Here is a 72,089-nt window from a genome sequence, read left to right as displayed (position 1 = left end):
TACCCGGTAAAACAGGCTCCCTGTGCACATCTGTGTGTCGTGTCTTTTGTTTTGTTTGTCTCGATTCTTGCTTTGAGTCGTTCCGAGCGTGTCTCAATGTGTTTAGGTTGTTTTACTTTGTTTTTCCTTTGTTGAGTGGTGCTTAGGTTGTGTGCCTTTTATTTCCGTGTTGAGTTGTCTTGCTGTGTTCAGTCGTAGGCTCGATACCCGGTCAAGAGCTCATTTATCAATTCCAAAATAAAATCGTTTTGTGCTCAGAGTGCTGTGCCATTCCACATTTGTACAAAACAGAATTTGTTCTTCCATAAAATCTCAGGATTCAACCCAGGTCACGTCAGAACAGTAAAACCAGGACCTATCTGAAGCTATATGGGTTCCAGACTACAAAGCAAAAGCAAAAGAGGAAATGTCGGGTATCTGAGTTTGTTTCAACTTTAGTAAGTTCCGAGACTACATTCCATGTGTACCCCTTCAGGTCTTGCCAATGCTCTGAAGTATGAGTGCGCCTCTACCTCAAGCTCAAACTCAAGCCTACTTCAGTGCCAGAATGGTAATCAAAGTGCTCCCTCAGAAAACCAGCCCCTGCCGGATGCGTCTTGGCTGCGTTTGCCATGAGTTCCTAGGAGACCAACTGCGACGGTGGAAACTAGAGTTCGGACGGCTATTGCCTAGAACGCAAAGGTTCGGAATTTCCAAGACTAAAGTCTGGTTTAAATACCCAGGGGTCTATCCTCGGCTTGAAATCTGTATGGCAACCCCATAGATTGAGATAGCATGTGAATGCGCCTCGATTCTGGATACTGAGTCAACCTAGTCTGTCATCCCGTTGGAGAATAGGGAAAGTTGTGAACATGGCCAGGAAGGAAAGGTAGTAACCGCAGTTTAGGAGTACAATCAAGAAAGTGCAAGAAGAACCCACTCTTTTCAGCTCAAAAATGTTTCTGCGGAATTTTCAACTCATGTCTTCGATGTGTAGCTCATCGTCAGTCGGCATGCACGAGGTGTATTGTTTTTGGAAGGTATCGTGACCCCTCCGAGAGGTAAATCGGAAGTTGCGTTTAGAAATTGGTCTACTTAAGGCTTGTATTCCCTTATTCGGCATTTTGTTTCAAATATGCGTTGTCACGCACATTCCCCAGGCATTGTTATGAATCCTTCCGCCCACATTGTTATGCACTTCTCATGCTTGCATTGTGATGCACGTTCCAATTGCATTGTTATGCACCCACTTCACTAGCATTGTTATACCCATTAATTGCATTGATTATGCACATCTATCTCGCATTGTTATGCTCAATTACTTGCATTTTTATGCACCAATTCACTTGCAATTATCATTCTTTCTCCTCGCACATGCGACGGGTTAGACCCTCTTCGGTTAAAAGCGTTCGGAATACGTTCCAATGCTCACACCATTCTGAAACACCGGGATACGTCCCTATGTTTCTCCCGCTTCGGTTAAAAGCGTTCAGAATACGTTCGCTCACACCATTCTGAAAACACCGACATACGTCCCTATGTTTCTCCCTCTTCGGTTAAAAGTGTTCGGAATACGTTCCAAAGCTCACACCATTCTGAAACACCGGGATACGTCCCTATGTTTCTCCCGCTTCGGTTAAAAGTGTTCGGAATACGTTCCAATGCTCACACCATTCTGAAACGCCGGGATACGTCCCTATGTTTCTCATTCCTTGCGGAACACCGGGATACGTCCCTATGTTTCTCATTCCTCGCTGAACACCGGGATACGTCCCTATGTTTCTCCTTCTTTTCTAATCCTTGGGATACGTCCCTAAACCTTGGGATACATCCCTAAAATCCTTGGGATACGTCCTTAAACCTTGGGATACGTCCCTAAATCCTGGGATACGTCCCTAAAATCCTTGGGATACGTCCCTAAAGCTTAGGATACGTCCCTAAACCGGGATACGTCCCTAGACACCGGGATACGTCCCCTTGTTTCTTTGCATGATCATAAGTTATGTTCGGTTTCTTGCATTCTCATTTGCATTTTGCCCCTGCCTACGGGCATGCCTGAGGGCACATCTCTGTTTATCTTGTACGTTTGTCTAAGTCTTCGGCCTTGTCAAAAATGGGTCGTCTCTAGGTTTTGACATTCACTCCCGTCACTTATGACTTTCGAGTTCTGTCAAAGAGGGGCAACTGTAGACACCCCATTTTTTACTGACCTTAAGACTCAGACGTCACCAGTTGAGCACTCGGTGATACTGCATATTATGCTCGTTTAGAAGTCTCAGAGTCACGGCCGTGAGCCCTGCCTCCGGATTTTTGAACCCTCTTCTGTGCCTTGCCTCGGTTTGCGAACCAAACTCGATTTTCTATGTTTCTTTTCCTGAGGGGAGGGAGAGGTCCCGTAGACCATCTCTCAGTGGCCGTGGGCTACATTTTGTGGCTGTAGGCCATTCTGCCCATTTCGAAGCCCGGTTCCCGATTTTTCAGAGTCGTTGGCCGTGTGCCTCGGTTCGGGACCGCTTAACCATCTCCGTTTGCTCCGATTTTTGGCATGCTTCTTATTTGCTCCCTTTTGAGGGACACTGAGGTCTGAGAGACCCACTTCGTGGCCGAATGCCACTTTTGGTGCTTAACAGGTAATTTTCAAGGCCCCAAACTGCGCGTTCTGGCCCCCGAACATTCGTTTTGCATCAGTTTTCGTTCATTTTTGGCAGGTACCTCTGTTTCATCACCAAGAAGGCCGTAGAGGGGTGGAAGGCCAGCAATTGTTTCAGCAACCAGTTATATATCCTCCGGCGCCCCCCGACGCCCGTTTTTCTCACTTCCGAGCCAATGTTGACCACCCTAGGGTCATTTTCTTCAAACCTAACCCCCATATTTGTGTTGTACACACATGGGAGGACCCTAAAAGTTAGTGGCCGGCCAGTACTTCCACCTGACCCTTTTGAACCCTTCCTAAAAGTGGCCTATTCTCTCTCCTGTTTTACAGTTGACAATTTGGAACCACAGGGTTGTGTTGAGAGCACCTGGGAGGACACCAATTTGTGGTGGCCGGCCATTAAATCTTCTTGACCCTTGGCCGGCCGGCCATAGGGAGTGGCCAGCCGGCCACCTGCAGCTCCAAAAAGTGGCCGGCCATGATCCTCAGGGTGTGTATATTCCAGTTGTATATCTGTTTTCCCCCCAAAAAACCTGTATCCGGGGGACAACTTTTGGGGGGAAACTTGATCCATTTTCCCCCCACTTTTTCCCTCCATTTCTCCCCCTCTTTGGTCTAGATAACTGGCTGGCAGCATTGGTCTGGAGGGTTGGAAAAAATTGGCTTTGAGCCTTGTATGCATATCTCCCTCCATCTCTCTCATTTCCTTCAAAAAACACCAAAATCCTACCCTATTTTCATACCATCACCTAGCATCACCACCACTACTCCATTTCCAGCATCTTGGGGAGCATTCCAGCAGCTAGGAGGCATCACTTCTCAAGCCAAGAAGCAACCAAGGGTTGGTCTTCAAGGGTAAGTGTCAATTCCCTCTTTCTGAGCTTAATTTTGCAACATTTTTCTAGCTAGTTTTCTTGCTGTTTTGAGCTCCGCCCAAAACTGAAAGTACCCTTTATTTGAGCTCTATTTCATGTTTCATTAAGGGAATTTTGTCATTTGAGGTCCCCATCTTGCACTTGCTTCATTATCCCTCTTGTATACCATAATCTTGCATAGTATTTTTGGCCTACGTGTGATCTGTTTTGGAGCATGATGTAAACTGTAAGTGAGCTTATTTTGAGCCCTTATTCAACATTGAAGAAGGGCTCATCATTGTTTGGGACCTCCATGTGCCACTTGTCATTATACCCCTCTTTGGTCCCCATTTTTGCATGATTTATTAGCCTATTGTGTCTCTGTTTTTGGACCTTGGTCCGAACTGAAAGTGGCCATATTTTTACCCCCTTGTCATGTTTCATTAAGGGTCTTTGGCTGTTTGATGAATTTTTTGTATACTTTGTGTTTTGACCTCTTTTGGGCCCTATCTTGCATGGCATGTTGAGCATACTTGTATATTGTTTTGGGGGTTTCCATAAACTGTAAGTAGTCATATTTTTGGTCCCTCTTAAGTGTTGTAGAAGAGTATTTTTCTGTTTGGGCTTTCCATCTACCACTTGCTTCATTGCCTCCCTTGCGGAGCCATCTTTGTATGATAATTTAGTCCCATTTGTGCTTATTGTTTGGCCATGCTTCGAACTGTAAAAATTCTTATTTTGGGGCTGCCTTTCTTCTGTCTTTTCATTCCATGTACCAATTATGCATGCTTTGTATAGCTGTAAGCCATTTCATGAACCTAGTTTTGCTTTTCGGGAGAAATTCCATGCATCGGGTGTCATTTCGCCTCGTTTCGGGGCTGTTTTGCCCCTCATTTTGCTACTGAAAATTGCATGTTTGCATATCATTTTCCATGTCTTTGCCATGTCTCATTAGAGTGGCATTTCAGTGCCTGAGGGTCGGTTCTCAGTTTGCGTGCACGCGTGCACGCATTTCGAGTTATCTTGTTTTCATCTGATGGCCTCCTATGTGAGTGTGGCAGAGGCTCTCTCATGTTGGTGTAAGCCCATTATTGCATTGCGTATGCCATTTCATCCATAGCATTGTGTATGCTCGGTTGTGTATTACCTCGTGTAGCGTGTATGCCATTCCATAACATTGTGTATGTTAGGATTGTATCTTAGTTGCATTTCATGCACATCATGCATATTGCATCGTGTTCGGGATAGGAGTTAGCCCGGGCACGAGAAACGAGGTGCATTTCGTACTCCGAGTAACGGAACGTGTCTCAATTCCCCAGTCACCGACACTCCGGATTATCCATGATGGAGTTAGGTTTTAGTTGTGTTTTCATATGCATTCATCCTATATTGAATTGTGCAATTCGACTCCTCGGCCATCATCCATCGATATACGTGATTGGTGGCACGAGGATCGAGGTATGCATACATTTGTGAAAATACATTGCTACGCCCTTTTCCTGCTCTCTGTTGCAACAAATCAAGAATCAGCAGTCTTTCGGGGCTTGGCACGCATTTCAAGAAAAATGGCAAACAGAGGCTAATTGGGGCATCCCAGTGGATTTCCGCGCAAGGCAGCCCAAATATACATCATCCATCAAAGTCAAGGCAGTCCCTGGCTTGCATGCCAGTTTATTATTTTTCTTAGTTAATTTGTAAATTAATTAGGAATTTGTTTATATTTGGACTGTATCATTTGGACTGTGTTATTTGGACTGTACTATTTATTCGGACCCACTGCGCGAGGGCACAACTGTAATAAGTGTGCGTGTGTGTGTTGTATGTCTTCCAACCCCACGTCTTTCTCCCTTTTATTTATCCGCTTATGATAGTTAGATTAGGGCATATTTCAATTAGCATACAGTATGATAGCATGTTTGCATTCATTCATCTGTTTTGCATGCACCAGGCTCGGCGCATCATACTAACTGCATTGTATTTTCAATTCCAAATTGAATACGTGTTAGTTGTAGCATTTCATATGCCATGTTTAGAATAGCCGAGCCTGCTATAGTTGCATTTTTGCATGTGTTGCATTAGGCATTTCTGTATAGTTAGGATCATGCATGGATTTCTAACATAGTTTCTGTTTTGGCTTGGAGTACTCGGTAAGTTTTTATGCTTTAGCATCCTTGGATGCGTGTGAGTGACTGCCATGAATAGCAAGCTTACCATGAGGCTATGTGCTTATGTGATATAAACTGCCTGAATGCCTGTGGGTGAAGGTTGGGTTATTTGAATTGGAACAATTCATCAAATGTGTGTTTTAAGCCCACTAGATAGTGGCAAAATCATGTTTTCTAAGCCCACCCGAGGGTGGCAAATCCACGTCTTAGCCTACTTGCGGGTAGCACCATCAAACCATTTTCAAATAAACAGACATGAAATGTTTTTGTTCCAATTCAGGCGATCCAGTCTATACTTGTATGCTGTGCGCATTACATAGTAATCTAGGCTAATAACCGGAATAAGAACACATAATGTTTTCAAAAATAGATATCATGGTTAGTAGAGGCCGATCTTTGATCGGGCGAGCGGGGGTGCTCACGAAGTGACCTTCCCCAATCGTACCCAAGTTCCAGAGCCGAGGCAACTTTGGTGATGACGGACACGTGGCCTTAGGCAACGAGTCAGGGTTTCCTAAATTTCTCAAAATAAAATATTTAGGTGGCGACTCTGTATCTGGCAAAGCAATCCATGTTTGGTACTTCTTTCAAAATCTGTTTTCTCAAAATAATTTGCCGGATTTGGACTCTTTGGTTCAGATTAAGAACCGTGACAATTTGAGAGTCCTGAGCTGTAGTGACCCCAAATGAACGGAACGGGAGCTCGTCCCTCTCGGGGGCGTTCGGGAACGTCTACACATTTCGTCTGATGTCACAGGTCCTATTTGATGTGAAAAAACTGGTTGTAACATTCGTACTGTGATTTGAGGGCTGTTTTGCATTTTCACCCCCTTAACGCCTTTTTCGGTTAAGTTTAAGCCGTTTTCGGCCCTAACTCCCAACCTACACGTGCTAATGACATTCTGTCTCTTGTCACAGGTCCTATTTGACATGAGGAAGCTGGTTGTGATGTTCGTACGATGGTTCAGGGGTGTTTTACATTTTCGCCCCCTTAACGCCCTTTTTCAGTTAAGTTTAAGCTGTTTCCAACTCTAACTCCCAACCTACACGTGCTAATGACATTTCGTCTATTGTCATGGGCCCTATTTGAAGTAAGAAAACTGGTTGTGACGTCCGTTCAGTGATTCGAGGGTTGTTTTTCATTTTCTCCCATTTAACGCCCTTTTTCGGTTAAGTTTAAGCCGTTTTCAGCTCTAACTCTCAACCTACAAGTGCTAATGGCATTCCGTCTATAATCACAAGTCCTATTTGACGTAAGGAAACTGATTGTGACATCCATGTGGTGGTTCAGTGGCCATTTTGCATTTTCCCCTCCACTAAAACCTTAATTTATTGTAGTGTTGGTTGAGAGGTTAATCAAGAATTGGCATTTACATGACAAAAATATGAGAGCAATACTACATTCACTAAAATTTTTACTAAAACACATTTGATGTTTCAAGAATGTCTAAGAAAAATGATATACAAATCTACTTTTTAGATCTGCTTTTCATGTCCAATGATGTGTAAGTAAGATAATTGACTGATGATTTGAGAATAAATAAGAGAAAATTAATTTAGATATTTTAGTAAAGTGTCATATCATTATGCTTAAAAAATGAGTCTAACATTAAGTGCTGAAAAGCCATGATAACAGTTAGTAGTTCTATAGATGCAAAAGAATAAAATTGCCACTAGGATAGATAGCAAGGATCTCACATACCAAACTTTGTAAATATTTTTTTGTGATTAGCTCTGTGTTGTAAATATGAAGACACTTCAAGAATGCCTGGTTATCATCTAAACTATGCAACCTCTCCTTCACTTGCACACAGAAAATGAACTCTTGCTTGTACATGCCTGGAATGATATTGAGGAAACCACAAATAAAAGAAGTTAAGAAATGAGAGTATAGCAAGCTTATTCAACATGTGGCAGCAATCCAACTAAAAACTATAAGAGAGAAGCTGACATTTTTGAACTTCAAAGCAGTGAGATAAAATGAAGCATATGCATGTTCTGTAAAGAAATCAAACAATAAGCAACATGGGGAGATTAGAGTTCAGGAAAAGGAGAAATGAGATAAAATGAAGCATATGCATTCTCCATCAATGCGAGCCACACAGTCGTTCGGCGGCTGTTTTGAATTTTCGCCCCCGAAACGCCTTTTTTCAACTAAGTTTAGGTTGTATTCGGCTCTAACTCCCAACCTACGGGTCTGAATTATGTTTCGTCAGTTCTCACAAGTCCTATTTTTCATGGTGAAGCTATCTGTGTGAGCCACACGGTCGTTCGTGGGTTGTTTTGAATTTTCGCCCCCGAAACGCCCTTTTTCGACTAAGTTTAGGGCGTATTTGGCTCAAACTCTCTACCTATGGGTCAGAATTATGTTCCATCTGTTCTTAGAAGTCCTATTTGTAGTGGAGAAGCTTTTCGTGACAGTCATACGGTCGTTCGGGGGCTGTTTGGAATTTTTAGCCCCGAAACGCCATTTTTCGACTAAGTTTAAGGCATAGTCGGCTCTAACTCTCTACCTATGGGTCTGAATTACATTCTGTTAGTTGTCGCAAGTCCTATTAATCATGGGGAAGTTGTCCCTGAGAGTCACACGATGGTTCGGGGGCTGTTTAGAATTTTTTCCCCTTTAATGCCCATTTTCGGTTAAGTTTAAAGCATTTTCGGCTCGAACTCTCAACGTACACGTGCTAATTACATTCCGTCTATTGTCACAGGTCCTATTTGTCATGAGGAAGCTGGTTGTGACATCCATACGGTGGTTCGGGGGCTGTTTTGCATTTTTGCCTCCTTAACGCCTTTTTTGGGTTAAGTTAAAGGAGTTTTTGCCACTAACTCCCAAATAAGTACCATATGAACTATTTGCTGTCGCAACAGCAGCTAAAAGTAAGACTGGTTAGAGCCCTTTTTATGCTGGACATGTATTTCATTTCTCTCTAGTCCCCTCTTGTTCTGCTATCCAGCAATGGGTCAAATAACCATCTCAATATCCTTCCATTTTTGGGTAGATAGGTTAGTAATTTCAAATAGTAGTCAGAGCTCCATTAACATGATTACATGAACAGAGAACGTAGCATGAGTTAAGCTGAAATTAGAACTATCATACTGCTCATGCCTCTTGTATATTGGACTCTTTAAGACTATAATTCATTATGACCTTTTATTGTACCCTAAACAAAATACAAAACTAGAATAACAATACCTTTTCGATTTCGTGCTTGTAATTTTTTTCCCCTCTCTTTTCTTCCAATTAAGGCTTGTATGGATAACAAATTCATATTGTCGTTTTGGTACTCTACTGTCTCACTACTAAAATTTAAGTTTTTTCTTCTTGTTAAATCATTATATAATTTTAATTTTATACATTCACTTGTACATTTTTATACAACTCTGCCAATGATTGAAAATTGCAAATGCAATGCACAGCCCCCACCATTTTTTTTTGATTGGCAAAAAAAAATTTCATTAAAAATATGAAATTTAAAGGTACAAGGAAAAAAGAACGCATTGAGAGAGATTCGAAGAGTAAAACACTCTCTTACTACTGCTACTCGCGTCTTTACAACCAACCCCTAAGCCTCACAATTTTATATTTTAAAAGACAAATAAAACAACAAAACAAAATCTTGAGCCCCACACCTATAACACTGATACACAACTAGAACCCACGCCAGCCTCGAGTGCCCTACACCTGACCCAAACAGTTCTTGAGCCCCCAAACTCTTGAAAACCCCACGCCTGACCGGACACACCTGTGACTGCTGAGAACCACATGAGACTGCAAAACCTGCTAGTTTCTCTTTCTTGATTCAACAAATTCCTTACACTCGACTACAACCTCTGCCGGCACTGCTGGTTTCTCCTCTATTGCTGCTGCTGCCTCCTCCTATTCTACTTCTCCCACGGTTTTCCTCTCCCAAACAGCTCCCTCTGATTATCCTCACCAACAAAACGCTGAGCAGTCCCCTCTTTGTAGACCCTGCGCCATACTCCTCTTAACCGAACACAAACACCGACCACCAAGAAATGAACGAAAATCACCCCTCAAACTCCCATTCGCACGGAGCGCTCGAATGACAATCCTAATCAACTTCGGATCCACCACCCCTCAAACTCCCGCACGTAGAGAAAGTGCCCGAATGAAGTTCCTGAACCAACCCACCCAAGCTCAACGCCACCACCCAAAACCGAGACTCATGGCCAAAACTGAACACCACGGCTGAAGAACCCACCAAACCACCTAACAAAGCTTCCAAAACGCACCAAAGCCCACAAAGAGAAGACCCACCAACCTAACAGACCCCCGGATAAGATAGATCAAAACCACCCAAGGAATACTCAGCTACCAACCCCAAAGAATACCACTGAAAACAAGCAGTCTAACAAAAGCGAAAGATCTAAAACGGCAACTTAATCAAATCTAGAGCTTAGATTTGAAAAGGAGAAACGAAAAAACAAACGGGGGCTTAAGATTAAAAGGAGAACAACAACAACACAAGAAGAAAAAGCCAGGCCAGCCAACCGCCATGGCCAAAGGCGGCGGCCGGCTGGCCAGCGGTGAGGCCCGAGATGGAGGTTTTTTAGAGAGAGAGTTTTTTCAAACGAGTTTACTTCTAGGTTGACAAGTTGTTGGTTAAGCCAACTAACGTATAGCAGTGTATGAATCCTTGCCGGATTTAGAATTTCTTACCAGGCTTCTTATGAAGAACATGATATGGTTGCAACAGATCATGATTGACACATTCTACCAATCCCAACCGAGCACGCTTCTCTTCCAAAGCCCTATCATTTTATATATTTTGCCAATACAGTTAGGCCAGCGGAGAAAGGACCAATGGCCAAGCAACTGAAAATGTAATAAACCTTGCTGTAAATGGCATGATAGGAAATTTCTGGCTTATCTCACTAAATATGAACCTTGACGTTTTCATCTTCAAATGCTAGTTCTTGTGAACGGCTCTTTTGTAAATAGTTGTCTGTTTCTCGTCTAATAGCTTAGGCTGCAAATTTGACACAAAAAATATGAGCAGAAATAAAACAACAACAGATAATATCGAGGTAGGTCTACATGGCAAGCATAATTACCTTGCCTTCACGTATGCTTGTGACTATCAATTGCATAAACTTCATTCTCCTCAAACTCTGCATCATCAACTCTAGTCTCAGGACTCAAGACACTCAATACAACCTTGTTTCCATCAATCACAAATTGCTTCAGCTGGCAACAAAGGACACCCTCAACAATTTTGCAGTCATAGGGAGCAACAACCTTCTGAATTGCTTCTATTACATCTTTATTCTGCCATAAAGAAAGAGATTCAGCGATACAAAGATAAACCAATAGCCTTTGGCTATCTTCTTCATGAATATAAATCATAACTCAGGTGAAGTATACAATTCAATTTCAGCATTTGTAAAATTCAAAAGCATATCCAATACAGTTAGTATGTGACCCAATATAACCAAATAAGGCAACTTGGTGAAAAAGAAGAGTAATTGCCAACCAGGCTAAATCCTGAAGGTCTAGAACAACTCTACATAAGTTTTTTTTGTTAATTAAAAAGATTTTGCCTCCAGGAATTGTAAGCATCAGCAATAAATCAACCCACAGCATCCCAAGTATGGCATAGTACAATATAGGCAACAGGGAAAATAGGAAATCAACAACGGATTGATCACCTCGGTAAAGTTTCCTTCTTCATAGATTGTGTATGCAGTTATGTTACTATTCTATAGATAGTTTATCTGATCTCAAAATATTCTATAAAATTTGTGTCTTATGACAACATATGAGGAGAATGCTAAGTACACCCAATACAGATCATGTGGCTCTACAAAGGAAAAAAATAGAGAAGAAGATTCAACATGTTTTTAGAAATTAAAATACAACATTAAAGAGTTTATTTAACTTGCATAAAAGCAATATCGCCTATTAGAGTAACTATGACAAAGGCTTCATCTGGATGTTAATCCATAGCTTATTTAGAATATTCTTCATTTAGGGGAAGATAGAAGGATTTATGAGCTGGCATAACAAGTCACACAAACAATAAAAAGCTTTCATATACTTTTTTCCAAACCAGCCACAAAACAATCAGTCATCTATTTTTATTTTTTTTATTGCAAGGTTGTTGATATTGTTGGCCAAAAAAATTAAGGCAAACATCTATGATACAAAAAGAAAAAAACAGAAGCCATTTCTCACTCTAAGCATTCAACAATTACAACTCAAAATGGTATCATATGATTCATATTAGGTTAAGACAAAATTAAAATGCAAGCCCAATATATTTTTACCTTTCTTCCCGGCCTTAGAAGCCTCAAGGCTACCTCTGCTGTAGTATTTGCTGCGGCAATAACATCAGCTTGGCTACCAATCACTGGTCCTCCCTGAAGGACATGGGTGTGTGCTACAACAGCAATGAAACCATCTATGTGACACCCCATGTCACTGCATCCAAACATAAAAGCACATCATTATTCACAAACAGTAACATTAGCTCCTCTCATGGTATATAGATAGATGGTACTCAAATAAAACTTACATCTTCACCATATCACCTTCTTCCAACATTACCTCATCGCTGGCAAGTGGAAAGAAATGACAAAGAGTGTTGTTCACAGAAACACAAGTGGGGAATCCAACCCCTCTTTCAATCTTCTTCTTGACATTCTTGTACATATTCCCAGATTGACTGTATATTACACATATTTGCAACTATTTAGAATCAAAAGAACCCTAAAATTTAAAATGTAAACTCAAACCCATGTATATACACAATCATATATTTATATATATAGAGAGAGAGAGAGAGATAACTTACTCTCTGATAAATGAATCGCCTTTCTCACAAATATCAACAATCTTAGCCTTTAGTTTGCATTATGACAGTACTAATTGCAAGGCCTCTGCATATTTTCAATTTGTTCCGTAAATTTGTAGAACTGGGTCATCAAAAAACAATGCATACATGCATAATCAAACACAACATTTAATGGACACCTACCAAAAACCAGATTTCAATTCCCAATTTTTTTTTTCTCTTTCATCCTCGAACAAAAGGTGTCACTTTTAAGCTACATATATAGAAACACAAAATCATAGATACATACACACACATACATACACACATATATATATATAGAGAGAGAGAGAGGGAATAACTGTTAACGATCTCAGCAGCGTTCTTGTATTTGGTGGCACCTTCAGGAGAGGAGACATCCAACTCCTTCTCTTCTCTTTCATCGTCCGACATCGATGCGAACTTAACAAACACCTAAGACTCCGATGATTAAAAATAATTATAATTTAAAAGAAACCCAGAAAAACTAGCTCAAATCATACCCAAAATTGAAAATGATAGACAAATTGAATAGAGCAAAACAAAAATTACTCACCACAGAAATTGCAAGGTATGGATTGTATAGAGAGAGAGAGAGAGAGGGAGAGAGAGAGAGATCCAGATCGACAGAGAGGGAGAGGACCGAGAGCAACAGAGAGAGAGGGACAATAATCTGTGATTTGTAGTAGTGGAGGTAGCAATGTGCAGCAGTGGAGGTAGCTACGTGCAGTGGTGGCTACATGTGACGGTGAGGTGGTGACCGTCACTGAGCATACGTCTGGTTTGGTGTACTGACTAGAGAGAGAGAACCGTGTTAATAGATTTGGGCAAAAATTTAGGTGCCAATATCAAATGTTTCCCAGTAAAATTTTGAAGACATTTGCCGACTAATTTTAGTCGTTGAAAGATAAAAAAAAATAAAATAAAATAATCGGTGACTAAAATAATTTTTTGTCACTGAAAGTAAGTTTTTGGCAACTAAAACTTTAGTCGCCAAAGAGAAAAAATAAATTTTTCATTTTTCATTCAGTAAGTAAATATTTTAGTAGCCAAAAATCAATATACGGCGACTAAATAATTTTGTCGTTGAAAGTAAGTTTTGGCGACTAAAACTTTAGTCGGCAAAGAGCAAAAATAAATTTTTTTATTTTTCAATAGGCGACTAAATATTTTAGTAGTCAAAATTCAATAGACGACGACCATTTTTTTTTTGTTGGTGAAAGTAAGTCTTTGGTGACTAAAACTTTAGTCGCCAAAGAGAAAAAATAATATTTTTATTTCCCATTCGGCGACTAAATATTTTGGTAGCCAAAAGTCAATATACAGCGACTAAGTTTTTTTTTGTCGCCAATTGTGATATTTTTAGCAACTAATTTTTTTAGTTGCCAATAGTAAATATACCCCAACTAAAAAAATTTAGTAGTTAAATATTGTACTTTTTTCGACTAAAAAAAAATTTAGTCACTAATTCCACAACTTTTGGCGACTAAATTTTTTTTAGTTGCCAATTTTAGTCGCCAAAGGTGCATTTTGTTGTAGTGGGGGTTAGGTTTCAATTATTCAAATTATAGGTAGACTATTAATATTAATAAAGTTCACAAAAGGATAAGGGCCTAAGAGCATCAGCATCATCAGCATTAGGGATGGCAATCTGAACCCGATCCGATGGGGATCCGACCCCCTGACCCCGAATTAAGTGGTTATTCCCTGAAAAATACCCTCGACGGACCGGGAATGGTATTGAAAAATTAATTCCCGATGACATCCGGGCCAGGGACAGGGATACATGTCATATACACACACATATATATATATATATATATATATATATGTAAACCCTAGATCGAATTCAAAATCCCTAGAGAGAGAGAGAGAGAGAGAGAGATACCTTTTCAAAATCGGCGGTGAGGTGAGGGAGGATCGGCGGTGAGGGAGCATAGAAGGCAACAGCCCCGTTGTGTGTGTGTGTGTGTGAGAGAGAGAGAGAGGCAAAACCCTCAACAGTAGTAGTGGTAAGGGACGATCAGCGTGAGAGAGGATTGGCGGTGAGAGAAAGAGAGAATGGGAGACCAAACCCTAAAGAACACATCGCGCGAGCGAGAGACAGAGACAGAGAGAGAGAGAGAGAGAGGAGCAGCGCCGTGTGTGAGTGAGAGACTGATGAGAGTAGCAGTGCAGTATGTCAAACCCTAAACAAACACACACGTATATTATATATATCAGGGACATAATGGTCATTTTGACGTCGGGGGCAAACGGGCCGAGGCCGGGCCGGGCCGAGTCTGGGTCTTAGACATATATATATATATATCTGAGTGTATAATATACATATACATATATCGATCTAGGGAGGAGGGTTCGACTTCTGTTTTTTTTTTTTTTTTTTTTTTTTTTGTCCTCTAAATTTATTTATTATATATATATATATATATATGTGTGTGTGTGTGTGTGTCAAAACTGTGGATTATTGATCTGTTTTCAAAATAGTGGAATTATTGTTAATTTTGGATTTGATGAATAAGACTCCGTTTGGATCAAGTGATTTCATGAGAAATGATAAGAAATCAAAGAGAAAATGTATTATTTATAAGTTAGGGGAAGAATGCTGAGAAAGTATGTGAAATGGAACTCTATTCTTTTATAGGTTTCATCTAAGATTTGGTGAGAAATAACACGATTAGTTTTATAGTTTATATAATACCAAGATTGCCTATTAAAATACAAAGAAAGAAAAGAAAATTTCACTCACATTCCTGTATCACATAATCTGCTTTCTTACCTATCTAAATATTATAGTGAAAAAATACAATCATTTCTTTTGTTTATGAGAGATCACAATCATCCAACCAAAGTGTAAGATTCTTGTTTAATTGGTAGAATGATGCTTATGGGTATTCCCTAAGAAAGTGCTTCATTAAAGGTCCATGTGCTTCATTTTGAATGGGTATGAGCTGCTTCATTTTCTAATTTCAGCATGTGAGGAATCAACATTATCACAAAAAATACTTTTATTTTTATACTATAAGTTAGGATTGGTTCTTTCTGCGAATAAGATTGTGAAGAGTCTAATTAGATTCAAATTTTGGAATCTGAAACAATTTTCTGAGTTGTGTAGACAAATTTTAGTTTTCATGTTTGGCCTCAAAAAAATTGCAGCTAGACTGTAATTCATGTAGTTTATGATAATTTAATTGAATCTACTTGGGCAGCCATTAATTGTAGTTGTAATTATAGGTATTTCATTAGGATATTTGGATGTGATTAGTGTTTACATTATAATGGATTGCCTCTATTTATTTATTTCATATTATTTTTTAAAGGTTAAAAATGTCAGAAGTTAACTCTCAAGTACCATTTCAGAGTGAGCCATCACAACAATCATCGCTACCTACCAACTCACCTACCAACTTGTATGAGTATTGGACAAACAATCTTTTTTTTTTTCTCACGATGGATTTGGTTTTTTATATTGTAATGGATTTTTTTTTTATTTTATTTTTTTGGGTAGCCTATCCTTTGCGGGTTGTGCTTGGGACTAATTATTTTCTTTGCAATTTGCTGAATTTTCCTTTGTGTGGGCTGTTGGATGGAATATGCTATTTGAATGTGTTGAAAATATGTTAGACATATACGCTGTTTGAATTTGTTAGACAGATATGTTATTGACAGATTGATATGCTCTTTGAATATGTTAGACAGCTATGCTGTCGAAAAAAATGTTGATAGTTTTTTTGAATTTGTTGAAAATGTTGACAGATTATGCTATTGAAAATATGTTGACAGATTTTTTTAATTTGAAAATGTTTACAAATTTTTTCATATGTTATTGACAGATTCCCTATTGACAGATTGATATGCTCTTTGAATATGTTAGACAAATATGCTGTTGAAAAAATGTTGATAGATTATTTGAATTTGTTTAAAATGTTGAAAGATTCTGCTATTGAAAATATGGTGGCAGATTTTTTTAATTTGAAAATGTTTACAGATTTTTTTAATTTGAAAATATACTAGCAGATAAAAAAAAAAAAAAAAAACTGACCAGCTACTATAATTCGGGGAATTTGCGAGGTCGGAGATACCCGATCCCCAATCGGGGGCGGGGGCGGGGAGGGCGATGGGCTCCCCGTCGAGGATCGGGGGCGGGGACGGGGAATTTCTCATTGTTGGGGATCGGGGACAAGGAGTGTAGTCCCCGACCCCGGCCAGCCCCGTTGCCATTCCTAATCGGCATCAGCATGAGCATCAGCAGTCATGAGGTTATATTAGTTAGATAAGGTTTAAAAACACCCTTACATTAGCCCAGTTATAATAAAATAAATTTTACTATTATTACAGTACATCGCTTGATATAATAATATATTGTTCACAAATTATATTATTTTATTATTTATTCTAGAGAAAATATCTCTTCCATGGTTAGTCACCCAGTTATCTACCCGATCGACCACCCAATATCTCTTTTATGTGGGCAATTTTCACCAAGTGGTTTACCACCTAGCCAATCACCCAACATCTTCAATTTTTGCTAACCACCCAATAAAAATAAATATTTTATAAAACTAAATTTGAAGAAAGAGCTTGATAAGGTGAAAATACTAATTAAAATACAAAAACTAGATTTTTTTATTATATTTTAACTTAAAATCTGCTGAGTTTGGCATGAATACTATAAGGAATAAATTGCACTTTGTAGACTTTGGCAAACTATAACCATTGGTAAAGGTCTTTACCAGATGTAAGAAAAATTATTGGAATAATTACTCAATATCAATTGAAATTTTTGTTTTTGGTATATATTTTTTTTTTATAAAATATAATTTGTTTCAATTTTGAAATTTTTTACACTGATACAAATCAAATTGACTGAAGTATTATATTTAAATATATTTATTTGAATTACAAAGATAAGTGACCAATATTTATGATAAACACTTTGGAGGGAGACGTTTATAAATAACTTGCATGCACTTTCTTCATTTATCCTTAATCTGAACTTCTATATGTTATTACAAAGCTTTTTTAAATCTCATTTAAATTTCTCTTTTACATTAAATTGACAAAAACCAATAAAATTGAATATGCGATTTGTGCCCATTCTTCAACCATCAAAACCAAAATGTTAGATTCAATTAAGTGCTAAACTTTCTCTCAGTGCCAATCGAATCAAACCGTCGTTCACAGCCTTACTCTTTACTAGATAAACGAGTATATAATATTAAAAATTCTTAAAATTTAGAGACTAATTTTATTTATTTTTTGATGTGTTTAAATATGGAGCCTTGGGCGATCACGTAATTAGTCTAATGGACAGTCGCCCCTACTCCCTGCACTTCATATTTACCGTCTTCTCAAGATAATCTTTATTTATTTTTTCTTCACCTAGAGAAAATTGAAGGGAAGATTTTTTATATTTATTTATTAAAGTCAGTTGTTAATTATTAGATTAGCATCGATGAGAATTAATCTCCCCATCTTTGTGAGACATTTGATAAAACATATGATAGAATTTTTTTTTATTTTTTATTTTTATCCCTAACATTACTTTTTGTAGAGGGTCAGAAATTAAGGTCCAAATTAAGTATGGCCCTACGTATTGAGGTCGCCCCTTTTAGGCAACCAAGAATGTCTAAAGGAGCATGGGCTAAAGCCCAAGGGAAGTGGGCCAACAGTGGGCCGAGGCAGGTCTGACCCACCAAAGATTCGAATAGACTCCATGAGGAAAAGTGTGTAGTGAAGTTGTAGAGGTATTACTTCTAGCGGTTAAGTTGCTGAGGCACTTTGACTTAGCATCGTCATTCTCATTATTGTCAATTTTGCCGCCATTTTAAGTTGCTGAGGGAAAGAAAAAATCGGAGCAACTAAGTTGTAGAGGCAGCACTTGCAGTGGCCAAGTTGCTGAGGTATTTTGTCAGCGTCGCCATCCCTAATATTGTTGGGACTGCCATTTGAACTTGCCGTAGGAAATGACTGCCGCAACAAATACAGTCGCTGCAACTAACTGGTGGAGAAAAACCTCGCCAAGGTGATAGTAACCTTTGGGAGAAGCTTCCCCTCCACAAGTAAAGGCCAATGCTTTGCACTGATAGTAGGCCCCAAGGCATTACTAGCCTAGGGCTGATAATAGGCCCCCAAAGTCATTTTTAGCTCGGCGTTGATAGTAGGCCCCGAAGCTCACTAGCTTGATGCTGATAGCAAGCCCTAAGGCTTACTAGTTGGAGTTAATTGCAGACCCAAAGATACCAGTATACCGTAGCAACCCTGCGAAGATGAGAACACCGCAGCTTGAGCATAAGGGACTCCCTTTCTATTTACCTAGGTCATGGACGTGCCTTGGTTACATAGGCAGGACCAATGAAGCCCCCTTGCACTTGGTACTAAAGCACAACATGGCTGATAGTAGGCTTGGTTGTAGCCTTCGCCTTGGAAAGCTAGGGAGTTTGTGGTTAGGTGGCTAAGAGTGGAGGTTTCGCTGAGGTGAACACGAAAACATAGTTGATAACAGGCTATGAAGTCTTGAGAATGCATCTACTAGCTAAATAGAACTGAGAAGACAAGTGTAGCAGTAAGGTTTACCACTACAAGTGCACTTGTTGAGGTTTGAGTTGAGAAGGCAAGTGCAGCGCCAAACACTACCGTCGCAAGTGCACTTACTGAGGCTCAAAAGGTAGTTGTAGCACCAGATACTACCGCCGCAAGTGCACTTGCTAAGGTTCAAAAGGTAGTTGTAGCGCCAAACACTCCTGCTGTAAGTGCAGTTGTTTAGGTATCTGTGTCAAACAGATAGTACGCAGTACATGTAAAGAGACGCGTGCACCTTCAGCTTAGTGGCTCAAAGCAGAATATTCCATGTGATCCTTAGGGACACATGTTTTCTCTCTATTTGGCTACTTGGTGTCCTCTTGGTACCAAGGAAAAGCCTATAAATAGGACCTAATTTTCCAAGGTCCAAGGGAGGATAATTGAGGATTTGGGGGAGATGCTATCCATTTGTTCACTACTATTTATTTGTTCTTGAGTCACTTGCTTCACCCTCACCTAACTACTCATCCTCCAATCATTCCACAATTGTTGAACCATTAACATAGCTTTGCCTCTCTAATCACTACTTACATTGAACATTCCCTACACTTTTATACAAATTTTAACCCAAAATCAATACCTACTATCCAAACCCGAACCTAAAAACTAACCAAAACCTCAAATAACCCCCCGCTCTCTTTCTCTCTCTCTCTCTCTCCCTAATGACTCTGCTCTTCGAACTCAAAATCCTCAAACCCATCTCCCTCTTTATGGCCTACCAAACCATCACTGAACACCTTACCCAGTACTCTGATCAGAGATACGCCACTGGGCCATCTTATTTCTCTCTGTCTCCAGTACATACGGTGCTGATTATAGATCTGGTGGTTAATGGCTAATGAATGTGATTTGTCTATTTTTCTATTTTCATTTTTATTTTTATTTGGTTTTTCTATTTTCGTTTGAGGGCAGAAAAATGAGTGATGGATGTGGAAGCATGAGTGGAGAGGTTAGATGCGAAGGAAGTATAGTGAGGAATGCCTTTCTGGAGTTGGGAGTGGTGTGCCAAAAGTTTGCTCAGTTTTCTTTTGGGTTAATTTAAAAAAATAAAATAATAATAATAATAATAATAATAATAATAATAAATAAAATAAAATAAAATAAAAACTTCAAGGTTTTCCACAATTTTCACTTTAAAATCTAGTGTTTTGACAAATTGAACCGTAGAGTTTCATCCGAGTTTCAATTTGTCTCTTCTGTCCATCTCCGTTCGTGTAAGGTAACAGAGGGGGGTTAAAATGAAAAACACTAGGGTTTAAAGTAAAAAACATGTAAAAGTTTGAAATTTATTTTGTAATTAACCATTTTTTATTTTTAGTGATTTTAATTTTAAAAAAAATGATTAATTACACAAAAAATCTTAAGGTTTCACAAAATTTTCATTTAAACCCCTCCAATACCTTACATAGAGGGACTGTGTAAATTGAAATACGGATGAAACTCCAAGGTTTAATTTATCGAAATTGAAACAATGAGCCTTAAATTGAAAAATATGCAAAACCAAAGATTATTTATTTATTTATTTATTTTTTTTGTAATTAACCCAACTGCATTTTGACCAGGTGTGTTGTTCTCACCAAACAAATCCAACCATTAAATCTTGGATAATTTCTGTAAATCTTGGGGTTGTCTTGTTTAGTGTCTCAAAAAAGTATAACTGATTTGGGTTTTGATTTTTGATTTTAGTATTTGGGTTTTTTTTTTTTTGAATTTTTGGGTTTGGGTTTGGTTTTGGATTATGGGTTAAATTTTGTATGATAATAGTTTTATGTCACGTGATGCCACATGGCAGTCAACGTGACAATTTGAATGGCTGCTAGTGTTTGGAGTAAATTAAAAAAAAATTATAAACATTAAGGATTAAATTGGAGGAAAAAAATATTTTAAGAGCCAAAAATGATAAAACTTAAATGGGAGCAAAGTGTAATTTATAATTTACCCAAATTAAATTTGTATAAATTAAAGACAATGATTGATGATGGTCCAATTGTTTAGACATACTAGTTGGAACCTCACGCACTATGTGCGTAAAATTGTGTCACAGTTGTAATGCTTATTAGCATATAAGGGTCGTGTCACAGTTATATATTTAGAAGATGTATATACATAGAAGACAATTTTCATTTCGATCTGTCCAAATCGTGTTTGTGTAATGTGTCGATATCCATGCTACTTAGGCTAACAAACTAGCAATTGAGCCTCAGGTTTTGGAAATTATAAAAATATGTACATAAAACACGTTGTATTTTTTAAGCCTTCCCACAAAACTTCATGCAAGGTCTATGAATAATAAAGAAAAGGAGTTTTCTTAAGTGTGCAAGTGCACACCATGTGCCACTTACACAAAAAGTGTAAGTGTAAGGTATAAGTATAAGTATAAGGTGTAAGTGTAAGGTGTAAGTGTAAGGTGTAAGGTGTAAGTGGGTTGCACATGGTGTGCAACTTCAAAAAAGGTGTAAGTGTAAGGTTTAATTTTTTACAAAATGTGTAAGTGTAAGGTGTAAGTGTAAGGTACACTACTAAAAAGCAGGGCTTTTGAGTCGGCAGCTTGCCGTCGCAAATAGCGGATTTGCCGACGCAAAAACTTTTTGCGACGGCGTTTCGACGGCAACTCAAGGGACGAAAATGGTGGGGTCGCAAAAAGTTTTTGAGTCGGCAATCTGCCTCAGTGAGAAAATTGTGAGTGAATTAAATTTTTTTTTATCTTTGGGAACCAAAAGTGTGATTGCCAAAAGTATATTTTCAGCGACAAAAGAATATTTTAGTCACCAAAAAACTAAAATATTTGGAGGAAAATTTCAAATTTTGGAGGGAATAAAAAAATAATTAGCGATTAAAATATTTAGGTGCAAATTGTTATTAATTATATATGTATTTTGTTTCCAACCCAAATCATAACAAACCAGCAACTCTCTCTCTCTCCCACTATTTTTAGCATTTCACTCTCTCCCTCTCTCTCTCCACAGCTCCTCTCCCCTCTTTCTCTCACCGCAGCTCTTTCTCTGGTTTGCCGACAACCAGAGTTCCTCCTCCTCCTCCTCCTCCTCCTCCTCCTCTACCATCGCCATCGTGAAGAGGGAAGACTGTACACGCACCAACATGACTCTGTTTTCTCCGAATGGAAGCTCTCTCTCTCTCTCTCTCTCTCTCTCACACACACACACACAATTTCGCAAAAACAATTATCATTATGAGGAACCCTTGTTCAAATGTTCCAAAAGCAATGAAAGAAATTTGAGTTTTTGAGATTTTGGATGTTCTTTTTTTTTTTTAGAATTGAAGTCATCTAAGTTAGCATCATATTTATGCAACTTTTAGTCGGTTGCAAAAGAGATTTGTCATTTATTCATGCCTCATGTGCCAGTGTTTGTGAAAATAGGTTGGTCTGTTTTCCTATGTTGGTGACGAAACTAATCTTTTTGATTTATGCTCGCCAAGTGTATGTAAAAATGTCATAGAGAGGTTTTGAGGGCTGGTTTGTTGGTTTGAAATTTTATATTCCTTTTAATCATGAATTAAATGCTGCTTATATATTTATCATTGATTAGGTGTTATGAACTCCTAACAGTAGAAACTACAATGACTTTGGGTTCTGGTGGAGGATAGGAATGTAAAGCTTTTGTCGCCTCTAGTATCACTCGGGATTGTAAGAAAAATAATTTTTGTTTCAACGTAGTTCTTGCATAGCACTGTTGCAGCATTAGGACTCAGTTAATTATGGTAGATTTCAGTGCATAGAATTCAGTTAAAATTGCTCATGTTGGATCATCTACACATGTTCACTGAAGTTTTACATCAGATGCTACTTTGCTATAATTACTGCATAGTTACTTTTGGATCATAGAATGTGGAAAATGATGACCAACTTTTGATTGTTTTTGAAGGATTATTTCATAATTTGGACTAGACTAGTGATATGCAAACAAAACTTTTGCACTGAATTTCTATTCAAAATGATTTTAGATTATATAGTTTGCTCTTCTCTCTTTGTATAGGAAAGGTGGGAAACTTACTTACGACACTTGCACTAATCTGGCCCTTTTCCGATCATTCTCAGCTTCAGACTATGTTGCTGCCCAGTGTCTTAGGAGAGGTAAAATTTGTCAATATGAATGAAATATTAACTGGAAACATATAACTACAAGCTTGTAGATGACTTTAGATGTTACTGTGTTGTATTATTTTTTATTGGGTTGTTAGTAATAATGACTAATGGTTTAGTTGTTTGAACTAGGATATCAACACTTCACGATTTTTTTATATTTAAAATGTAGTAAATATTTATGTAAATTACTTGTTCATCTTTTTTTACCTTGTTCTTTTATTTACAAGTCTTTAGCAAGAATGCTGGACCCAAAAGTTAACAAACTAATGGAAGATGTGACTTTGAATGGGTAGACTAAGCAGAAACTAATGGGAGATTGGCTATTTCTTGTTCTTAGAGTGTTAATTATGGTTTAAGCTGTTTGAAGTAGGATATAGGCGCTTTACCATTTTATACCTTCAAATGTAATATACTTTCCTAATGTTGATGGTCATCTTTTTCCTGTTATTTTTTCATTAGTCCTCTAACAAGAATGTTGGATCACAAAGCTAACAAACAAATGGAAGATTTGGTTTTAAATGGGAAGATTTGCATAATGCAATCTATGCATCTAACCACAAAATAGGTGGGTTAAGTTTGGATGGAAATGATCAAGATAATAACATTAAAATTTCTGAAGCATTTCTCAATGCAAAGTTTCTCTTTACTAAAATGTGCAGCTGAAGTCAAAATAAAATAAAATAAAATAAAATCTATCTTTTTTTAAAAAAAAAAAATAGTTTTTTTTTTTAAAAAAACAAAGTTTGTCAAGAAGGGTGGAATGTCTAATGATTCATTGTGATAGATAGTTCTCGTTGATCCATTGGAGATCAATGGTTGCGTGGTCTATATAACAGTTTCAATCTAGGTAATGGTTGTGGTATCAGTGTAGTGTTATTGGGCGTATTCTCACTGTATAGGGGGAATTGGTTAATAAGCAGTGAATTTACTCTTTTCAATATTTTACCCTTTAAAATTAAGCATATTTGAATTGTAGGCAACTCTTTTTTCCTTTTCTATAGTATCATAATTTGAATCTATAGTATAGATCTATAGTATTCTTTCTTCTTTGTTGTTTTATTGTTTTTACTTGGGAAATTACTAGTGAAATTGACAAAATGTGACCTTGTCAGTTGGCAGTCATGTTGTTTGTTTTGGCAAGGTGTGGCAGCTCCGTAACTATTTGGAAGATGGCCAAATTGGGTGCGCTGTGATTTCATTTGAATTTTCAAAATGTAGATTATTATTTACACTTCTCACTGGCTATTCACACTCCATATTGTTTTTTGGCTAAAAGTAAAATTTAAGGATAGAAAGCAAAAGTAGAGTGTGAATAGTAATTTTCTTAAAAATTTAGGTGCTAAATTTGTTGACTAATCTTTTTTTTTCATCTTACAATCTTAAATTAACAACTTTAATTATTTTAACAGTTTCAATTTATTTTCTAAACTGTCATTCTCGTCATGATGTAGAACATGAACATCTACGTGACAAATTGATGAAGAACAATTGTGGAAGGACCTAAAGCCCAACAACAGTGTCTCTAGTATCAACATCATCATCATCATCACAATTGTTATTAAGATTTTCTTTAATTTTGATTTTAATTGTTGGTTTGGATAGTATATGAGAGGAAAATTTATGAGCAAATTCCGCTGAGCTAAGACCATATGTTGAAGTGGACCGAGCTAGGTTCACTCTCCTGGTCATTGTGTCGCGCTGTGAGTGGAAATAGGAATGAAGGAAGCCTAATCATAGCCTGGTGTAGACACCCCATTTTTGACCGACCTTAAGACTCAGACGTTACTGATTGAGCGCTTGGTGATGTTGCATAATGTGCTTGTTCAGAAGTTTCAGAGTTGCGGCCGTGAGCCCTGCCTCCGGACTTCCGAACCCTCTTTTGTACTTTGCCTCGGTTTGCGAACCAGGCTCGGTTTTCTTTGTTTCTTTTCCTGAGGGAAGAGAGAGGTCCCGTAGACCATCTCCCAATGTCCGTAGGCTACATTTGGTGGCCGTAAGCCATTTTGCCCATTTCGGAGTCCGGTTTCCGGTTTTCGGAGCCGTCAGGCCGTGTGCCTCGGTTCGGGACCGCCTAACCATCTCCGTTTGTTCTGATTTTTGGCATACTTCCTTTATTCTCCCTTTTGAGGGACACTGGGGTCTGAGAAACCCACTTCGTGGCCGAATGCCACTTTCGGTGCTTAACAGCCCATTTTCGGGACCCCGAACTGCGTGTTTTGGTCCCCGAGCATTCGTTTTGCAACGGTTTTCGTTCATTTTTGGCAGGTACCTCTGTTTTATCACCGGGGAGGTCACTGAAGGGTGGGAGGCTAGCAATTGTTGCAGCAACCAGTTATACATCCTCCGACGCCCTCCGGCGCCCGTTTTTCGCACTTCCGGGCTAATGTTGAACTCCTTGGACCCACATTCTTGAACTTTGAACCACATATTTGTGATGTACACACATGGGAGGACCCTAAAAAGTGGTGGCTGGCCAGTAATGTTACTTGACCCTTTTGACCCCCTCATTCCGGGCTAATGTTGAACCCCTTGGACCCACATTCTTGAACTTTGAACCACATATTTGTGATGTACACATGGGAGGACCCTAAAAAGTGGTGGCCGGCCAGTAATTCAATTTGACCCTTTTGACCCCCTCTTTCAGAGCTAATGTTGAACCCCTTGGACAGACTTTCTTGGACTTTTAACCACAGGGATGTGTTGTACACACATAGGAGGACACCATCAGTTGGTGGCCGGCCAGAAAATCTGCTTGACCCTTTTGACCCCTAGCCGGCCGGCTAGGGGGTGTGGCCGGCCGGCCACTTGGAGCAAAAGTAATGGGCCGGCCGAGCTCCTTACACTGTGCACTTTACAGCTGTGGAGCTTTATCCCCCAGAAAAGATCTTTATCCGGGGGATATTTTGTGGGGGAAAGTTTGTCTCCTTTTCCCCCACCTTTACACCCCCTTGTTGGCCTATATAGCAAGCAAGCTAGATCATTTGTTGGGGTTAGAAAACTTCACCTTCAAGCCTCCATACACAACTCCATCTCTATACCTCTCATTTCCTCGAAAATCTCTAAGTCCCTAAGCACCATTTCTTCTACACCACCAAGCTCTACCACCACCACCTCATTTCCAGCAACAAGGAAGGCTTCTCAAAGGCAAAAGAAGCTGCAAATTGGTCCAAGAAGTAACAAAAGTCTTAGTCTTCAAGGGTGAGTAACTTTTCTTCACTTTGACCCTTTTTCTTGATCCATTGGTAAGCCCCCTGTGCTTTTTGTTTCAAGCTCCGGCCCTAACTGAAAAGGGCCCTCTTTTGAGCTCATCTTCACTTTTCATTAAGGGCTCAACCCTGTTTGAGCCCTCCATGATACACTTGCTTCATTGATCCTCTTATATGTCATAATCTTGCATGCTATTTTTGGCCCATGAGCAATCTGTTTTTGAGCATGTTGTAAACTGATATTAGGTTTATTTTGAGCCCCTCTTCAACATTGAAGAAGGGCTCAACATTGTTTGGTGCCTCCATGTGTCACTTGTAGTTATATCCCTTATTTGGCCCCATTTTTGCATAAATTGGCAGCCCCCTTTGCTTCTGTTTTTGGACCTTGGTCCGAACTGAAAGTGGCCTTATTTTGGCCTATACTTCATGTTTCATTAACATTTTTTTTTTCTGTTTGGTGATTATTTTGTATACTTCATGTTATAGCACCTTTTGAGCCTCAATCTTGTGCCTTTTTTTAGCATATTTGTATACTGATTTTGAGGCTGCCATATACTGTAAATATTCATATTTTTGGTCCCTCTTCAGTGTTGTAGAAGGAGATTTTTCAGTTTGGGCTTTGCTTATATCACTTGCTTCATTACCCCTCTCTTGGCCCCTATTCTTGCATGCCATTTTTGCCATACCTATGCTTGCTGTTTGGCCATGTTTATAACTGTGAAAGTGCCTTTTTTGGGACTGTCTAGCTTCTGTCTTTGCATTGCATGTCCATATTGTGCATGTTTGGCATAGCCATAGGCCATTTCGGGTGCCTAAATTCGCATTTCGGGATAATTCCATGCATTTCATGTCATTTCGCCTCATTTCGGGACTGTTTTCCCCCATATTTTAGTGCTGAAATTCCATTAGAATGATTATCATCCTTTCCATATCATTACATCACATTCTGTCATTGCCTCGGTTTGCGTGCCCGTGTGCACGCATTTCGAGGCACCTCATTTTTATCCGCCGGCATCCTATGTGAGTGTGGCTGAGGCTCACTCATGTTGGTATAAGCCCATATCATGTTTTCATATCATTACATCACATTCTGTCATTGCCTCGGTTTGCGTGCCCGTGTGCACGCATTTCGAGGCACCTCATTTTTATCCGCCGGCATCCTATGTGAGTGTGGCTGAGGCTCACTCATGTTGGTATAAGCCCATATCATGTTTTCATATCATTACATCACATTCTGTCATTGCCTCGGTTTGCGTGCCCGTGTGCACGCATTTCGAGGCACCTTATTTTTATCCGCCGGCATCCTATGTGAGTGTGGCTGAGGCTCACTCATGTTGGTATAAGCCCATATCATGTTTTCATATCATTACATCACATTCTGTCATCGCCTCGATTTGCGTGCCCGTGTGCACGCATTTCGAGGCACTTTATTTTTCATCCATCGGCATCCTATGTGAGTGTGGCTGAGGCTCTCTCATGTTGGTATAAGCCCATATCACATTTCCATGTCATTTACATTGCGTATACCATCGCCTCGGTTTGCGTGCCCGTGTGCACGTACTTCGAGACATCTCATTTTCATAGCATAGTGCATACTAGGTTGTATCTTAGATTACATTCTGTCATTTTCTCGGTTTGCGTGCCCGTGTGCACGCACTTCGGGGCATCTCATTTTCATAGCATAGTGCATACTAGGTTGTATCTTAGATTGCATTCTGTCATTTTCTCAGTTTGCGTGCCCGTGTGCACGCACTTCGAGGCATCTCATTTTCATAGCATAGTGCATAGTAGGTTGTATCTTAGATCACATTCTGCCATTTTCTCGGTTTGCGTGCCTGTGTGCACGCATTTCGAGGCATGTCATTCCATAGCATTGTGTATGTTAGGATTGTATCTTAGTTGCATTTCATGCATATCATGCATATTGCATCGTGTCCAGAATAGGAGTTAGCCCGGGCACGGGAAACGAGGTACATTTCGTACACCGAGTGACGGAATGTGTCTCAAATTCCCCAGTCACCGACACTCCGGATTATCCACGATGGAGTTAGGTCTTAGCTGTAGTTTCATGTGCATTCATCCTATATTGAGCTGTGCATTTCGACTCTTCGGCCATCATGCCTCGGTATGCGTGATTGGTGGCACGAGGATCGAGACATGCATATATCTGTGCAAATACATTGCTATGCCCCTTTCCTGCTCTCTGTTGCAGCAAAACGAAGAATTAGCAACTTTTCGAGGCTTGGCACGCATTTCAAGAACAGGTGTAAACAGAGGCTAATTGGGGCATTCCGGTGGATTTCCGCGCAAGACAACCCGGACATGCATCATCCATCAGAAGCAAGGCAGTCCCTGGCTTGCATGCCAGTTTTATTTGCTTTCTTAGTTAATTCATTAATTAGGATTTTGTAATATTTTGGACTGTAATATTCTTTTATTCGGGACTGTAATATTTGGATTGTATTATTTATTCGGACCCTCTGCACGAGGGCACAACTGTAATAAGTGTGCGTGAGTGTGATGTATGTCTTCCAACCCCACGTCTTTCTCCCTTTTATTTATCCGCTTATGATGGTTAGATTAGGGCATATTTGAATTAGCATACAGTATGACAGCATGTTTGCATCATTCATCTGTATCACATGCACCAGGCTCGGCGCATCATACTAACTGCATTGTACTTTCAATTCCAAATTGAATACATGATAGTTGTAGCATTTCATATACCATCTTAGAATAGCCGAGCCTACTATAGTTGTATTTTTGCATGTGTTGCATTAGGCATTTCTGTATACTTAGGATTCATGCATGATTTCTAATGAGTTTCTATTTTGGCTTGGAGTACCTGGTAAGTTTTATGCTTTAGCATCCTTGCATGCGTGTGAGTGACTGCCATGAATAGTATGCTTACCATGAGGCTATGTGCTTATATGATATAACTGCCTGAATGCCTGTGGGTGAAGGTTGGGTTATCTGAATTGGAATAAATCATCAAATGTTTCAAGCCTACCTACGGGTAGCAAAACCTCTTTCAAAAACAAACATGAAATGTTTTGTTCCAATTCAGGCGATTCAGTCTATACTTGTATGCTGTGCGCATCACATAGTAACCTAGGCTAATAAACCGGAATAAGAACACACAAAGTTTTCAAAAATTGATATCATGGTTAGTAGAGGCCGGTCTATGACCGGGCGAGCGGGGGTGCTCACGAAGTGACCTTTCCCAATCGTACCCAAGTTCCCGAGCCGAGGCAACTTTGGTGATGACGGACACGTGGCCTTTTGGCACCGAGTCAGGGTTTCCTAAATTTCCCAAAATAAAATATTTAGGTGGCGACTTTGTATCTGGCAAAGCAGTCTATGTTTGGCACTTCTTTCAAAAATTTGTTTTTTTTTTCAAAATGATTTGTCGGATTTGGACTCTTTGGTTCAGACTTAGAACCGTGACTACAAATCGAGTCCGAGCTGTAGCGAGGTCCCCCGCGGGCCTGTCTACACCTGGGCGATTATTTGGCCCAATGCTTGGGTCGAGGTGGTTATATTTGATCCAAGAAGGAACGGGGTGCGATTGTGGCGGGGTACCAAACTTAAATATCTCGGTCAAACACCGTCCTGGTTCTGTTTGTTGTAGCCCAAGGCCGTCCTAGGTCGGTTAAGCTGCTATCAAGCCGAGGTAAGGAGGTTTGAGCCATATCACTTGGTTGGTAGCAAGTAGGGTGTTATTAGGATAGGTATTATCCTTGGGAGTGTGATTCCTACGAGGACTCTTATAAGAAAAGTTGGGATCCTACTAGGATTTTACCAAGCAGAATCAATAAAAGCACATAACAGGACTTGTGTACAGGTATCACAATTTTTACTCTCAAATACACAGAGCTTTTGTCTATTGTCTATTTGTTGACTTAGGCATTGGTGAGGTTTTTGACACACACCCGCCGGCTAGCTCACATTTGTCTTTTCAGGTAGTAAAGCTATGTCGTTGGGAGGAGTGCGAACTTGATCAACAAGATTATACGAGAAGATTATTTCGTCCTCGCACAATTGGCGCCGTCTGTAGGAAGTCCACGAAGAACAAACCCTTTGATTAAAGTTTCTCCTTCCACTAAGTTCAATGACACACAATGAAGATTTACAACATTCTGCCATTGATGGACAAGCCCCGGAAGGGAGTGGGAGATGCGAAGGTCTACCTTTTGTCCCGTCCATGGAAGAATTAGATCCCTAGCGATGGAACTCATAGAGAGTCATGCAAGATAAATGGGGCTCAAGTCCGCGTCGCTCTCAAAGCCCTGATAGACAGAGGTGAATGATGGATCCCCAGGTTCTGGTGAGGGTGCAAGATGAATTGATAAGGAGGATGACGGCAGACATGGAGACTATGAAGCGCTAGATAAGGGGCAAAGGGGCGGCGGAAGAAAAGGTGGGCAAGAGCAGGGTGCACCCTCGCTACTCAGAAGATCGTGACAAGCAAGTCACATCGTCTCAGATGGAAAGCAGAAGCCTAAAGACCGGCGATACACAATCATGAACCTCTAGGACTCGTTATTCCAGGTCTGAGAGAATGAGAACTAAGAGGACGTATACGGAGAGAAGCAGTTATTAGCCCTCGCCCATGCACCAAACGACATCTAGGCATATGAAGTTTCCTAGGTCGGCAGACCTGCGTACAGTACTAGAAGAGAGGGCTCGACGGATGGAGGACACCCAGGCTCGCGACCCTCATAGAGTTTTAACTCTACAGCAATTGGCTCCTAGGACAGATAGGAGTGTCTAGGTAGGGATGCTAATACCACGCCTTGCTTAGGAACCAGCAAATAAAGTATCAACAAGGTTGCAGAGCTCGCTGTTCGTTCTGGCAATTAAGAACGTACCGTTACCCTCAAGCTTCCACCAGCCCAAATTCACTACTTATGAGGGGAAGTCAAACCCCTACATGCACTTAAGCCACTTTCACTAGGTTATGGCCATGTATTGACAAAACATGGCCCTAATGTGTATCTTGTTTCCTTCCAGCCTTGGTCACCTGGGTTAAACATGGTTTGAAAGGTTACCAGAAGGCAACATAGCTTCATGGGCGCAGTTGGCGGAGGCATTTGTGACCAGATTCAAAACAAACACCAAGATGCCAGTGGAGATTGACCAACTACTCTCCATTGACATGGGCGAGAAGGAAACGTTGAAATCTTACAACAGTCGATATTAGGAGACTTTCAATCAGATTGGGGATTGCCCCACAAACCTCGCCATTACACAGTACAAACAAGGTTTACCGGCAGGTAACAAGTTAAAGGATTCAATGATGATGATGCCATCCCTCACAATGGAGGCCCTAATGGAGAGAGTACATCAGCACATTCGGGTAGAAGAAGATAACACCGGCACTAAAACAAAATCTGGCACAATAGCAATGTCGGATAGAAAGACTGTAACAAAAGTCAACACGATTGAACAACCAAGCAAAAATGGGCGAGGCAGACAAGCCAACAGAGAGAACTCCCAAGAAAGGAAGTTGAGAGTCCGCACTGCCATCACCACGGTATTCAATAAACCTATCTACTGGATTCTTAGCGAGATACGCGATGAATCCTTCGTTCGGCGGCCAACCAAGTTGGGAGAAACGCAAAGGGGCTACGATGAGAGGTGTCGTTGCACCTTCCATCATGAAAAGGGTCACTGAGCTTAAAACTATATGCCATTAAGGCAACATCTGGAGGAGCTAGTGATTATAGGCCACCTGGACCAATATATTGAAGGGGAACATAGTCAGTCCCCCAGGACCGCAATAGGCTGGATAGGATGCCGGTCGACAGTCTGCCCCAAGGCATAATCAACGTAATACATGGGATCGTGAACCTGAGCGGGTATGTGAACTCAAAGGGATGATCAAAAAGGCTGAACACATGAGAGAGGTACTACGTGCACAACCTACTGCAAAAATGGAAAAAACGAAGGCAACAAATGTCATCACCTTTTCTAACAAAGACTTAGCAAGGTTGCAAAGCCTCACAATGACGCATTGGTGGTGACTCCGCGCATCAAGAATTTTGACATCAAGCGGATCCTAATTGACCAAGGGAGCTCGTGCGAGATAATGTACTACGAGACCTTCAAGCAACTAAAATTGGAGGACAAAGACTTCGCACCCGCAACATCTCCCCTAGTCAGCTTCAACTCAATGCCAAAATGGCCTTTTGGCACAATAATTCTGCCATTCAAGGAAGGAACGAAGACAAAACAGGTAGAATTTTGGGTATTAAAAGTCCCTTCCACTTACAACATAATCTTGGGAAGAGCATGGTTGCATGCCATGCGAGCAGTAGCCTCGACCTACCACCAAGTAATACGGTTCCCTAACGAAGATGGAGTAATTAAAGAATTCTTAGGAGACCAGATCATGTCCAATCAATGCTTTGTTACGGTAAATGGTAGCTGGGCTATGAAAGGGTTTGTGCAGATGGTAGAAGAGCCAGAAAGCGACGAGCTATTCACAGACATCGGCAAAGCAGCCGAACAAAAGGCGGTGGAAGGCTTGGTAAAGGTAAGGATAGATGAAAAAAATCCAGAGAGGTTCTTTTTGCTCTGCTCGTCTCTGTCTAGCACTGAGAGAATAAAGATCATGGAATTTCTGACCTCTAACATCGAAGCATTTGCCTGGACGCCGTATGACATGCCTGGTATTGACTCCAGTTTCATCTTCCATCAACTCAATGTCCACCCAACTGCCAGACCAATTATATAGCGAACTCGTCGATCAGCACTCCACCATGCAGAAATAGTTATGGAAGAAGTAGGAAACCTGCTAGAAGTATGGGCAATAAGAGAAGAATACTATCCCCGGTGGATTTCCAACACCGTAGTGGTACCAAAAAAGAACGACAAGTGGCGCGTTTGCGTAGACTACAAAACAGTTAACAAAACTTGCCCAAAAGACAGTTTTTCCCTACCCCGAATAGACCAACTGGTGGACCTAACAGCAGGGCATAGCCGACTTAGCTTTTTGATGTGTACCAAGGTTACCATCAGATCGCTATATGAACCAGACCAGGAGAGCACGTCGTTTACAATACCTAGAGGACTATATTGTTACAAGGTCATGCTCATTGGCCTAAAAAATAGAGGGGCAACATTCTAACGAATGATCACCAAAATGTTTGAACCACTGTTAGGAAGGACAATGGAGGCATACATAGATGATGTGGTGGTCAAAAGCAGGGATAAGGGAGACCATCTCAAAGGCCTAGATAAGATGTTTCAAATTTTGAAGTCTCACAAGTTACGACTAAACACATCTAAGTGTGCATTCGGCGTGGTGTCAGACAAATTCCCGGGCTTTCTAGTGACCAACCGGGGTATAGAAGCTAATCCCTTTCAGATCAAGGCCATCCAAGATCTTGAGAGGCCCAACACAGTCAAAGAGGTATAGCATCTCACTGGCCTAGCAACCGCACTAAACCGCTTCATAGGTCGGTCATCAAACAGGTGTCGATGATTCTTCCAGGCACTAAAGGCCAAATTTGAATGGGATGATGAGTGCAACCGCACCCTGGAAAACTTGAAAGACTACATGACCTCTCCTTCATTGTTAGTGACCCCAGTACTATGAGAGGAGCTCCTTTTGTGCTTAGCAGTTTCCTAGCATGCAGTAAGCGCAGTGTTTGTAAGAGTGGAGGGAATACGACACCTGCCTATCTTTTATGTCAGCAAGACATTGCTGGGTGCTAAAACAAGGTACCTGCCGTTGGAAAAACTAGCCTTAGAGTTAATGATGGCTTTAAGAAAATTGTCGCACTACTTCCATGCCCACACCGTGATTATCTTAATGACCTTCCCCTTGAAAGCTTTGTTTGAGAGGGTAGATTTTTCTGGCCAAAAATTTTAAAGTGGGCCGTGAAGTTGGGGCAGATCGACAGTAAGTTGCAATTAAGAACTGCAATAAAGGCCTAAGCTTTAGCAGACTTCATGGTCGAGTTTACACCAGGAAGTCATCGTGTTTATTCGATCGACTTGACCGAGGCAATCGAAGGAAGGGGAGAGAGGGAAGAAGGAATAGACCGCAACACTGCCAACCAGGACTCACCCAAAAGTAAAGTCTTGAGACAATCAGACAGTAAGGATCAAAGCCCAACGACAGACAATAACCTGGAAGAAGGCATTAGTGACGGCTTTGATCTTAAGACATCATCAGATCCTTCCACTTACTAGAAGTTATTCGTCGGAGAGATGTGGAAACTCTTCGCGGATGGAGCATCCAACATGTACGATGTAAGACTTGGCATCGTCATTATCTCACCGGATGGCCTAACAATCGAACAGGTAGTCAACCTTGGCTTCCCAGCATCCAACAACAAGGCAGAGTATGAAGCATTGCTGCAGGTTTAAAATCAGCACTTCGCATGAAGGCCACCGAGTTGATGGTGTACAGTGACTCCCAATTGGTAATCAACCTAATTTCGGGTGACTACGTGGCAAAGGATGATGGAACGACCAAGTACCAAGAGTTGGTCAGAAAGGAGATTGTGAAGTTCGAAGTAGTCCGCATAGAGCAAATCGGCCGAGAGAAAAATAGTAAAGCGGATGAGCTGGCCGGTTTTGCGTTACTGGCAGATACATCTATCCCATACCCATTGTTGATTGACTTCCTACCCAGACCAAGTATTGAAGAGCCTGAAATAGCCGAAGCATGCTGTGCCGAGCTAGGCCCTTCCTGGATGGATCCCATCATAGCATTTTTAAAAGAAGGCATCTTACCTAAAGAAAAGAAAGAAGCCAACAAAATTAGAGCAAAATCACAACGATTTTGGCTCTCCCCATCACTAGCATTGTACAAAAAGTCCTTCACAGGACCTTACTTGAAGTGTGTCCATCCCAGTAAGGTTGAGGCATTTTTGTTCGAAATACACGAAGGTGTTTGTGGAAGCCACTAAAGGGGAAGATCGCTGGCCTACCGAGCAATCTCACAAGGGTATTGGTGGCCATATAGGCAAGCCGATTTAGAGAAATATGTCAAGAAGTATGAGAAATGTCAGAAGTTTGCACACTAAATACATCAATCAGCCAGAGAGCTTCTACCATTGACCAGCTCATGGCCCTTTGTAAAGTAGGGCCTGGATATAGTAGGACCACTGCCAACTGTGCCCGACAACAGAAAATTCTTTCTCATAATAATGGATTATTTCACAAAGTAGGTAGAGACAGAAGCACTAGCATCCATAAAAGAAAAAGATGTAAAGAAGTTCGTTTGGCAGAACATCATAACTTGGCTCGAAATACCCAAGGCTTTAATATTTGACAATGGCACTCAATTCGATGGTAAGATCTTTATGGATTTTTACGAAGAATACAAGATAGAATTCTACAACTCTACGCAGTATATCCCCAAGCCAATGGGCAGGCTGAAGCTTCCAACAAAGTAGTCTTAGATGGCCTAAAAAATAGGCTGGAAAGAGCAAAAGGCAAGTGGGCAGAGGAGCTTCCCCACGTTCTATGGGCTTACCATACCACACCTCGACGGTTAACTGGTGAAATGCCTTTTTCTTTGGCCTATGGTATGGAGGCAGTAATCCCCCTGGAAGTAGGCCTCCCTACTATTAGGAGTGAAAATTTTGATCCAAACTTGAATGGGGAGGCCATAGCCCTAGAACTCAACCTCGCAAAAGAAAGAAGAGAAAGGACATTGGTGCATATTGCCTCATATCAACAAGAGTTGTCTAGGAAATGTAACAAAACAGTGCACCCAAGGAAATTCAAGATTGGAGATTGGGTACTGTGCAAAGTAATGAGCAACACTTTGGTACCTGGAGATGGCAAGTTATGACCTAACTGGGAAGGACCATACAAAATGATTGGTTTAGTGGGAAAGGGGCATATCACTTAGAAGATATGGATAGCAAAGCTGTTCCCAGGCCATAAAACACGACCAATCTCAAACTATTTTATTTTTAGTTTTTTCTTAAAACACTTGTAATTTTTCTTTTAGCAATACAACAAGTAGTTTTTTTTTTCTAGTAAAATTCTTTCCTTTGTAGAAGTTGTTCATAGTTATTGTCAACTTGGGGCAATCAAGAAGGTTGGCAGGTTTGACCAACACTTAGTTTTTTTCTTCAGCCGAGATAAGGATCTAGGCTCAAGAAAGTTGGCATGCTTGACCAACACCTTTTGCTCTTCAGCCAAGATAAGGATCTAGGCTTAAGAAGGTTGGCAGGTTTGACCAACACTTAGTTCTCTTCTTCAGCCGAGATAAGGATCTAGGCTCAAGAAGGCTGACAGGTTTGACCAATACCGTTTGTTCTTCAGTCGAGATAAGGATCTAGGCTCAAGAAGGTTAGTAGGTTTGACCAACACGCTTTGTTCCTCTGCCAAGATAAGGATCTAGGCTCAAGAAGGTTGGCATGTTTAACCAACACCTTTTGTTCTTCAGCCGAGATAAGGATCTAGGCTCAAGAAGGTTAGTAGGTTTGACCAACACGCTTTGTTCCTCAGCCAAGATAAGGATCTAGGCTCAAGAAGGTTGGCATGTTTGACCAACACCTTTTGTTCTTCAACCGAGATAAGGATCTAGGCTCAAAAAGGTTGGCAAGTTTGACCAACACCCTTTGTTCTTCAGCTGAGATAAAGATCTAGGCTCAAGAAGGTTGGCAGGTTTGACCAACATCTTTTGTTCTACAGCCAAGATAAGGATTTAGGCTCAAGTAAGTTTGCCAATTTCATCCAAACTGTTTCCTTTTAGCTGAGAGAAGGATCAAGCACTTTGGTTACAAAGGTTTTATAATTCCCTAAGTTCTTTTTTAGTCGAGATAAGTATCTCGATCAAAAAAGATGGGTAGGATAAGGAACGGTCGAGCTAACCAGGCCGGCTATGCTTGTATTAAAAGTAATACAAAGGAAAAAGAGCTGTAACCGAACAAAAAGACTGAGAAAAGAAAGATTTCATTCATAGGTAATCAATTACAAAAGGTGGGGCCCTTTAGCCCGGTTACATTACAAACAAAAAACAAAAAAGGAAAAGAAATCAGACAAAGAAGTCATCCAACTCGGTATCCAAGTCAAACTGAGCTTTCTCGCTGGAGAGGCCGATTTGGGCAGCTGCCTCTTGGGATAGCTCGGTCTCAGGCTCCATGTCAATCGTGCTTGGCAAAAGTTGGCTGCGCGAATCCACCCGAGCTCGCGAAGAAAACTGGAGACCGCGGTCGGTGTTAGCAGAAGGGGCGTTGGATAGATCTGGGGCCTCTTCCTCCTCCCTCTCTTGGAGGAACATTTGTTGGACTGCATTGGCGTAGTCCGTCATATAGCTCGGTATAAAGTGAGGGAGAGGGTTAAGAAAGACTTCAGAATCAAGCCCCTGACTAAGTTTGGCAGCAGCAGCTTTCCATCCACACTTAAAGAAAATGTCTTTGGACGCCTCGCATTGTTGGACATAGAGCTTCTCACCTTCTGTGAAATCACGCTTCTCAGCATCCTCCATTTGCTTCTGCAATGCTTTTATTTTGGCATATTTTTTCTTCTCGAGCTTGGCTAGCTCTCAAAGATAACGATCCTTCTTTTTAGCAAGAGCTTTGTTCTTATCTGCCTCAACAGCAGAAACCTGCTTAGCCAATTGGTCCAGATCGGTTTTCAGCTCGGTGAACTTTGCTCGTAGTTCTTTGAGCTCGACTTCTTTGGCCTTGCCATTAGCAATGGCCACCTTGGCCATTCTTCTTAATTTGAGCACGTGCTCGTGTGCGATCTGGTTCTGTTGCACGGCCTGTAGAATATCTACAGTTAGAAGAACCAGGCAACAAATTTATGGCATAATCAAAAACATAAGTGGAATTCAACATTCCTAGAATAAGTGATTTGTTGGCAGATCGTATGGCTTTCAGCTCGGTTAGATGGGCGTGGTGCTCCATGTCGGCTGGAAGGCAAACACTTTTTTGCCAAATTACATGCCAGAAGATGGTCATTTTTGGCACAAACAAAATTGAACGTAGTCACGGCGCGGCCCTTGAAAGACACAACTGGTGCCCAAGCTGGAGAGGGAGATGGGGTACCTCGGTGTCTACCTATGGGTGTTTTAGGGAGGGCAGGCTCAAGCTGTTCGGTTTCTTTTTCATCGACTAAACGCTATGTTTGGCCGGCCGAGGTACACAGTCTCTTGTTTGGTCGAGATGACAAGACTTTAGCAGTTGGTAGGGCGACCACGACCTCAGGAGCATTACCAACTGGGGGCAGCTCGGTCTAGGCCTCGACTGTAGAAGGAGCGGTCTGCTCGATAATAAGGGCACAGACAGCTCGCCTCTTTACCATCTCCTGTTCTTCAGTAAGAGGGATTAGGTTGATTTGGAGAAAAGTGGGGTCTGGCTCGGGTGAGGGTTCTAGGAGGAAGTCAGTGACTCTGGTTTTCCTTTTTCTACTGTACTGGTAGGTCGGCTCGAAATTTAACAGCTCGGTCCAATCACGATGGCGATATCGAAGTGCGGCATCAAGGATGTCTTGATTGGCATAAGCGTAATGAAATTTTAGCTGGTTTAATTTTACAAAAAAAGACAAGAAGCGTAATGGGTTATCACGGTGGTTATTGGAACAACAAAGAAATTTGAATTGGAATGTTCGTACTAGTTGTCCCATTATTCCAGTTTATATTGGAGCCCGATATCTGGGCTTCCTAATCTTCAAAATGGCCAGAAAACCAGAAGAAATCATCATCGTTTAAATCTTTGTCTAGTGTGTTTTTGATAATTTTTTCTCGGCCTTTTCTTACTTAGAGGTAGTATACCCAACCGTCGTCATTTGGCCAAGCGAATATTGATGAAATAGCTCGGCCAATTCGAGGTTGAGGTCGAGCCGATGGTTTAGCTCGGCGATACCATTTATTATTCTGTAAGCGTTTGTGGATAGTTGGGTTGGACACAATCTGGTTTGCATAAGGAACTCGCATATAAGGGGCAGTATGGGGAACCGAAGCTCGGCTTCTACAATCGATATCACTATAAAAAGGACAAAGCCCGGTTTTCCCCAAGGTGTGGTGTCTAGCTTGACTAAGGAGAGGTAGACGTCATCAAGAATATGGTAGTATCTTCTAAATTCGGCCATGGCCCCAGGCGAGTCCATCAGGAATCGATATTTACCCATTTAACTTAAAGATTGTTATGTAAAAATGAGCACGGCAGCCTAGCTCAGCACTGGTGTGACTTTGGATGGCTCGGTTTAGCAAAATCTCCCAGGGGGAAAGTGCAAGGGTGTGCCTGGCCAACGTAGTCAAGTCTGCAAAGTGAAAATAAAAGGTGTATGCCCAGATAGTTGGACTAGGCTAAGTAAAAAGGCAGAGTAAAATAAACTTAGCTCGGCTATAACGGGTTACAGACCATTTCTAGTTTTGCCAGGAAACAGGGCCAACTCAAGGTTTATAGCACGGTTTGTGATCAATGCATTTTTTAGGTCGGTCAAGTATAAGCCTAAAGGTCACAAACAAGTGCCTAGTTTGGTCACAGTATGATTTTGGATCAAAGATCATGTTCTAAAGGTTATACATGTGTGTTTTGGTTTGAACGTGAGGTTTTGGGTTCATCATATTTTGCTCAAAACGCACTAGTGCATATAACACACATACATGGAGGTTAAATACTGGAAGTACAAAAATGAATAAACAGGAACATTAGCAAAAGGGAGAAAAAGGCATTAGCAACTTACGAGTTTAAAAACGTAAAGATAAATTCCAACCAGCAAAGGGGCAAATGAAGCGGATGCTATAGTCACTTGGTTTGGACTGGAGCACGGGAGGCACAGATGAGGAACTAAGAGTGCAGGGGAGAGAAGATGAACAGTGAGAGTGTTTTGTTCAAGAAATGGGTTTTATATAGACACGAAAAACAGTGGGAATTTTTCAACATTTTTTTAATGTGGGATGGCTGTCACAGTACGAAGAAGCAATGGACATGTGCCACGTGCCCCAGTAAGGACACGATGTCAGATACGTGAAATGACGAACTGTGTGATAGGCACGGTTCTAGAGAACCGAGCTACCTAGGGTTGGACGTGTCTATGGTTCAGATAGGAGGAGTATTTTACTTCGGTTAGGTTGCTTTTGGTTCGGTTAGTTAGAATTTCTTAGCACGGCTTGAAAAGACTAATCCTAATCATGCACTGTAGATGGAATTAAGGGGCAATTGAGAGGGCAATTTATGAGCAAATTGGGCCGAACAAAGACCATATGTTGAAGTAAACTGAGCTAGGTTCACTCTCCTACTCATTGGGTCACTCTGTGAGCGGAAATGGGAATGAAGTAAGCCCGGTCATAGCCTGGGCGGTTATTCGGCCCAATGCTTAGGCCGTGGTGGTTATATTTGATCCAAGAAGGACCGGGGTGCGATGGTGGTGGGATACCGAACTTAAATATCTCGGTCAAACACTGTCCTGGTTCTGTTTGGCGTAGCGCAAGGCCATCCTAGCTCTGTTGAGCTGCTATCAAGCCGAGGTAAGAAGGTTTGAGCCATCTCACTTGGCTGGTAGTGAGTAGGGTGTTATAAGGATAGGTATTATCCTTAGGAGTGTGATTCCTAGGAGGACTCTTATAAGGAAAGTTTGAATCCTACTAAGATTGTGCCAGGAAGAATCAATAAAAGCACAAAGCAGGACCTATATACAAGTATCACAATTTTTACTCTCAAATACACAGAGTTTTTGTCTATTGTCTATTTGCTGACTTAGGCATCTGGGAGGTTTTCGGCGTATACCCGCCGGCTAGCTCACATTTGTGTTTTCAGGTAGTAAAGTGACGACATTGGGAGGAGTGCAAACTTGATCAATAGGATTATGCGAGAAGATTATTTCGTCCTCGCACAGTATATTTATTTGTTGGATTACACTATGTTTATGGATTCTTGTTTTCTTTGATATGTATGGTTAATAGTTAAGTTTTGTTTGTGGTTGAAAATTGAATAGTACAGGTTTTGGAGAAATATTTTTACTGAATGGTTGAGAATTAAATGAATGAATGAATAGATGAATAATTTTGTATATGCACAGGTTATAGGTGGCGCAAAAAATATTACAGAACAAATTATAAAAACTAAATGAGACCTTTTTGTGACTAAACAAATATCACAGGTTGAATTTTAGCAACTAAAACTTTAGTCGCTAATTGTAAAAAAGTGAAACTTTTGGCTACTAAACTGTTAGTCATCAATTGTAAAAAAGAATCTTTTGACTACTAAATTTTTAGTCGCCAATTCTCAAAAAGTGAAACTTTTAGCTAGCAAATAATTAATCGCCAAACATACATACTCAATTGGCTACTATATAAATTAGTCCCTAAAAGTAAAAATATATATAAATTTAATAATTTTTAAAAATTATATTTTAGTCACTAATAGGCCACTTTTGGCTACCAAAAAAATTTAGTCACCGTTTCTTTCCCCGACAAATTATTGGCAACCAAACGGGCTACCAAATATATTAGTCGGCAAAAGTGATTGGCAACTAAAAATAAGACTTTTGGCGATGAAAATTTTAGTCGTTCAAAATAAAATTTCTTGTAATAGAAAATAATAATTTTTGATAACTTTAATTTAAATTTAAAGTGAAATCCAAATTCAAGTAGGCAGAGACAAACAGTCAAAATAAGCAAATGGAAGGAGTCACTGCTGGAAATTGGACTTTTAGTGTCGTTTAAAAAATGCCGCTAAATCTATAAAAAATGCCACTAGTTCTTTTTGTGACGTTTAGTACCAAGCGTCAAAGATGCAACCGTCGTTGTAGCTTTGTGACGTTTTAAAAACGTCGTGATATTAGTCTAGGAGGCGTTTTAAAAAACGCCGCTAAATGTCCTACTATACGCACGCTGACGTCACCAACAATATTTAGCGACGTTTTGCAAACGCCGTGGTATCTGTTTTAAAAAATATGACCGTTAGTATTTCGTGTTTAGGAGGTGTTTATAGAAACGATGCCGTATCCCTTTCCTTTTTTTCTTTTTTTTTTTTTGAAATTGTGCTAATTTTATTTGATTGAATTTAAAAAAAAAATGCCTGTAACATATAAAATATTAACTCCCATTCAAATACCTATAATATAACTAACATATAAAATAATAACTCCATAACTCCATTCAAATAACAAATGAAGCATTAATTCAGTTTCTCATTCAATTAATATCCAATCACCATTACCCACAAAATAACATTTCCAAAATCCAAAAATCATGTTTTAACATTAACCACAAACTAACATATATCCAAAAATCATGTTTTAGCATAGAAGTTGTAGTCATCACTGGTCCACATGCCTGCATCAGAACATAAACTGCAATCAGATTCACCAAAATAAACACAAATTGAAGAATTTGTACCCAATACTTATAAACAATACTTAAAACTTGAGGAAGCACTAACAAGAAGATTTTATCACATACCAAGAAGCACTACAATTCCAGGAATATAAATGCAAAGAAGCACTATGGCTATGCCTCAGGGATGAATGGGAAACATTTTTATCCATTCATCACGATTAAAAGGTAAATCATAATGACATGAAAAAATAAAAAAGATTGGGGATTGATGAAGCAGGATACTTTTTATACTCATCTCACATGACTAAAAAATTAAAATTAAAATAGATGAACTTGTGATCTTAGAGATTAGAGAACAAGATGATATTTCACACAAATCTCAACAAGCTTAAACATTAAGCAAACAAAGGGATTCATTGAAGATTGAAGAACAAAAGTGGATTTGTTTTTTTGTTTTTTTTTTTCTTCTTAGACTTAAATTCATTTCTTTTTTTGTCATAGCAAATTTCAATTATTCAAATTGGTAAACCACCTCTCTGGGATGAAAATATAAAAGAAACAACATGTTCACTTTTAACTCAATCAAAGATTCAAGACTTCAACACCAGCTGAAGCAGAGACGAGGGCTATGAATGTCCTTGAAAAACAACAAATGGTGATTTAGTAAGTGGTCTAAGTTGTAGAAAAAAAGATAAAAATGTCTACTTGAACATTTTTTGTAATCAAGACAATTAATATAATAACCGAAATTATTATTTTTCTTGAATGTTATAAGGGGAATTTTAAAGGATATATATAGTTTCTATTTTTTTTTTCTTTAGAATGCTTTGGTACCTCAGCTATCATGTATGACAAATAGGCTAGAAGCATCATGATTGCAACTTCATGATCTGTGGAATGTCTATTAAGAAAGAACAATGATGTCAATATAAAAATCAAACAATACTAGAAATCAGATATAGTCCAGGCTTAGAATGATGACAATGATGGCTCAATGAAATAAAGGTTATTAATATATACATTCAAGTATTTTTTGTTTCTTAGTATATGTGGATACATATTTATATATAAACATTGGATTCTATGTTGGTATAATTTTTCCTTATATGACTCGAAACAACTGTGACTGACATCCCCTATGAAACCACATCACATGTAAAATTTGATTCATCTCCTATTTTCAAACAAACTGTTTTTTACACTTCAATCATCAGTTCTGTTGCATACAGATACATTACCAGTTTCTAAGTCTAAGAAGAGGGGTTATTATCCATTAAATTGACTCAAGTCTCCTTCCTATTAAACTCAATCTTCCTATGGTTTACCCTCCTATAAATTGGACATCAACGGTTGAGAACCCTTCAACATTAGATGACATTTGAGAGGGTTACTTAAGTCCCCACTTCAGAGAAATCTATAATAGGTTTCGTCTATTAACTTATCGTGACTTTAGTATTTTCCATATCCTTGATGATTACCCACGTCAGAAACAAAATTTCTAATATCATCATCAAGCAAAAAGTCCAAAAAAAAAAAAATTGAAGTCCTTCATTTTGCTAAATCCTTGGATTCCATTACTATCAGAACAATGTACTCTCTTGCTGGCATGCTAGTAACTGAAGTAGAACTTAGTGATTTGATTTGAGAACAATATCCTGAGAACAAATCTCAGATAAATCTCAGAGAACAAAACTTTGGAAAAAAAGAAAAAACAATACTAAACAAGGCATGAACCAATTGAAAAGGCTTGGACAACCTCAAAACAGCCCCTAATGCATGAAAACAAGAGGTAGAACATGCATGAAAAGAGCTTGAAAAGCTAGACAATAAAGAAGATAATTAACGCTAGTAAGAAAGGATAAGGAGGGGTGGCTAACCCCTCCATTTTTGAAGCTTCAAAACATGATTTTTAGCATTTCTAAACGTCTGAAAATCAGTGTAAATATCAAAGGAAAAGAGTGGAAAAGAGAAGGTTTGAGTTATAAGTAAAGGTATAGACAAAGCAAGCTCTCTCTACCCTTTTGGTAACTCTTCAAACCCAACCCTAAACACTTCAAATAAGCTCAAAGCAATTCAAAACAGCTAGAACTATGAAGTAAATGATAGAAATGAAGGCAAGAAAGATGAAAGCAAGCTTCTACCTTTCAAGGGGCAAGCTTGTTATTGATGATTCAAACTTGGCTTCAACTCACTGTCAAGCTTGAATTATGTTTCTCCAATATCAACCAAGTCTCTAGGGTGATCAAACAAGGTTGTATATAGATGATAGAGATAGTATCTAGAGGCTAGGTTAGCTCAAAGCTTGCTTGCAATGGAAGAAGGAGGAGACAAGAGCTCTCAAGGTGTATATATGACTTCAAGATTTTGTTTAACCCTTAAAACAATCCCAGAGCTTTGTTTTTATAGAATTCGAGCTCAAAAGGTGATAAATATCTTGAAAAATGGATAGCTGGTGACCTCCCGCCTAGAACAGTGTTTATTGCCATCGAGGGCCGACTGACCATTCATAGCCACAGCCAGCTGTCACTGATGCACGGCTGGGCCTTGATGGCCTTTCCCTTTTTTTTTTTTTGGTTAAAACTCAGCTCAGGGTGGGAAAAGGTCCAAAAATGAAACTCATGGGTTCAAACAAGGTAAATATTGAAGATTTGAGGTTATTTCGGGAGCCTGATTGAACCTGAATCGCTGCGAATTCACAATTCAACTTTCATCATTGAGTGTATTGAACCAAACGCCTAAGTCTTGTGGGCAGTCTAAAATGGGATGTCTACAGTTGCCCCTCTTTGACAGAACTCGAAGTCATAAAATGATGTGAGTGAATATCAAAGCCCAGAGATGACCCATTTTTACGAAGCCGCAAGACTTGGACAAGAAAGCAAGACAAAAATAAATGGTTACGCCCGCAGGATGCCTACGCAAGCCTTTCCAAGGAATCAAACCAGCGTAGTTTTGGGGCAAGATGCAAATAATATGCATGATGCAACAATGTTACTGATGATCATGCAATGAGGCTGCGCAATGAAACATTTGAATGCAAATGCTATGCAAAGAAAATGTCACTGTTAAACAAACTGAAACAAGGCACATCAATTCCAATCATGAAAAGAAGTAAGCAAATAAACACGCCACATGTGAGAATCACGAGCTAAACCACATTTCATGCAGAAAGGATGTAAGAAAATTATACAAGCTGAACTACGCGACGCGCAGGAAAGGCGAAGAGTGACATAACCATTGGGCGCACCCAAGGTCTCAACCACGATCCTAACACATTGCACACGTGAGAAGGAATGGGTGGCTGGCTCCACAGCACAACTAGCCCAAAACAAACAATAAGCACGGAAACAAGATAGCCACAGCTGTTTCATTCAGGTTTCTCGGATGTAACTGGCTCCACAGCAGGGACAGACTCAAAAAGAAAGGTTAAATACAAAAACGGTGTTCGAGGCAACAACCCCGGAATCACTCGACATCCTATACGACAGGACTGACTCGGTACCACAAGACAGACCCAAAAACAAAAAGACTGACTCAAAGCAATAGACAAACTCAAAAACAAAACAGAGAACTGACTCAAAACCCAAGCCAGAAGCTACAAAACTGAATTTACAAATGCTCAAAAAGTGCATGCCAGACGCCACATCTGAAATACACCGAGCGCCGCCCGCAGGTTGTCCAACCCCTGATCACATACTCACAGTATCCTCAAAGTCCAATAGCTCGGTGGTAACAGACTTCACTGTGGTAGGTGGAAGAATGACCTCATTATCGATTAGATCCTGCACTTCATGGCGAAGGCGGAAACAGTTATCGGTGGCGTGACCGGTCTGTTGGTGGTATGCGCAGTACAAAGCAGCATCATGTGTGAGAGGGAGATTCTTCGGGAGAGGCCGAGGTTCAAGGGGTTTGAGGTGCCCCCTTTCGGCAAGAATCTGAAGTGCCTTAGACAGAGGCATGTAGAGAGCATAAAAGATCCTGCGCCCTCGGGGCAGGTACTTTGAAGTCTGCGTATTCTTACTAGACGCACTAGCAAAAGGGTTGGCAGGCACTGCCTTGGTTTTCTGATCTTTCCCAGGTGCAGGGTTGGGAATAGGAGGAACTGTTCTGGCATGACGGGGCCTATCCCGATTTTCTGACTGACTTGAACTACCCTCAGGTAGAGTGGGGAAAGCATCCTCCACAGTTTTTGCCACAACTGCGGATATCTGTTGCTTGTTCATCCCCCTAACTTTCAAAGCCTCGACTGCCCACAGCAGTTGTTCAATGGGATCGGCATCTGCCTTCATTTTGTTCTTGCCTCTGGCCTCAGCCTGATCGGGGGTTTGGGTTACTACATCAGAGCGAAGCCCGGTTGTTGCTGACACGTCGTTTCTGTAGCTGGCGGCAACCTCTGGTTAGCTGAGCTCTATCACAATCCGCCCCAGTAGCGGGGGCTCTTGTGGCATGAAATTCCCGGCATATGGTGCCGTTGGTGGCGAAGTTGACATTCCATAGGCCAGATCGGCCACGGATCTCTGGAGGTCACCAATCATTCCCATCAGCTTGAATGTAGTGGGCTCGCGAGCCTGATACAATTGGGGGGTCCAGACTAGGTGTGGGACAGGCGACCTAGGCGGATGCGATACATCAACATTGGTTTCATCCCGCAGGGTGATCCCTTGATCTAGCGTAGCTGTCATAACCATAATCTCTTCTGAATTTTGCGTCATCATAAGTCCTGCCTCAGCAAAGGGGGAACACTAGCTATTCTGTATCAATTCTCTGAACACTCTGAACTAAAAGGAAAAACAAACAGCACTTCAGCCCAGATAGATCAAATGCAGGTGTAGCCAAACAACTGCACTCTACTACTGATCACTGTTTCCCAGAATCACTGTCCCCAAAACTGAACTTGATACCCGCAGATAACTGATTCTCGTAAACTGACACTGATGCCCTCAGGCCTGATACTCAAACTTGCAAACTGATATGTACGTTCCTATAGAGATACATTCTAAAAGCACATAGCAAGTAAAGAGAGCCAAAACACCCCTATGGAGGGGTAGGGTTTCCTTGTCCTATTTTGTCAGGAGCTAGGCTTTCACTATGCACGCAGCAGTTTTCAAACAACCTATAATCGGGTAAGCAACCTGTCCTAGCTTGGAATGGTCACTATGGATCCGAATATGCACTAGGTCGAATGGTCAAAAAGGGTGCCCCGATAAAACCGGGGTTTGTGTTCCCATACTGTCAGAGCCCATAACCGGTCAGCCTTATGGTTATGTCTTGACAAGACAAGCCTCCGACAAACCGTTCAGGAATGGCAGATGGCAAACACGGTGTCCTAGGCGCACCAATGCACATGCAATGCAAAGAAACACATAAATGAAATCAAAACAGGATATCACGAGTTTGAGTCAAGCTCTCTAAACTCCCCAGCAGAGTCGCCAGAAACTGTAGACGCGCCCGCGAGGGACCCTCGATACAGTTCGGACTCGATTTGTGTCACGGTTCTTAATCTGAACCAAAGAGTCCAAATCCGACAAATCGTTTTGAGAAACAGATTTTTGAAAAGAAGTGCCAAACATGGACTGCTTTGCCAGATACAGAGTCGCCACCTAAATATTTTTTTTAAGGGGGGAATTTAGGAAACCCTGACTCGGTGCCAAAGGCCACGCGTCCGTCATCACCAAAGTTGCCTCGGCTCGGGAGCTAGGGTACGTTTGGGGAAGGTCAGCTATGAGCACCCCCTCTCGCCCGATCCGAAGATTGGCCTCTACTAACCATGATATCCATTTTTGAAAACGTTATGTGTTTTTATCCCGATTATTAGCCTAGAATTACTATGTTATGCGCACGACACAAAAGTATAGACTAGATTGTCTAATTTGGGAATGAGCATTACATATCCGTTTGTTTTTGGAAGAATGTTTTGGAATTTGCTACTCGCAAGTAGGCTAAAACACGGATTTTAATGAGTTATTCCAACTCAGACAATCCAACCTTCACCCACAGGCATTCAAACAGTTATATCACATAAGCAGCTAGCCTCAAGGTAATCGTGCTATCATGGCAACACTCACACGCATGCAAGGATGCTAAAGCATAAATACTTACATCGTACTCCGTGCCAAAACAAAGAACTCGTTAGCAATCGATGCATGATCCAAGTCCATGTTTAAGTGTCTAATGCAACGCATACGGAATGTCACTAGAGTAGGCTCGGCTAGTCTATGAATGACATGTGAAAATGCACAAGTAGCATGTATTCAAGTTAGATTTGAAATCCTAATGCAGTTAGCATGATGCGCCGAGCCCAGTGCATGCAATACTGATGAATGATGCACGCATGCATAGCATAAGGTATGCTAAATTAAACATGTCCTATTACTAACCATCAAAGCAGGTAAGTAAAAGGGAGAAAGAAGTGGGGGTTGGAAGACATGCACACACTTACCCACACTTATTACAAATTCGCCCTCGCTCGGAGGGACCGAAAGAATAATACAATTCGAATAATGAATTAACTATCCTAGCTAATTTAATTATTACAGACCAACTAAATTAATTAAACAAATTAATTAATTTAAGAAAGCAAGAAGAAGGGCCTCGGGAAGAGGGCTCAACGCATGCGTGCTTGGGTCTTGCTCGGAAGTCCACTGCCATGCACAAGTTGCCTCCACTTTGACTGTTATCCTCCTCTGAAGACTGCACAAGTCCCAGGGTTGCTTCTCTGAATGCTTCGGAACATCACCGGCTAAGGGGATTTGCCACCGGCCATGGAGAATGACCACCGGCCTCTGATTGAGATATCGGCCACGGATGGATGGCCGGTCGGCCAAATCTTCTTGCAGAAACTGTTTTGACAGCAGCAGAGGGAAAAACATGGCATGGCAATGCATTTCAAGCAATGTTTGCACCAACCATACTCCTTATCATGTTTATGACTCAGAGGAGGATGGTGCTTGACCCTCGGACCACCAATCGCGCATTTCAATGCTTGATGGCCCAAGAAACCAAGTTGTGCATTTTGATTTCAAATGACATGCAAACCAATTAAACACATAAAGCCCAACCTCTATCATACTCAATTCAAGAGGCAAAGCATGCATGCTCTATGCAATGCAACCTAGGCATGTTAACTAGGCATGCAACATGGTAATGCAAACAAGCATACAAGGCATGTGACAAATATGCTAGTTACTCAAGCATGCAAGTATGCAAAGCATGCAACGTGTTAGGTAATTCCAACTAAGAGAAATGCGTGCCAAATGCAAAGTCACTTAGACATGCCACAACACGTGATAGGCCAAGCATGTAATCAACACACAAGGTAAGCATGTCACAACATGCAAGAATGGACTTAGACTAATTTAGGAAGCCCTCAAACTAACCTAAAACAGTGGCCAAAGTGCCCAAAAATGAAGGATTAATGGCATGTAAACATGCATGCATACAAGGACCAACACTTAGGCATAAAAAGACAATTCTCAAGCACACTTAGGAGGATGCAAACATGGACATATGGCATGCACACGAGCTTTGAAAATCAGGTTAATGATGGTGCTAAACCAAGCAAACGAGACAAACAAAGCAAGCAATTGGTCCAAATATTTGAGGCAAGGCAAGGAGACTTAAACCATGGCCAAGCCAACCAAGCCCCACAAGGCCAAGAAGACTTAAAACATGTTCAAGGCAGACCTAAACAATGCTAAGGGAACACCTAGATGGCATCCGAGTATCCTAAAAATGGAAGCATACTCCAAGGCTTAAACAAGGGGCGTAAGGCAACAACCTTTAAACGCATTGAAGGGGGATCAAATGCAAGCACATGGGCACATCATGAGGTCTGAAATAACATGTCAAGTGGTTTCAAACCACTGAAACAAAGCAAGGATGGCATGCTAGAAGGGCCAAAGCTTAAGGCATACAAGAGAGTTTGCATGGTAGCTATACAAAGCAAAGCATGGATGACTCAAATGACCAAAAATAGTCCCTTAGCATACTAAAACAAGCATAAAAGTTTCACAAAGCTAGGCCAAAACACATGAGCATGGTGGTCTAAATGCTAGGCACATGTTGAGGCAAATCATGGCATTACAAGGCATGTATGCTAAGCAAGCATGGTGTACCAAAACCAACTAAAAAAAGAGGCATATTATGACATAATTAGCACAAAAATCAGCTAAGGTATGGTTAACATGAACCTAAACATGGTGCTCCCTCAAGAGGCCAAAAAAGGGTCCTTTTCAAGGACAACAAGGAGAGGGGGTGGCCCTCTCCTTCCTAGGACCTCAAGGCACCATCCCCACCTTTAAAATCCCTCAAGACTTCAGTGGTGAGGAGGCCCAAACTCAATGGTCCCGGAGCTCTCACAAAATCGCACAAAATGGAGCCTTACAAGGCTTAAGAGGGGTCAAACAACCCCAAAGTTTGAAACAACCTTAAACAACTATTTAGAGGGCCTAAAAACAGAACTTTTTTATGTTATATACTAAACACAAAAACAGTTGTAAGGTAGGCAAAAATACAATGCAAGAAAGGGGTAAAAAGGAGCAAGCTTCTTACCCTTGAAGACCCTCTTCAACAATGGAGCTCCAGCAGCTTCTTTAGGTTGAAACCAGCTTCAAAACCTCCAAAACAACCCTCAAAAGGCCTCAGCTCAAAGGGATGGTGTAGCAGGCCTTCACCCTAATCCTCATCAGTATGGACCAGATGCAGATCATTATCTTCCTACCATACACCTCCGGCAACTGATAAACAATTGTCTGATTTTGGTCTAATCGTTCTCTCATCAGAAACATTTCCCGCGGGGTGTTGAGCTATTCTAGCCTTCTGTTTGTCTTAATCCTTTTCTTGCACAAAATGCTTTAGCGCGGCTTCTTATTCTGTATCAGAGTGCTCATGGCGCCCAGTTCTTGAGCTAAATTCTTAATACCGGTGCTCTTCTGCAGTTTCCCCTTGTCTTTGGCCATTCCGGCCACTGCAACTATTCTTGCTTCATTTTCTTCAGGTTTTCGTTGAGTTTCCTTCTCTTAGTCAGGCTCGTCACTAAGCCACCTGAAGTTGTCTGTCGACCTATTTAGATTGAACCAGTCAATCTACACGTCCTATTGATCCTGTTTGTCATAGAACTGTAGATTGTCTAAGTCTTCTTCCAGCTCTTCTAGATCATCCAGACCTTGGCTTGGACCATCCTCTCGAACTACATTAACCCCCACTGCTATCGGCAATACCACTTTGGGCCTAGGTTGATCCACTGGCACAATCTAACAACACGGGTCATACTCTTCCTCAGATAAGTCTGCAAAGCTCTCAGGCAACAGATTAACATTCTCCCTCAAGGCTAACCACCCTCCTTCTGCCATTGTCACCATCACGGATTCAAGTTGTAGAATGGAAGTGTTCATTGTGCACAAGTCCGTGCTTTTAGGGATGAACTTGGCCAGTTGGGGTAGGTGGGATGGGGTAATGTATACAGTAGGGTCATATGGGATGGCCAGTGTATGTATGAGATTTAGGTTTCGGGGTGGAAAAACTTGGTTGTGGGCTAGAAGAGGGTTAGTGGTTACATTTGGCTTTTGGGGTGGTGCTATCACCTTGTTGTCAATGAGATCTTAAATCTCATGATGCAGCCTGTAACATTGGTTGGTGTCGTGACCATGCTGCTAGTGAAAAGCAAAGTATTTAGTCGTGCCTAAGGCCACGTGTCCGTCATCACCAAAGTTACCTCGGCTCGGGAACTTGGGTACGAGAGGGGAAGGTCCAGAAAAGTGCACCCCCGCTCGCCCGATCAAAGGATCGGCCTCTACTAAACATGATATGTTGTTTTTGAAAACACATGTGTTCTTATTCTAGTTTATTAGCTAACATTACTATGTGATGCGCACAGCACACAAGTATAGACTCAATCGCAAGAATTGGAACAAAACATCTCATGTTTGTTTTTCGAAAATGGTTTGAAAGTGCTACTCATAAGTAGGCTAAAGCGCAGATTTGCCACCCTCAAGTGCGCATAGAAAACAACATGATTTTGCCACTCCACAAAGTGGGCTTAAAACGCACATTTTGATGAATTGTTCCAATTCAAGCAATGAAGCCTTCATCCACAGGTATTCATGCAGTTAATCAATTAAGCAATTTGCCTCATGGCAAGCATGCTATCATGGCAGTCACTTACACACATGCAAGGATGCTAAAGCATAAACACTTACAGTGAATTCCGAGCCAAAATAGAAGCTAGTTAGTAATCAATGCATGATCCTAGCTATGCCAACAATGCCTAATGCAACACATGCAAAATGCAACAAAAATAGGCTAGGCTATCTAGAATGGCATATGAATGCAACACTAGATAACATGCTTTGAAACACGTATTCAAGTAAGTATTGAAATTCAATGCAATTTGAATGATGCGCCAAACCCGGTGCATGCAATACGAATGAATGATGCATGCATGCAAAGCATAAGTATGCTAATTGAAACATGCCCTAAAACTAACCATCAAAAGCTGGTAAATAAAAGGAAGAAAGACGTGGGGTTGGAAGACATTCACACACACGCGCACCCTTATTACAATATTTGCCCTCTCGACGGAGGGTCCGAATGAAAGCTAAGCTATTCTAAGCTAAGCTATTTAACTAATCTAATAATCTAATTAGACTAATTATTACACAACCAAATTAAAAACTAGCTATGCTAAGCTAATTAAGAAATTACAATAATGAATTAAATTAGCTAACATATTAACTAATTAATTACAAAATCGACAATTAGCTAACTAAGATAACAACTTATTCTAAGTTAACAAAAGCGCTGAAATGGCCTCGGGACAAGGGATGCATGCATGTTCAACTTCGCTCGGAAATCCATTGCCATGCCACCTATTGCCTCTGTTTGCATTTGATTTGTTCTTTGAGAGTTGCACAAACTTCCAAATTGCTTCTGCTCCAATAAGAGGACCTCTTTGAGGGCTGCCGACTAGAAAAGGAGGCTGTAGACCACTTGTAGACCAGAAAACTTGCTGTAGACCAGAAAAAGTGATCGGCCAGCTACTTTTACTGGTCTGCCGACCAGAAATTCTGCCAAACTCCAGTTTTGCTGCAACAAAGAACAAGAAGGGGCACAGCAGTGTATTTACAAGATATGTGTGCACAACCACCCTCCGTATCATTTCTCAAGCTCAAGGGAGTGCGGTATTCAACTCTTGGGCCACAAACTGAGCATCGCAATGCACGATGGCCGAGAAGCTGAGTTTGCACAATTCAATGTCAATGAATGCACAAATAACACATAAGAGCCTCCATATTTATCATGCTTGATCAAGAGGGTCGGCGACCAAGAAATGAAACGCTTCAAGTATGAAATGCCCTTCGTTTCTCGTGTTTGGATTAACATCCAATCCAAACATAATGCAATGCAACAACATGCAAACAACATGCACTTCCATAAATACTAATTTGGCATGCACAAGATTCTAACATATGAACAATGCATGCATGGCATGTTGGAAGGCTAAAGCATCAAAGCGAGTAAAGAGCATCATACCAGAGGCAGGCAATTCAATGCTCAATGGACCAAACCACCCCCAAATTGACTTCATGCGTGCCAAAACAGTGGCCAAAATGCTCCAAAATGCTAGCATTAAAAGCAAGAAAATGCATGCTCATGCATTGGCCTATGAATAAGGCATAAAACATAACTCTCAAATACCATCAAAGACTGATATGCATGAGGATATGGCAATGCTATATGCTCTGAAATCAAGTGTTAAATGATGCCAAATCACATAAACACCACAAATAAGGCATGCTAGAAGGCCTAAGACACAAGGCTTCTAAAGGGGACTACACAAGAGGCATGCAATACATGGTACAAATGATTGAACGAGCCACAAACAGGGCTCAATTAGATCAAAACAAAGATCAAAACATGTTGGGATGGGAGCTCAAAAGCCTAGACAAGCATGCATACACATTGGCCCATAAACGAGGCACAAAGGCACAACTCTTAAAAGCACTCAAAGGGTGAAAGAAGTGGGAACATGTAAATGCTATATGCTCTGAAATAACATGTTAAATGATGCCAAATCATACACACATCACAAATGAAGCATGCTGGGAGGCTCAAGGCTTAAGGCTAGCAAAGGCACTTGCACTGTAGCCATATCAAGCACGACCCAAAGGACCAAGGTGGCTCAAAATAGTCCCAAGGCAGGTCAAAACAATGCCAAAACATGCATGGATTAGAGCTAACACATGCTAGAATTAGAGGCATGAAGCATGGAGCATGCAAGGCTAATGAGGAGGATTACACTACAAGTGTAAGAAACAAATAAGGGATGCTCTAACCAACCAAAAATAGAGTTGTATCATGGAAAAATAAGACCCAAAACACACTAAAATGGTAGCCCAAAAGCTCAGGCATGCATGCATAAAAGTTAGGCCATAAAGTCTCCGAAAAGTCTCCGCCATTTCCATAATCATCCTTTCCATTATGTCCAACCGTGCAGTAGTAGCATCTTTTGGGTCTTCCGTTCTTGTTCTCACCATATTCTACATGACAATCAATTACAATATGCACAAGGAATATACCATAGACATGGATCATAATCATTAGTGTTAGCAGATTACATTTAACGTTGCCATCAATCTTTCCATATGCATTCAAAATATTATGCATGATGCCTAAATCGTTTCTAGACATCCTAAGGCTCAATGGATTCGTGTGTGAGATAGCAACTCGTGCTCTGATACCACTTGTCACACCCCGAACTCGCCCCCAAAAGTTTGGGCATGATCACTTTAGAAATGTCAATACGATATGTATAACATAGGGGGCCTGAACGAAAGCAAGTATGAATAAAAATAATATCCGTTGAGCTGTCACTATCATGCCAGGATCACAAACATTGCACCAGATAGACAAACATGCGGTAAACATACACATAAAAAACAGTTATATACATACGTATATACAGACCTGACCCCATAGTCGGGTGTGTAACAAAAGCATCGGTAAAAGAAGGTTATACACGCTTCACGACATTAAACAGAAAACTTAGAGTACAAAGCTAAAAGCTTAGTAAGAACTCCACAAAAATGAATATGCTTCATCTAAGTGCTTGGACGCATTGAAGTCGACAAAAGCGGAACGGATATGATGGGTTAAGACTGACCTCCAGGTTGAATACCTACAGAGGCAGACATAACACGGAGTGATCAAAGCTCGGTGAATAATAATACTTAAATGATTCAATGTATAAATCTGAATTATAACTTATACAGGTGTAGAAATCACATTCTATAAATATTTTCAGAACGGCCATCGGCCCATCAGATTTTACAGATTGGCCTTGGGCCCAACGAATTTTACAGATTGGCCTTAGGCCCAATAGATTTCACAGATTGGCCTTTAGACCTAATGGATTTTATAGATTGGCCTTAGGCCTAGATATCAACAGAATAGACTAGTCTCAGAGTCATACAGATGTTCCTAGATTTTTCCAAACGTTCGCATAAGTTAACATAGTTGACTAGCGATTAACAGAGTGCTAATAATATTCATTAGCGATAAGTAAAGTGTACTACTACAGTACTATTACTCACAGTGCTGTGGTGGAGCACCAGTTGCTTCTAGTATGTGCCCTACATACACACGCAGTTTAAGAATTAGTCTATTTCTCACTTTAAACAATAACTACTTCGTTTCGCTTCGAATGAATTTATAAACATTGTAAAGGCATCAAATATAGATTTTAATAACACCATAGGGTCAAACACGTAAAATGGAGCAGACAGAATTTTCCAGCATGGGCCGTAGGTGCTGCTGTGAGCCCCGCACGTGCCTTTATTTCAGTAGCTTCATCCTCCGGTTCCCCTATTTTCCCGCACGTGCGACTGTGAGCCCCACACGTGCGGTTGCTACCTCTGTTTTGTGCAGTTTGAAATAAAACACATCCCCACCAAGGCCAATGTAATACAAGGCTCAAAATGGAGGAATTTGGGACATTATGAAGGCATAACATTACCTTAACATGAATCAAAACTCAATTACCTCTTACCTCTTTCAAAGTCACAAATACAACTCAATTCCCTTTAACATACAACATTATATATGTAAAACTATGTGGGTTCAACATCAAAAATCAAACAATAGGATGTAGGTCCTTTATATAATACCAAATTAATTCCAAAACACCCAAGTGACAAAACGTGTTCCAAGTTAAGCAATGATCATACACTAAATTTCAATCTCAAGCCCTAGGTTACATGATTGTGAAAAAATCTAACTCAAATTCAAGAGAAGAGTTGTAGGAGATGAATAAACTTACCTTGACCTTAAATCTCTCAAATTCCTCTCAAGTTTTCTAATCTTCTTCCTTGCTAACTCTCTTCTCCTCCTCTCTAACTCTCTTCTCCTCTAACCCTCTCTCAGGAGATATTTTTATAATGGCTCTAAATCAAATGTTTAGAGAACATATATATATATATATATATAAGGTGAATAAAGACAAAAATCAATCAGTTTAATCATTCCAAATCAAATTTTTATAGAAAACCATATTATGATCTAAAAATTATGTTGATCTTAAATAGAACGCCAATTTCTGATAATTAAGCTTCCAAGGCTTTCAATTTTTGATCTAAACATTATAATTATAACAAATATTTCTCTTATTAGACAGATATGAATCTATAGTCATAAGATTCACTTAATTAAACTTAATTTCACATGAAATTTCACAATAAGCATATAAATGCACAGAATACGGGACTGAAAGCATACCAGAAAACATGTACGAGGGTCAGGTTATTACACTCTCCCCCCCTTAAATAAGTTTGGTCCCTCAAACTTGTTTTACCTTAGGATAGGAACAGATGCGGATACTGGTGTTGCATTTCCTCTTCTTTTTCCCAAGTAGCTTCAGTCCCATAATGTTCTTGCCATTCGATTTTCACCATCGGAATCTCTCGATTCCACAGTTGTTTCACTTGTCGATCCAGAATCCGAATTGGTTTCTCTTCATACGTCAACTTATCATCCAGAACAATTTGGTGGTAATCAATGACATGAGATGGATCCGGAAGATACCCTCGAAGCATAGATACATGGAACACATTATGTACTTGACTCATACTAGGTGGAAGATCGACTCGGTAAGCTACCGATCCTACCTTTTCCAGCACTTGGAATGGACCAATATATCGGGGTGTTAATTTACCCTTTTTCCCGAATCTCGGATGTCGTTTCATTGGGGTGACTTTGACAAAGACATGACTATCCACCTCAAATTCCAAATTTCTTCGTTGGTTATCCGCATAACTCTTCTGCCTACTTTGAACAGTTTTCAATCTTTCCCGAATTGTTTTAATCTTCTCAGTTGTCAACTGAACAATTTCAGGCCCTAACAATGATCTATCTCCAACCTCGGCCCAACACACGAGGCAGCTACATGGCCTTCCATACAGAGCCTTATAAGGTGCCATCCCAAGACTTGAATGGTAACTATTGTTATATGCGAACTCTACCAACGGTAGATGAGTTTCCCAACTTTCCTGAAAATCCAGAACACATATTCGGAGCATATCCTTTAATGTCTGTATCGTTCTCTCAGATTGTCCGTCTGTCTGAGGGTAGAAAGCTATACTAAACTTTAATTCTATACCCATTGCTTCCTGTAGACTCTGCCAAAATCTAGATACAAACTTCGGATCTCTATCTGATACGATTGAAACTGGAACACCGTGAAGTCTCACGATTTCGTTCACATAGATTACAGCAAGCTTATCTGTGTTGCACTGAGTTTTCACAAGTAGAAAATGGGCAGACTTAGTTAACCGATCTATAATAACCCATACAGAATTCATACCCCAAGGAGTTCGTGGTAACCCTACAACAAAATCCATGGTCAGATGTTCCCACTTCCATTCCGGGATTGGAAGGGGTTGCAATAACCCTGCTGGCCTTTGATGCTTTGCCTTTACTTGCTGACATTGCAAACATTTGGAGACGAAATTCGCGACTTCCTTTTTCATACTTGGCCACCAAAAATTTTGTTTTAAATCCTGGTACATCTTAGTACTCCCAGGATGTAGTGAAAATCTCGAGGCATGTGCTTCTTCCATTAATTTTCGCTTGTCTTCTGACACATTGGGAACACATAATTTGCCTTGAAATTTGAGTACTAAATTTACCAGATTGAATCCCGGTCTCGGTTTTGTCTCTAACTCATCACATATCTTCCTCCAAGTTTCATCTTCCATTTGACGTAGTTTGATTCCTTCAATTAATGTCGGTTGGGCCATCACTACTGATACTATGGCTTCCTGTCCATAAATCACAAGGTCTACATTCATTTTATCCAATTCAACCAATAACTCTCTTTGTTCCGTAAGTAAATTCGCCAAATTCCTCATACTTTTCCGACTAAGTGCGTCTGCAACCGTATTGGCTTTACTAAGATGATAATGGATCTGCAAATCATAATCTTTAATAAGCTCTAACCACTGCCGCTGTCGCATATTCAACTCTTTCTGGGTGAAAAAGTACTTGAGGCTCTTATGGTCAGTGTATACTTCACAAGTAGTGCCATACAGATAATGTCGCCATATCTTCAAACCAAAAACCACTGCTGCTAGCTCAAGATCATGCGTGGGATAATTCTTTTGATGGGGTTTGAGCTGTCAGGAAGCATAAGTGATGACTTTCCCATTTTGTATAAGTACACAACCTAATCCCTTATAGGAAGCATCACTATAGATCACAAATCCTTCAGTACCCGATGGCAATGCTAGAACAGATGTTGTAGTCAACTTTGTTTTTAACTCTTGGAAAGAAGATTCCCGCTGTGCTGACCACTCAAACAAAACCCCCTTCTGAGTCAATTGGGTAAGTGGCATGGCGATTTTGGAAAAATCTTGAACAAACCTCCTGTAGTACCCGACTAATCCCAGGAAACTACGCACCTCAGTCACATTGGTAGGGGTTAGCCAATTCACGATTGCCTCAATTTTGTATGGGTCAACAAAAACTTCTTCCTTTGTTATCACATGCCCCAAAAATGCTACCTCATCTAGCCAGAATTCACATTTCTTCAGCTTGGCATACAATTTCCTTTCTCGAAGTGTTTGAAGAATTAAACGAAGGTGACTCCCATGGGCTTCTGCATTTTTCGAGTAAATAAGGATGTCATCGATAAATATGACTACAAACTCATCCAGATAAGGCTTGAAGACATGATTCATCAAATCCATAAACGTTGCTGGTGCGTTAGTAACTCCAAAGGACATAACCAATAATTCATAATGACCGTGTCGGGTTCGAAAAGCTGTCTTTTCAACATCATCAGCTTTGACCTTCAGTTGGTGGTATCCGGACCGTAAGTCAATTTTTGAGAAGACTTGTGCCCCTCATAATTGATCAAATAAATTATCGATCTGAGGCAACGAGTACTTATTCTTGATCGTTACCTTATTGAGTTCCCTGTAATCTATACATAGTCGGAGTGTTTCATCTTTCTTTTTCACAAACAGAACTGGTGCACCCCAAGGAGAGACAATTGGGCAAATGAACCCCTTATCAAGTAAATCTTGCAACTGAACCTTTAATTCCTTCATCTCAACTGGTGACATTCTATACAGCATCTTAGAAATGGGTTGAGCTCCCGGTGCCACTTCAATTGTAAACTCGATTTCATGGTCTACTAACTCTCTCGGTAATTCTTCCGGAAAAACATCCAGAAATTCACAGACAACTGGAATTATATGAGTACTCTCATTCATTGGTTGCCCCTCTAAGACACAGCACAGATACCCTCAACACCTTTTCTGAATTAATTTGTAGGCCTTTACTACAGAAATTAAATAAGGTGGAGAAGTCAATCCATGTCCCTGAAAGGTAAATTCTAATTGTGCCGAAGGGTGGAAACTGATTTGCTTAGTCAGACAGTCAATTGTTGCACGATAGTCACTCAGCCAGTCCATTTCTAGAATAACATCGAAGTGAGTTATGTCAAGAGGCAATAAGTTGGCATATACCCAGATATCCGCAAGTAGGAGTTCACAAGCAAAATATACAGAAGTACAGATCATAGAGTCTCCCAAAGGTGAAGACACACATAACATATAAGATAATACTTCCTCAGATTTAACTAAATTTTGATCAAATAATTTCGACACAAAGGAATAGATAGAGCCAGAATCAAACAATACATGAGCAGAATGACCGTGAATAATAAATATACCTGACACCACTGTTTCAGCATTTTGCACATCTCTTGGAACCAATGCAAACACCCTCCCTTGTCTCGCGGTGTCTTTATTGTTAACAGGTCTCGCAACTGACTTGGTGTTGGGAGCTGGTGTTGACCCTACTGAACTTGCAGTAGCCCTATTTTCATTTTGTTCATTCTTCTAAGGAGAGTCCTTTACCAGATGACCCATTTTACCACACCTAAAACATGCTCCAGTCAACTGATAGCAAGCCCATGGTGCTTCTTTCCATATTCTGAACAAACAGGAGTTGAATCTTGAGTAAGGGTGAAAGTACTAGAGGTCCCTGAATTTTGTTTCTTATTTGGTGGAGTGGCTGACCCCTTTGACAATTGAATGTTCTGCCTCTTTCCTTTCCACTCGGAAATCCGATTCTGAGCAGCGATGTTTCCCTCTGCTATAACAGCTCTCTTCAACACATCAACATAGGTGGGTAACCTCAACATGTTCACTCGGTCAAGGATAGCATTTCGTAGTCCCCCCTCAAATTTCTGTGCTTTCTTATAATCCGGATCCACCATATGAGGTGCAAACTGGGCTAGCTCTGCAAATTGGGCCTCATACTCTGCAACGGTCTTGTTCCCTTGTTTGAGAGTTTCAAATTCTGTTACCTTTTTGTCTCGCGTACTTTGGGGAAAGTATTTGTCATAAAACAGTTCCAAGAACCTGTCCCGTGTTAATCCTTGCTGTACAGTTCTCGTAAGCATCCACCACCTCTGTGCTTCGTCTTCAAGAGTGAAGGTAGCAATTTGCACTTTTTGGGCTTTGGTACAAGGGAAAACTTCGAACAACTTTTCTATTCTCAACACCCACGCATTAACTTTCATTGGTTCTATTCATCCTTTGAATGATAGCGGCTTCATCTTCTCAAATTCCCTCGTGAGTGCAATAGTCTAGTTCTCAACATGAAAATCTTGTACCACAGGCGGAGGAACAGGTGGCGGTGGCAGTTGTGGTTGTAGCGGTTGCTGTTGTTGCAGTAAAGTCTCTACCATTTCCATAATCATCCTTTCCATTCTGTCCAACCGTGCAGCAGTAGCATCTTCCGGGTCTTCCGTTCTTGTCAAAAATTTCTGGCCGACTGACCACCTCAACTAGTCGATCGACCACTTTTATTGGTTGACAAGGATGATTTTTGGTCGGCATATGGTCGGCATGCTCCATTTGTGGTTGGCACACTCCCTTAGTGGTTGGTAGCAAAAATCAGTCCTCGTCCCCGACTTGAAGCAAGCCTAACTCCGTCATCTGGATGCCTTTTCAGGTCATTCTTGTTTGCAAATTGAAGCCCCAAAAGTACGCTTTCCAAAGGTGGCATCCTCATATCAAAATTCCAACTGTGCTAAGAGATATCCCTCTTTCAGTGAAGACAACTCAGTTTCGGTCCAACCAGATTGATGCCCTACTTTAACCAACCATATCTCCCCCATCCGGACTTGGGTTTAGGGGACTCTTGAGTGCAAAATGAAGCCCCAAAATTCTTTTTTCCAACGGTGGTGGCCTCATAGCTGAAATCCAAGTGTGCAAATGGGTAGCCATGCTTTAGCGAGGGTTGCTCGACTCTCTCTTAGCGATTCATGCCCATCTTTTTCTCTAGCTTGGTTTCTTCCCTCTTCTCCTCTTTTCTTCAACTCCAAACCTCTAAACAAGATGTTTTGGAAGATTTTTCAAAGAGTTTACCTCTCTTTCATTCATTTTTACTTTGTCCCTGCTCGGTTTACAAAAAAAGCGCAACATTTAACAAAATGCGAGCATTGGAACATCGTAGGAACTTCTTTTCAAAAATATTTTGAAAGAGAGGGTTTTAAGGTCTAAAATCTTTTAGTCAAAATAATTTTGGTCCAAAAAGGGGTGTGAAGTTGGGATTTGTCTCTCTCCTTGCCAAAGAAATCGAACCTTTGCATAGCATAGCCTGCATCCTCAGGTAAGCAATTAGTAGTGCCCAAGTCTTAAGGGCGGTCAAAAATGGGGTGTCTACTGTTGTCCCTCTTTGATAGAGCTCAGAGTCATGAAATGACGTGTGTGAATGTCAAAGCCCAGAGACGACCCATTTTTGACAAAGCTAAAGACTTGGACAGACAAACAAAATATAGATAAATAAATGGTTGTGCCCGCAGGCTGCTTACGTATCCCTTTGCAAGGAATTAAACCAGCGTAGTTCAGAGGCAAGCTGCAAAATGATATGCAATATTACAAAACAATGTAATGATATGCAATGCAATGAAATAATCGAACCACAAGTAGTGCAAAACCACACAAATATCATAAAGGGATGGAGATGCAAAATCAAACTATGTTTAACATAGAAAAGGTGCTGGAATCCTCAAACCACAATTCTCTTTACTGGATTAGGTGTATACACAGGCAGAACTATGTGTTTCGCAGAAAGAATACAAGTAATTGGGTGGGATGATATAAGTGAGGAATGATCTGCTATGGAAAGATCATGATCCTAAATGCTAAATGCAACAAAACAAAGTACGATGCAATGAATGCAATGGATGCAATGAACAAGGAACACAGCCAAACCACATTTCTACCTAGAAAAGGCATGGACACAAACAAGCCACGTATAACACAGAAAAGGTGCCGACACCCTCAGACCACAATTCTCTTAGTGGAATAGGCACGTACACATAATGACAAAACCATGCTTTAACGCGAAAAGTATGGGCACATGCCAAACCAAGCTTAACATGGAAAGGATGCATGAAATAAAATAGATATAATGCAATAGATGCATGTGATAGATGCTATATGCAATGCAACAGACGTAATAGATGTAAAATGTAATGCAGCACCTAGGAAGTGGAAGTACCTTTTAGGGACAATCGGCGATGACTGACCTTATGTTGTTGGGGATTTTCACCTTGCGTTTCCAAACAATAGTAATACTTTTCTCCCTGGCCATGGTTGTAGCTTTCCCAGTTCTCCAATAGGGTGATAGACTAGGTTGGTTCAGTATCCAGAATCGAGGCGCATACCTGCTACCTCAACCTATGGGGCTTCCATACAGATTTCAAGTCGGAGATACACCCCTGGGTATATAAACCAGACTTTAGCCTCGAAAATCCCAAACTTTTGCGTTCTAGCCAACAGCCATTCAAACTCTAGTTTCCACCGTCTCAGTTATCCTAGGAACTCACTACAAACACTGGCAGCTAGCTATACCAGACCACCGGAAGTCGTTTGGGCATGACAAATACCAAAGGAATTGTACCTTTAGAGGATTTAAGGTCTCCTAGACCGGAGGAGTGCACAAGACAGTGCGAATGGAGATGTAGGATTTAAGGTCTCCTAGACCAGAGGATTTAAGGTCTCCTAGACCAAAGAGTGCACAAGACAATGCGAGTGATACAAAAATACAATGTACACAAGACAGTGCGATGCAGGTTGAAATGCACAAGACAGTGCTAACAAGATGTACAAAACAGTGCGATGCAAGAGTGAATGCACAAAGCAGTGCTATACAGGTGCACAAGACAGTGCGATGTGGATTAAATGTACAAAACAGTGCAATGAAATACACTAACAAGTACAGGTAAGGCGTGCAAGATAGCACGAGCAATGCACTAACAGGTGCTTGAAACAGCGCGAGCAACGCACTAACAGATGCAAGAATGGTGCGCAAAATAGCGCGAGCAATGCACTAACAAGTGCAAGAAAGGTGCGCGAAATAGCGTGAGCAATGCACTAATAGGTGCTAGAAAGGTACGCCAAAATAGCACGAGAAATGCACTAATAGGTGCAAGAAAGGTGCGCAAAATAGCGCGAGCAATGCACTAATAGGTGCAAGAAAGGTGCGCAAAACAGCGCGAACAATACACTAACAGGTGCAAGAAAGGTGTGTAAAATAGCACGAGCAATGCACTAACAGGTGCAAGAAAGGTGCGCAAAATAGTGCAAGCAATGCACTAACAGGTGCAAGAAAGGTGCACGAAATAGCGCGAGTAATGCACTAACAAGTACAAGAAAGGTGCGCAAAATAGCGCGAGTGTAAACTGCAGGATTTTAAGGTCTCCTAGACCAAGTGAGCGCACAAGACAGTGCGAGTACATTCAAACGCGCCAAGCGCAAAACTAATAAGTCAAACCACATTTAGTATAGAAAGGAGATCAGAAAATCATGCAATCTTCACTGTGCCTCACGCAGGAAAGACTGAAAGTGACTATCGGGAACACCCAAAGTCTCAAACGAAACACCTCCTAGCGTATCAAATGCGAAAGAAGAAGGACTGCGCAAGAAAGTGCACTAATCCAACGCGAGAGGAGAAAGGGTAACCAAACGCGTGTTAAACGCGAGAGGAGAAAAGGTAACCAAACGCGTGTCAAACGCGAGAGGAGAAAGGGTAACCAAACGCGTGCCAAACGCGAGAGGAGAAAGGGTAACCAAACGCATGTCAAACGCGAGAGGAGAAAGGTAGCCAAACGCGTGTCAAACGTGAAAGGAGGAGGGGAACCAAACGTGTGTGAAACACAAGGTGCAAAGAAAAGGTGCATATCAATGCATTGCATAACAATGTACGTGAAACAGTGCATAACAATGCAAGTAGAACGGTGCATAACAATGCGAGTGAAATGTGCATAACAATGCGAGTGAAACGTGCATAACAATGCAAGTGGAAAGTGCATAACAATGTAGGTGAAACGGTGCATAACAATGCAAGTAGAATGGTGCTTAACAATACGAGTGAAATGTGCATAACAACGCGAGTGAAACGTGCATAACAATGCAAGTGAAATGTGCATAACAATACAAGTGAAACATGCATTCATAACAATGCAAGTAGAACGGTGCATAACAATGCAAGTAGAACGGTGCATAACAATGCAAGTGAAACGTGCATAACAATGCAAGTAGAACGGTGCGTAACATGCGAGTAGAACGGTGCATAACAATGCAAGTAGAACGGGTGCATAACAATGCAGGTGGAGTGTGCATAACAATGCAAGTGGAACGTGCATAACAACGCAAGTGAAGAGGTGCATAACAGTGCAAGTGAAACATGCATAACATTGCAAGTGAAGAGGTGCATAAATATGCACGTAGAACGGTGCATAACAATACGAGTGGAACGGTGCATAACAATGTAAATGGAATGTGCATGACAATGCAAGTGAAAAGGTGCATAACAATGTAAGTAGAAAGTGCATAACAATGCAAATGGAACATACATAACATATTCTATGCACAATAATCAATGCATATTCGATGCAATATGCTCAGTGAAAAAATTTGCGTCTTGGCAAGACCGATTTAGTTATGACCTCTGATTTACCTCTCAGAGGGGTTACAATATATTTCAAAAAGGATATACCTCGTGCATGCTAACCGACGGTGAGCTACACATCGAAGACATGAGTTGAAACTTCCATAGAAACATTTTGAGTTGAAAAGTGGGTTCTTCTTGCACTTTCTCGATTATACTTCCAAACCGCAGTTACTACCTTTCCTTCCTGGCCATGTTCACAACTTTCCCTATTCTCCAACGGGTTGACAGACTAGATTGGTTCAGTATCCAGAATTGAGGTGCATACCCGCTACCTCAGCCTATGGGGCTTCCATAAACATTTCAAACTGGGGATACACCCTTGGGTATTTAAACCATACTTTAGTCTCGAAAATCCAGAACCTTTGCGTTCTGGGCATCAGCCATTCGAACTCTAGTATCCACCGTCGCAGTTGGTCTCCTAGGAACTCATTGCAAACATAGCCAAGATGCCTCTAGCAGGGACTGGTACTCAGGGAGAGCACTTCTGATCGCCATTCTGGCTTGGAAGCAGGCTGGAACTTGAGCTTGAGGTAAAGACACACTCATTCTTCGGAACATTGACAAGGCATGAAGAGGTACATCTGGAGTACAATCACGGAATTTTCTGAAGTTGAAACACACCCAAATGCTCAAAATTTTCCCTCTTTTCTTTTGCTTTGCAGTCCAGCACCTATATAGCTTCAGATAGGTCCTTGTTCTACTGTTCTCACATAACCTGGGTTGAACCTTGCAGTTTTTTGAAAGAACAAATCCTATTTTGCAAAAATGTGGATAATGGCACAACACTCTGAGCACAAAACAATTTTTTTTTTTTTTTTTTTGAAATTGAAATGAGAAAAAAGTTCTCAACTGGGTAGTGAGCCTACAACTGACCACAGCCAAAACGATTCAACAAAGAGAAAGACAAGGTAAAAAAATATAAACACATCTATAGGCACCCGAAACGACTCAAAACAAGAATCGAGACAAACAAAAACACACACACACAACACTCAAATGTGTTCCAATGGAAAGAGACCTCTCAGTTCGCGAGGAGCCAGTTTCTTCGGGTATTGTTTCCCACCCTTTCTCATCTGTGATTCTCACATCACTCTTGCACTCAATCTCTTTTTCTTTGAAAATCCCTTTTCTCACTTTTCTCTTCACACACATCTCTCTATTCTTCAATCTCTCTTCTTTTTTTATCCCTTCCCTGGGTGGTTGGTGGACAAGTAGGAAGTTGCGGGCTCTTGCCCCTAGCATTCTGCTAGATTCTCATTCTTCCACTCAAAACAGTGAGCTTCTCCCGCAAAGGGGTTGTGGTGCGATTGGATGTGCAGCAGATCAGCAACTGACATCGGTTGATGATGCGCTTGGCTAGCTCGGATATGATCAGACCTGTCCAGATGAGGGAGTGGAATATCTTGATCCATTCCAGTCCGTGCTTCGCACTTAGCATGATACCTCGTTGCTTACAGGATGAGAGAGCTTTTAGCCTTTTGTTGTTAGCTTTAGTTGTGTCCTTTTCTAGCAAGTGCAGTGCCCTTGCTGGCAAGCATGGTGCCCTTCCTGGCAAGTGTGGTGCCCTTTCTGGCAAATATGGTGACAATGGGGGGAACAGAAACCTGACTCAACTGTGCCCCTAGTTCATCATTTTGACCATTTTTTGTTTTGGTTCTCCACTAAAACAATTTTGACCAATATGAGAGTTTGATTAACATGCTTGTTCAACTTTCTGATTCAAAATCATGTGAGCACTGGAAATTTTCCTTTTTTGGGTCCAAGAAATGGTCCAATTTTGGAAAAATTGAATAAATTTTTCAGAAAATTAGTCAACTTCATTAAAAATTCTCAAAACTATTTTTGCAAATGGCTACCGCTCAACGAGCACGGAACTTACTCTCGAGATGCACAACCTCAAATCCAAAACAATGAAAAATTGCCCCTTGGCTAAAAGGCACTGCACGGCAACGGAAAGTTGCTCCTTGTCTGAATGGCACCATAGCGCACTGTAATTAATCCTCAAAGTGACGATCACAACCAAACTCTCGGATATAGAGAAGTCAAAGATGATCAGGACCATTACATGGACACAGTCGATTTGGAAGTGTTTACGGCTGGACTTCAGAAAGAAGTTGCATACTGTAGATGCGCCCTTGGGCTTTGCTATGACAGTTCGGACTCAATGGAACAGTTCTTAATCTGATCTAACAAAGTGTAATGCAAGACTGATAAATCGCCAAAGAGTCCAAATCCGACAAATCGTTTTGGAAAACTAATTTTTAAGAAAGAAGTGCCAAACATAGACTGCTTTGCCAGATACGGAGTCGCCACCTAAATATTTTATTTTGGGGGAATTTAGGAAACCCTAACTCGTGCCTAAGGCCACGTGTCCGTCATCACCAAAGTTGCCTCGGCTTGGGAACTTAGGTATGATTGGGAAAGGTCATGCAATGAGCACCCCCGCTCGCCCGATCAAAGATTGGCATGTACTAAGCATGATATCTTGTTTTTGAAAACATGTGCATTCTTATTCCGGTTATTAGCTAGAATTTACTATGTGATGCGCACAACACACAAGTATAGACTAGATCACCTAATTTGGAACAAAGCATTGCATTTTCATTTGTTTGAAAATGGTTTGAAGTTTGCTACTTGCAAGTAGGCTAAAATGCGAATTTCAATGAATTGTCTCAATTCAAGTAATCTAACCTTCACCCACAAGCATTCAGACAGTTATATCATATAAGCGATTAGCCTCATGGCAAGCATGCTGTCATGGAAAAACTCACACACATGCAAGATGCTAAGGCATAAACACTCACTGTGTACTCCGAACTAAAACAAGAAACTAGTTAGAAATCATGCATGATCCTAGTTCATGTTAAAATGGCAAATGTATCGCATGCAAAGTGCAACTAGAATAGGATCGGCTAATCTAAAGTGGCATATGAGATGCGACAATTCGATACTTGTATTCAACTTGGAATTGAAATACAATGTAGTTAGTATGATGCGTCGAGCCCGGTGCATGCAATACAGATGAATGGTGCAAGCATGCATAGCATAAGGATGCTAATTGAAATATGCCCTAGAACTAACCACTGAAAGCAAGTAAGTAAAAGGAAGAAAGAAGTGGGGGCTTAGAAGACATGCATCACACACACGCACGCTTATTACGTAATTACGCCCACTCGACGGAGAGACCAAAAGAATAATACAAACCAACTAATTAACTAACTAACAAGCTAATTAATTAATTACACAACCAAATCGAAATAAATAACTATTCTAAGTTATTAAAACACTGAAATGGCCTCGAGACGAGCAATGAATGCATGCTCGGACGGCTTCGCTCGGAAATCCATCGCCATGCTTCATGTTGCCTCTGTTTGCACTGCTCTCTACCTCTGAAAATTGTGCCAACTTCTGTGACACTTCTGAACCATCTTGTGTACACTGTGGGAGATCATCGACCATGATAGGAAGGTCATCGACCAAATATAAGGCTCTCGGCCAAGTGTTTGTTCCTGATCGGCACTGAATATAGTCGATCGACTATTTCTTCTTGTGAAAAGCTCATGTTGCTGCAGCAGAGGACAAAAAGAGCATGGCAATACATTTACAAGACAATGTCTGCACAACTACACCCCTTATCATGTTTAAGACTCAAAGGTGTGTAGTTCTCAACCCTCGAGCCACTAATCACGTATTTCAATGCATGATGGCCAAAGGATCCAAGTGTGCAATTCGATATCAAATGAAATGCACAAAAAAAAAAAAAAAACACATAAGGGGCCCCAACCTCTATCATGCTTGATCAAGAGGCAAGGGAATACACACACAATGCAATGCAACCTAAGCATCCAAGCAAGCTAATGCAACATGAGCATGTAACCTAAGCATGCAAACATGCATGCATACAATGTAATAGGCATGCAACAACAATACCAATAACAAACATGCAATAACATGTAATCTAACAAGTATGCAAGATGGATGAGCATGCAACAACATGTCAATTAGCAAGCATGCAACAAGCAAGTATGTATAATGTAATAAGACTAGCATGCCACAACATGCAAGGGAACTAATATGCAACAACATATAATGTACCAAGTATGCAATAAGCATGCGACAGCATGCGAGGTAAACATGCAACAACATGCGAAAGGATGGACTTAAACTAAAGTGGACAGCTCTTAAACATGCCCAAATCAGTGGCCGAAATGCTATGGAAATGAAAACAAAGATACATACAAACATGCATGTCAATTGGCCTATCACCTAAGCACAGGAGAGCAACTTTCAAGAACACTTAAAAGGGGACAAATATGGACATGTGACATACATTGTAAGCTCTGAAATCATATTAGAAAGGGTGCCAAACCAACCAAACAAAGCAAGCAAGTCATGCAAAAAGGCTTAAAGCTTGAAACTAGCCAAGGTGCTCAAACCAAGGCTATGCAAAATCTGAAGCAAATGACAAGTATCATCCAAAATAGTCCTAGGTCATGTCAAAATGAGCCTAAAACATGCAAGGACCAAAGCCAAAATAAGCTAGAACAAAGGGCCAAAAGCATGAGGCTTGCAAGGCTACAAAAGAGGTGTTACACTACACCTATCAAAACCAAGTATGGCATGACTTAAGCAATGAAAAACAGAGTTATGGCATGGTAAAACATGACCAAAAACCCACCTAGATGGCATCCCAAAGACCTAAACATGATGGCGTACACAATGACCCATTCATGAGGTATAAAACATCAACTCTTTAAAGCATTAAAGGAGTGACAAGTGTAAGTGTTTGAGCATGAAACATGGACTGAAATAGTATAACAAATGATGTCAAATCATTGAAATGGTCCAAGTAAAGCATGCTAGTGACTTGGACACCTAAGGCTAACAAGCTAGAATGCCTTATGGCTATACAAAGCATGGCATATATGGTCAAAACAACTCAAATCAGAGCTTAAGCCTATTACAACAAGGCTAAAAGCTTCATGGAGTCAAGCCAAAATCATGCTAGAAACATGGCTTGAAGCATGATCCATGTTAAGACAAATGAAAGGATTGCAAGGCAAGTACATGAAGCATACATCGTATGTCCAAACCAAGTCAAAACAGTGTTATATCATGGCAAAACAAAGCCTAATACATACTGAAATGAAGCTAAGACAAGCCAAGCAAACATGCTACCAATATAAGCCATTTATACTAGCATTCAAGACAATAAGGAGAGGGGAGACCCTCTCCTATTTAGGACTCCAAAACCACTTTCCCACCACTGAAAATCCTCTAGATTTCAGTGGTAGGAAGGTCATGCAAAGCCAAGAACAAGGGCCAAAAGGGATGGCCTAAAACAAGGCCTAAGAGGGGGGAAACAACCCCAAACCAAAAAGTGATCTTAAACAAAGATCTAAAGCGTGAAAAATCAGAACTTATTGTATTTTAGAGTGAAGCTTAAAACAATACGCAAGAAGGTCTAAAAGCTTAAGCAAGAAAGGGATATTAAAAGTAAGAATGCTCACCCTTGAAGAACACTTTCAAGAACAAAGCTCCAGCAGGTTTTCCAAGCTCAAACCAACCCAAGAACTCTAAAATCAACCTCAAGGGACCTCAGCTCCAAGAGGATGGTGTTCTAGTGTGTATTTGTGTACAATAGTAAAACAATACTACACTTTTGAGTACAAAACAAGGCTAAACAAAGAAGAATAGATACAAAAGTATATCTATCCCTCAAGACTCAATTTTCTGAACCCTTGAGGAGGGAGGAGATGGTTCTCTCTTATAGAGAACTAAAAGCAAAGCTTCTTGAGGAAGCTAAGCAAAGGGGCAAATCCCTCCATACACGTGTATAGAGGGGGTGAATTGTGCAGGCCAGCTATGACAGCTAGAATAAAGTATCTGCATAAAGCAGATGAACAGGGTTCGGCTGGAAAACATGGC

At 40.6% G+C, this 72,089-nt stretch overlaps 2 protein-coding genes, 1 long non-coding RNA gene and 1 pseudogene across 3 annotated transcripts; 1 reads left to right on the top strand and 3 right to left on the bottom strand.

Annotated features, from left to right (window-relative positions):
• Positions 1-10,321: 10,321 nt before the first annotated feature.
• Positions 10,322-13,049, bottom strand: LOC114276520 (ERBB-3 BINDING PROTEIN 1-like; annotated as a pseudogene).
• Positions 13,050-21,938: 8,889 nt separating this feature from the next.
• LOC145796872 (uncharacterized) lies at positions 21,939-23,359 on the top strand. Its single transcript, XR_014337511.1, has 2 exons — positions 21,939-22,715; positions 23,065-23,359. It is a non-coding gene; the product is annotated as an uncharacterized LOC145796872 (long non-coding RNA).
• A 14,539-nt stretch (positions 23,360-37,898) lies between these two features.
• On the bottom strand, positions 37,899-59,143 carry LOC145797661 (uncharacterized). The gene is made up of 5 exons (XM_082885058.1): positions 58,817-59,143; positions 58,325-58,420; positions 57,510-58,177; positions 43,476-43,542; positions 37,899-38,120 (listed from the first exon to the last, which is right to left on the bottom strand). The coding sequence occupies exons 1-5, from the start codon at positions 59,141-59,143 to the stop codon at positions 37,899-37,901; spliced, it is 1,380 nt and encodes a 459-aa protein (XP_082741184.1).
• A 1,946-nt stretch (positions 59,144-61,089) lies between these two features.
• LOC114281212 (uncharacterized) lies at positions 61,090-61,719 on the bottom strand. The gene has a single exon (XM_028223654.2). The coding sequence runs from the start codon at positions 61,717-61,719 to the stop codon at positions 61,090-61,092; it is 630 nt and encodes a 209-aa protein (XP_028079455.2).
• Positions 61,720-72,089: the final 10,370 nt, after the last annotated feature.

Source organism: Camellia sinensis, chromosome 8 (assembly GCF_055761805.1).
Source record: "Camellia sinensis isolate YWXY chromosome 8, ASM5576180v1, whole genome shotgun sequence".
Taxonomy (NCBI): domain Eukaryota; kingdom Viridiplantae; phylum Streptophyta; class Magnoliopsida; order Ericales; family Theaceae; genus Camellia; species Camellia sinensis.
Note: the sequence above shows the minus strand (reverse complement) of the source record. Positions and strands in the feature narration are given on the sequence as shown.

What these genes read in the sequence shown, in the direction of transcription:
- LOC145797661 (XM_082885058.1), bottom strand. Translation starts at nt 59,143, where the DNA reads ATGCGACAGCGGCAGTGGTTAGAGCTTATTAAAGATTATGATTTGCAG. An exon ending in CGAGACCGGGATTCAATCTG is followed by an intron (nt 58,421 to 58,816) that starts GTAAATTTAGTA and finishes GTGAAAACTCAG; the next exon opens with TGCAACACAGATAAGCTTGC. An exon ending in CAGATAGAGATCCGAAGTTT is followed by an intron (nt 58,178 to 58,324) that starts GTATCTAGATTT and finishes CTGGATTTTCAG; the next exon opens with GAAAGTTGGGAAACTCATCT.
- LOC114281212 (XM_028223654.2), bottom strand. Translation starts at nt 61,719, where the DNA reads ATGAAAGTTAATGCGTGGGTGTTGAGAATAGAAAAGTTGTTCGAAGTT.